General features: G+C 31.2%; 3 protein-coding genes across 5 annotated transcripts in view; 1 reads left to right on the forward strand and 2 right to left on the reverse strand.

The window, feature by feature from the left end:
- Positions 1-1,919, reverse strand: part of LOC133688059 (phosphatidylinositol 4-phosphate 5-kinase 9) — a 6,635-nt gene extending 4,716 nt beyond the window's left edge. The window contains exons 1-2 of one of the 3 annotated variants that reach the window (XM_062107446.1): positions 1,708-1,919; positions 1-873 (exon numbers count right to left, since the gene is read on the reverse strand). The exon at positions 1-873 is cut by the window's left edge and continues 529 nt beyond it. In XM_062107446.1, the coding sequence (XP_061963430.1) occupies positions 1-730 (730 nt within the window). In that variant the 5' untranslated portion in view covers positions 731-873; positions 1,708-1,919. Of the gene's footprint in view, positions 874-1,179; positions 1,478-1,616 lie in introns of those variants that run through there. The other 2 variants (XM_062107447.1, XM_062107448.1) reach the window with 2 other exon arrangements.
- Positions 1,920-23,681: 21,762 nt separating this feature from the next.
- Positions 23,682-31,825, forward strand: LOC133688024 (uncharacterized). Its single transcript, XM_062107394.1, has 12 exons — positions 23,682-23,996; positions 24,421-24,636; positions 24,755-25,879; positions 26,306-26,428; positions 27,713-27,894; positions 28,002-28,233; positions 28,351-28,560; positions 29,304-29,432; positions 30,264-30,332; positions 30,651-30,773; positions 31,077-31,127; positions 31,231-31,825. The coding sequence occupies exons 1-12, from the start codon at positions 23,751-23,753 to the stop codon at positions 31,402-31,404; spliced, it is 2,880 nt and encodes a 959-aa protein (XP_061963378.1). The 5' UTR covers positions 23,682-23,750; the 3' UTR covers positions 31,405-31,825.
- A 2,768-nt stretch (positions 31,826-34,593) lies between these two features.
- LOC133688025 (protein fluG) lies at positions 34,594-44,269 on the reverse strand. The gene is made up of 18 exons (XM_062107395.1): positions 43,970-44,269; positions 43,615-43,866; positions 43,128-43,190; positions 42,905-43,019; positions 42,728-42,833; positions 42,087-42,243; positions 41,888-41,983; positions 41,667-41,715; positions 40,598-40,869; positions 40,204-40,376; positions 39,075-39,195; positions 38,918-38,970; positions 38,710-38,839; positions 37,689-37,834; positions 37,135-37,323; positions 36,509-36,741; positions 35,537-35,676; positions 34,594-34,819 (listed from the first exon to the last, which is right to left on the reverse strand). Exons 1-18 carry the CDS (start codon positions 44,132-44,134, stop codon positions 34,757-34,759), a joined length of 2,523 nt encoding a protein of 840 aa, XP_061963379.1. The 5' UTR covers positions 44,135-44,269; the 3' UTR covers positions 34,594-34,756.
- Positions 44,270-57,515: the final 13,246 nt, after the last annotated feature.

Consider the following 57,515-nt stretch of genomic DNA (forward strand, 5'->3'; position numbering starts at 1 on the left):
CTTTTGGATAAAACGATCCTTTTCCATCCTTCAAACCACGCGTCCAAGTTCCAACATAGCAACCGCCATCGCTCCATGTATACACTCCAAATCCATGCATCATACCATTTAACCAGCTTCCTTCAAATGAATCCCCATTAGTCCATGTAAGAGTCCCTTTCCCTGTCATTTTACCCCCTTTCATATCCCCATGATAGACATTCCCATTAGCCCAGGTATACTTGCCTGGACCCTCTGGACTTCCTTGTATCCAAGAGCCCTCAAAGATATCTCCGTTAGGATAAACCTGGTATCCCAATCCATGCTTGAGATTCAAACGCCATCTTCCTTTATATGTCAAGTTATTGGAACCTACGTAGGTCCCTGCACCATGCATGTATCCACCTGAAAATTCACCCTCATAAGCAGTTCCAGAAGGCCACTGAATTTTTCCATTCCCATGCCTCATCCCCCTTCTCCATTCACCTTCATATACACAACCATCCGACCATACATATTTCCCATTCCCCTCAGGTGCATTGCCAAGCAATGATCCAGAATATGATTCCCCATTGGGAAGACCAAGCTCCCCAACTCTAAAGGCTATATTTTCAGATGAAGCACGGAAAGATTCACCATTGATTGATATAGATGAGCGGTCTCTGTCAGAGATGGCATCAACAGACTTCGTCCTGTCTGCACAAGTCAGTGCTCGTTCCACATTACCAACAATAACCTCAGGGCCAGACATGCAAAATGCCCAAAAGGTCACGACCACTTACAAGTTTACAGGCAAAACTGAATTTCTCATGGGAGAAATGTCTATGTTGACTCCATAAGAAGAATCTACTAAAAGATTTCAGCAATAGCTTTGAGTTGTTGTCGTCCTTCGATCTATACAAAGAAGGGAGGATAGATAATTGTTATCGATGGAAGAAACATGAGCTTGAGGACTATTAATACATACTTGTTATTGACTTTCTTAATCACAAGCAAAAGTGATACTACAGTTTCATGAGGGAAAAAAGAAAACACAAGCACCAGGAATAAATTGATAAGCACAGACCACCAGAGGATAGATAACTAAGAACAAAATTAAGCTCCAGTTTCAAAAAGAAAAAAAAAAAAAAGAAGAAGATTAAGAAGAAAGTCAACTGGTTGTAAAGGAAGGGGGAAAAAAGGGACAAAAAGAGGAAGCACCTTAATATCAGCAAATTGGCTTTTAATTAAGAAGAGTCCATCATCAACATCCAAAAGTTCCTTCTTTTCTTTTTTTGCTGTGACTTAGAAAGGTGTACGCAAAAAGAAAACAAAAAAAAAGTGAAATTTGCTGACAAGCTTCAGTCTCTGTTTGTTTCCAAAAGGAAAGAGAAAGGATTCATTTCCCAGAGACTAAGAAATATGAACCCTCCACATCTTTTAACTACTAATTCACTTGAATGAAAAGAAAGGAAACTTTTTTGAGATTGCTTTCAAAGCACAATATCATTTGCCTCAACAAAGAAAAAATAAAGGAACTGCATCTTGCAATCTTCCACACACAAAAAGGAAAAAAAAAACAAATAAATATGCAGTAAAACTAATAATAATAATAAACAACACAAAAATACAAACGAAATGAAATCATAATTCCTCACCATCAAGTTCCAGCCTATCTATCTTTCTCATTGCATATAGTACACACACCCACACATAAATATGCGGAGAGGGGGGGGGGGGCGGAGTTACCTTGAATTTGGTGAGCAACTTTTTTTCCTTTTTTTTTGTGGTCGCTCTTGTTCTCTTTGCTAGACACAAACAATCCTCTCTCTCTCACTCTCACCCTCTCTCTCTCTCTCTCTCTCTCTCTCTCTGAGTTCGCAAGTCAGAAAAGATTAGTCTTTTTGATTATGGATCGAATCCCAAGCCAAAAGGCTGGATAGAACTGCTCCGCTACACTCTTATGGTTAACTGCTGCGTTTATCAAAATGAATACTATAACTACTACTAATTAATATTAATTTATTATAAAAAAATAACGACATAATTTCCTATTAGGATACTTGCTGAAAACTAGGGTCCGTAATTACAATTACAATTATAATTAAATTAAAAATTAAAATTAAAATTAAAAGGTTTGTCATTTTCACCTTAACACTATAGATAAATCACCGTGGATCTTATTAGTGTTCCAAAGTGTTTTCTTTTATTTCTTTTGACTTTTTTCATTTTTATTCCTGATTTTTATTTTTCTTGATTCGGTTCTTTAACGTTGAGTATTAAATTTAGTGGTTTGTTTTGTATACTTTAAAAATGATAAATTAGAAGAGAAATTATTTTGATATGATATGAATATCCCTAGTAAATTAACTTAAATTTTAGATGAGATAAAGTAATAAAATGAATACGTGAAATATTAACGAGTGATAAATCACATAAATTTCCCGATCGGGTAAAATAATTATTTTAAAGGAAGAGATTTTATAAAATTTGGGTTGCAATGTTTAGAAAAATAAAAGGTAATTCTAAATAAAATAATATATGATTTTACACATGAAAGACATTGATCACCGGTATAATCTCTGCATATAATTGTGTTATTTTGACGGAAAGCAGTGAAAACTCTAAGGAAGATTTTATTATGATTATGGATGGAAGCTTCCAATTAATTAGTTTTAAAATATTGACAATTTACACAAATTTGGATTTTGGTGTAAAATTATCTACTATCTAGTTTTATGATATTAAACATAACTCTGAATCTAATTGTTGGATCAGACTGAAATTTTACAAGAAGTCTCTAGATATATTTTTCTATCTTAAGTTAAAAATTTAGGTCAATTGATGTTCGGAAAAGCTTTGCAAAAGTACCAATGGTCGGATAAATTACATAAATAGCATATGGGCATAAGTAATGACAATTCTATAATTAAGTAAAAAATTCCTTCCTTTTCTCCTTTAAATGGTCAAAAACATCTATGATAAAAAAAAATAAGGGATATTTTTTTCTCCTTTCTTTTAAAATAAATGGCTTATTTATTCAAGTATATGAGTTTAAGTGTGTTTATAAAGGATCATTGATGTAAAAAACAAGATTAAAAAGGGATTTAGGGGAGAGTTTGGGAGAGAGAAAGTTGGAAACTTGAGAGAGAAACAAAGGATTTGGAAGTGAGAAGAAGTAGAGGAGAAACTTGCAAGGGAAATCATACAATTAAGTGCAAAACAACTAGGGGAGACACTAGGAGCAGGATCATCTGCGGTTGAAGGAGCTCATGTAGCTAGAGGAGCAGGTAGGTGCATGTCACCTCATCCTATATAAGATTCTAGTACTTTATTAAGTTTTGTTTTCTTAATATGCATTAGTAAAAATTATGTTGTAAATAGAAATGTCGTGAATTAACTCGCAAGAGGGAAGTATTGTATGACTTGATTTAAATAAAAGTTAAGAATTCAGTGTAAATGGGGGATTCAATTCTAATCAAGTATAATTATATATTTTTTTAAAGATCGATAATATTGATGAACATAAAATATCTAATACTTATTATACTAATGAAGGTAGCTAAGGAAATGAATATCGATGTTGATCGATAATATTAACAGACACAAAAGATGTCTGATACTTAGTATACTATAATGGCAATAGCTAAGAAAATAAATATCAATGTTGATCGATAATAGTAACGGACACAAAGGATGTCTGATACTTAGTATATCATAATGGTGGTATCTAAAGAAATGAACATTAACGTTGATCAATAATGTTGACGGACATAAAGGATGTCTGATACTTAGTATACTGCAATGATGATAGTTAAGGAGATTGTTATGGATATTGATTGATAAACTTGATGGGCATGATAAAGAAAAAAAAAAGAAATGTGTTCCGATACTTAGTGACCATGTTGATGGTGACTAAAGAGATGGGTAAAAGGCTTGTTGAGTCACGTAGATGATGAGTGGCATAAATAATAAATGACTTAGTCATCTATATTGATAACAATTAAGGGGATATGTGTAAATTGATATAGTATTACTAAATTTGACTTATGGATATATAGGAAAAAATTGATTTTTGGTCTTATATTGAAAATTTGAATTATTGACAATATTAAGTTAATATATTGGTTAAGAATAAATTTGTGGAATATTAAATTGTCAAATAATGATATTCCTTTTTACTTTAAATGTTATAATTTTTGCAAGTCCATTTTCCTCGACGGGATAGTGCTGATTTAGTTTATTACTTTATATTTTATTAAGTATAAAACCTATGTATTTTGGAATGATTATGCTATTATAATAACTTTTTTAAGGATATATTGAATATGGAATGTTGTTGTTGTTGTGCTAAATATTTTGTTTAAATTTGTAATGTATATGGCCTATTAATGAAAAGAAGAAAATGGAAGTGTTATAAGAACTATAGATAAATTGTAAAAGAATTTGATGGATAAAAAAATAAACCGATAGCATGCCTAAGGTATCTGAGTGAAATTACTAGAATTCTCTTTGTATAGGTAGCACGATGAAATTTTAGATCAAGCTCTGTATATAGAAGACTCTGCTGAAATTTCGTTAAAAAAATAAAGAATTTAGAAAGACTATTGAATTTCATTAAATGTCAATATAGGTCAAACCAGAGTACCTATAAGGATCACCAGATTTCAAAAAATATACTTTATTTTAATGTATGTTATGTAAAAAATTGATTAAATTTACTATTAAAACATGGGGTATTGCAAGAGTTGTTTTTATATTTTTGTGATTCTTTTTTTTTACAATGTTGGCCTTCAACATTCAGTTGGTTATGATTTGGGTTTTATGATTTCTTTATTTGTTTTTATTAAGTTATCTCAGTTTTATGATCCAAGTCGTGAGATTGCTAGGTTAACCTGAGTTGAGATGAGTTGCTTTTTTTCATTTTTCTTTTAAATATTTCTTTTTCGATTTCATACTTTAACAATGGGTTGGTTGAGAGTTGGGATTCATAAGTTTTTTTCTCAATCTTCTTTTTATGGGTTAATCTTGTTCTCATGACTCATGTTCTGGGTTTAGTTAGTTGAAAATTGAGCTTCATGATTTTTTTTTCGATTTGTTTTCTATGTAATTATGGTCATATGACCTAGTTCATCAACTTAAGTGAGGTTGAATCAAATTGTTTTTTTTTCAATTATTTCTTGTTTGATTTCATCCTTAAACAATGAGTTGATGAGAGTTGGGCTTCGTAATTTTTTCAATTTGCTTTCTATGGGGTAATCTCATTCTTATAACTCAGGTTACAATTTTAGCGGGTTGACTCTTCGAGCTGCTTTTTTTTTAAAAATAAACGTGTTTTTTTTCATCATTCAATATTTGGCTTCCTGGGAATTGAACTTTCTAAATTGTTTTGGTTTTATTTATATAGGGCTATCGTGATTTCATAACTCGGGACATGGATTTTATAAGTTAACCAAGGATGGTCCGGATTGATTCGATATGACATCACCTCAATATTAAAAAAAACATTTGTGTCATTTGATATTTCCACATCTTAATATTTAAAAAGGTTATCGTTTGATATGCATCAAATTTCAAATTCATGGTTGAATTTTTAGGCTAAAAACAACATTAGCAACACTTTTATAATTTTTTTATGTTTTTAAAAAAAAAAAACAATTCAGCCCTACAGTGAAGCGCAAACCAATAGGCTAGTTCCATAGTCAGATAAGATATTACTAGTCATTTGACCCACGCTTTACCGTAGACTAGATATTTGTTTTAGCAAAAAAAAATGAATATGTAGGCTTTTCCGATGCCTTTTTTTATAGTAAATGCAAAAAAAAACAATTAATAAGAAATAAAAATAAAAATATTCAATTCAAAAAAATAAAAAGAAGACCCAAGTTAACGAGAGTTAATCTATCAAACCTGTTATTTAGGTCATGCACCCCATTAGATTTAACACTTTTTTATTTTCATAATTATTTTTTGTTTGATTATACCTCAACCAAATGCATGAAACCTTTTTTATATATATCAAACATCAATTTGAAAAAAAAAAGTAAAAATAGGGATTGTGTATGGAATTGAAATAAAAAAAATAACCCTAATTTTTAAAAAAATTAATTACAAAAAGATGGTTTGTTTCAAGTCAAATATAAAAACCTTTAAAAAAACTATGAAATAATGTATTTTTTTTTATTTTAAAGGGTTAAAAATACATTAATTTTTATTAAAAAAAATTAGACCCATAAAAAGTTTGGTTTACACTTTAGACACATGAAAGAGACCTGAGCCATGAGCTAAGCCCTTTCTTTGCCAACAATAGAGGGAAGACAATTCCTTGTCCAACTTTTTTTAAGATATTGAAGGGCAGACTAACCTTTTAATTTAGAAAAAAATAACTGCAGATGACTCAGACTAACCTTTTAATTTAGAAAAAAATAACTGCAAATGACAAGTTATCTGCTGGCCTAGTTTTCAGTGATAAAAAATCGCTAAAAATAAAGCCCATTGTATTTTTTTTAATTGATTTTGAGCCTATCTGTTTACCCAAAACATTTAGACAAAACTCATCCACTGCCTAGAAACAAAACAAAAAAAAAACATACAAAAGCCCGAAATCAACCCGAAATCAAAAAAATTTATGAGCTCAAATATATTTTTTAGGCAATTTAAAGACGAAAAAACATCTAAGTGAAACTTCTCTTGCTGTATGGAACTCGTTGACACCAATATCGATAATTTTGGTGGTTAAAATCGGCGTCAATGATGATTTTCTCTCTCTCCCACTGAAATCCAACGACTTTTTTCTCTTCTTTAAACCAGGTACTAAAAATACAAGGAAAATGAGGTTTTGGACTAAAATTGACCCCTTTTTTTAAATTTCAAAAATTAAAGGGATCCAATATTTATAATTTGAAAAGTATGAGGACTATAATGAATATTTTGCAAAAAGTTAAAAAAAAGCCGTTCATTTCCTTTGTTTTTTTCACTTTGACCCCCTTTCTTGTAATCTTAAAGAAAAAAATGTTAAGTGAAAGTTCATTATGTAATCAGTCAGTGGTGTGGAGAATAGTATTTTCCTCACTCCTTTTAATGTTTTGTAAATAATGTTGAATTGGATTTTTATCATACATGTATATATGATTCCAAATCAAATCAAATTGAGAGTGGATATTAACAAAAACTAACTATCGAGGGGAAATCATTATCCCTTTCTTAATAAAGTATTGTTAATTGAAAAATAATTTATTTTAAAAAAATTAATTTAATATTTTTTTATTTCATCTTTTAATATTGGATTTATTAGGGATTGAGCTTTATAATTTATTTTAACTTTCTTTTAATGAGGATATCTCAGTCATATGATCCAGGTCGCAAGGTAACTCGATTAACTCGGGTTTTCTAGGTCTGTTTTTATAATTAATATTTTTTTTCAATTTCATACTTCAACATTTGGGTTGATTGGGAATTAAACTTCATAATTTGTTTCATTTTGCTTTCTATAGGGTTATCCCAGTCTCATGACCTAAGCTAAGGGTTCGGCGGGCTAACCCAAATCGACTCAAGTCTTTTTTTGTTCTTTTTTAATTTCATCCTACAACATTTGATTGATTGAGAACTAGGCTTCATAATTTGTTTTAATTTTCCTTCCAGTGGGTTATCCATATTTAAAAGGTTAACCCGAGTTAACTCAAGTCTTTTTTAATTTTATTCTTTAACACTGATTGATTAAGAATTAAATTTCAATATTTTTTTGATTAGTTTTCTACAAGGTTATCAAAGTCTCATGACCTCGGTCACAACTTTACAATCTAGGTTGACTCAGATCCATTTAATATGTTTTGTCTTAATATTTTTTTAAAAAAAAAATATCGTCTTAAAATTTTTTTAGTCAAACTATGTTTTTTTCTAGTTGTTCAAGTTGCATTTAAACTTGTCAAGTCAGTTAGATCATATTGGGTTAATCCCTATACATTTTAAATTTTTTTTCCTTCTTGAAAACATATTACATGGATATTTTACTTATCGATTAAAAAAATATGATTCAACTCGTAGCATAGCACAGATAAATAATCTAGTCTCTACCTAATTCACATTCAGGTTAATACAAAAAACTACACGATTTGTATTGAACTTGCTATTTTTATTCTTAATTTTATATTTTTAAATGTTTCTATGCTTGCTTGGCTTTGAATTTGGACTCTATTTATGATTTTCAAGTGCTTATTTAGGAATTTTAATATGTTATACTTTTGGTCCATGCGAGGAAAATTATTAATTTGTATCCTTTATTTTTTTTTAAATTATGTGCCATGTAATTATTAATTGATAATTTGTTTTCAAATGGGAATCCTTGATAATTGGACAAAATCCTCCATCAAACGCAGTTCGATCGGACCAAACATCATGACAAATGACAGCTATGGGTTTATAAAAAATCTGTATCCACTTGGATCATTGCCATCTCTATAGAAAGAGGCTTACATATTGAGTTACATCAATTTTTTACTTTTAGCTTATTTTAATAACTTCAAACAACTGAAGATGACAATTGGTGAGATTGTCCTGATTGCTACCGTTGATTATTAAATTTGTTTTTTCTTTCCTTGTCAAAATTACAAAGATTCTCGGTTTTGAGAATGAAACAAACTTGCATGCCATTGAAGTGTCCAAAAACATATAATAAAAAAATAAATGAAAATCAAAGATCTAGAATTAAATTTTAAAAAATATTCTACAAGTGGACGTGTTTTTTGACATTTTATGAGTAGCTCTAAGCATCTTGATCTTCTTTTTTTGGATTATGCAAAAGATTTGGACAGTGATTTATTAACACTCTACGTGAAATTTTCATTACAATCAAATTAAGATCCTTGAAAGGGTAGAACAACTCAAAAAACAAGAATAATATACGGAAAATATCATAAAAACTCTTGGACAAAATCAAATAAAATGGATAAATATAAAATAAAAAAATATCAAATCTAATAGAAATAATATTAGATTTGAGATTATTGATAGAAATTATTGAAAAAAAAGAAGATGAAAACTATCATAGATGGTGATCGCTAAGGAAAAAAACTCAAGGAACTCGCAAAACCCTAGATAAAAAAAAAAGGAATTAGCTTTATAAGTATTATTAAATTTGAATCTTTACAATTTTCTTTTTTGGTGACTGATCATGACTTGTTCATAGAAATTTATTATTATTTTCTTTGTTTTTTTTAATAATTAATACAAAATATGATCATAAAACATCGCTGTGTGTATAACACAAGACAAACCATTTTAATTAGATAAATAAACCATCCGTCGTCACTATAATTATAGTTAGCAAAAATGATGCAATTCTCACGAAGTCTTTTATTTTATTTTTTTTATGTAGAAACAAGGAGACTTCTTACATTTTTAATAGGTTCAAATACTAGAAAATATTATGTTGTCATTTATAAAAAATAAAACATACAAAGTATCCATCTTACCATATATATAAATAAAAAATAAAAAATAAAAGAAAAGGTCTTAACTAAAAACTTTGGGGGAAATTTCTCATTATAAATTTATTGATTATTTTTCTTAAATCAATGGAAAACTTATATCATGAGATTAATTTAAGGCGTATATTGCACATTTCTTGTGAAGATATAAAAGCTAAAAAAGGCATGAAAACGTTTTTAATATATATCCATTGTTTAACCTTATTATTTATAATTAAGCCTTTTTTTAAGTGAAGTAATCTATAATATTTTTTAAGAAATAAAAAGCAATTAAGAACTCAAATCAGTGATGAGGCAGCCTGCATAAAAATTAAGAGATTCACGATGGGACAACTTGTATAAAGGTAATATATTGGTGACTCTTGATGGAAATACCTGCATACAAATTTTAAAGATTTATAATAGGATGACTCATGTATAAAAGAATGTTCTTTATAGAAAAATAAATATTTTTTATTGTTAATTTTATTTTTTTTAATTTTATTTTTTAATTTTATTTTATTTTTATTTTCTAGTTTTTTCTATTTAAATGGAATAGTTTTTCTATTTTATTTTTTCTATTTATTATTATTAAGTTTTCTAGTTTTTTCTATATCAAGGATTGTAACAGCCATTTGGTAAGTGAGACTAGGATAAATAAAAATTAAGTATTTCAGGTGTTTTTCCATGGTTATGGTATCATTGGTTTTTTAGAGTTTTGACTTTTAACAAACCTCATTATCCCTCGCTCCTACATGCATTACAAGCCTAAACTATTTGTTGGGCTCTACTGAGTACTACCTAAATTTATTAGCACACACCTGAAGAAAAAATTGTGACCTCTAATAAAACCAATACGACACCATACTTCTTTCAACGAGCTCACAACTTGTTAATCTCGCATCACCTTTCTCTCTAATGACAACCTTTTACCCGCATGCCTTTTTAAAAAGCACACACTTTCTTCTTTAATAACTTAAAAGCATCAACCTCTATGTTACAAGGCATAATAACCATCAAATCAACTTTTCTTCATCATCACACCACTCTTTACAAGGTAAGTTAACATGACTAAAGTCTATAAATACATCAGATTACTAAGTAAATATGGTAAATTAAACATTTAACTTTCATTTGTTCATTTAATACATAAATATATAGAGAGCGAAACATATAAGCCATATAAACATTGTTCTTCCTTTGCACTACTCCTCTGTCCATATATTTTTTTCATCCCTCCACATTACTCCTTTGCTCTACTACTCCTCTCCTCTTACATTTATTAACTTAAGCATAAGAAAATCTCTATTCTAATAAGGGATATTTTTTATAGGTGAGTGTGAGAATCACTTCGCCAACCTACTAGACTATTGGTCTTATTCCAAGCAGTGCTCAAGCCATTCCAAATAGTGAAGTCATCTTGTCCATCAACCATTGGTCAAGTCACTCTAGCTAAGTCACTTTGTCACTCCCCCAATTACTGGCCAAGTTCAATTACTTCATAAGTCTAAGAAACAATTGTGGAAAGTTCAATCTAGTCTAAAGTTTTCACAACTTCATCAGTGCTAATACGGTTTATTGAAATAGATGACTAGGTTGCTTGTGAAATTAGCTTTTATATCTTTCATTGGAGCATAAATCTAAAAAAAAACCTTAATTCTAGCTTGTTTAAAGCCTTTACTACTATAGAGGCATTTAATTTAATAATGATATGAGTTGGACCAAACATAACAGTTATCCTAATAACTTCTCTAAGCATAAAAGCTTCTCTTTACATAGCAGAACAAACTTAATATTAAAAAACATTGCCTCTAATAATATAATCCTTCCAATCCTTGCATATAATACCCAAACCTATGATCTCAAAGCATCATAATTGATCTTCATAAACTAATGACTAGGAAAAACCCATATGCTCTCCTTTTTAATTATTGTTTATCGTGTTGTTTGAGGTTGGGCTTCAAGGATTCACTTAAGTCAGCAACTTTACTAGTATATTTTTGGGTTTTATTTGGCCTTAATGGAACTCCTTGAAAAACAAAATCATTTATAACCTTTCAAATATTCCAACATGTATATGCTATTGTTGATATAAAATCATTAAATTTCTCAATCTCACTCCTCCTAATCCTCTCCTACCAAATAATAGAACTACAAAAATAGACTATTCTAGATACATAACCTAAGCTAGAACCAACCTAAATGGCCTAAGCATGTGTGCAAAAAAATAACATATGCTCAATTGACTAATCTTTCACATAACACATTTAACACCTAAATGTCTTCACAATCTCTCTTCATAACAAACCAGCTTGACAAGGCAGATAGTTCCTTACAATATGTCAAATCAATAATTTACTTTTAAGACGGTTCTCATATTCCAAATCGTATTCCAAAACCCTCGTTACAAATTGACACTTGAAGAATGAAAAGATGGATTCATATGAGATAAGGTAAGTTAATGTGGAATGTCTTAAGAATGAATTTAAAGACCATATAGACATATCAAAGTCCAAGAAGAAGTTTGGATGCCCCAAACTACTAGTCTAATAAAAACAACCATAACTTTAGAATAAGTTATTAGATTAGGCTCAAATTTTTTCAGGGGATTTAACAGCCCTAATTTTATTGTGGGTGACTAGAGTCTAGATATATTCGGTCAATATTACGAATGCCTTCAAATTAGGCTTATAAGATGTTGTTTTTGAAATTTTAATTATTTTTCTAGCTAGTTTTGGGTTTTTATCCTAGCTAAACTGGGTTGGTTTTGCTACTATAAAAATAGTTGGTGTGTTATTTTTCAAGTTGGTTTAATAAATCATTAAATTTTTAGAATATATCAGAGTTTTCCTTTATAGTTTAGGATTGTAATTATTGGTCCCTTAAGAAACCTTAATTTTATCCTTACAATTGCAAAATAAATAGTTTGTAAAAAATTATCACAAATAAAGTCTAAATTAAAAAATAAAAAAATAACTAAATACCTAACAACGAGATCTTACCAGGTGCTTTGTATGGCTCACAAAGGGAAGCGTTCCTCCATTATGCTTGCTCATCGAACCATATGTTTCTTTATTTCTATTTTGAGATCAAGATCATTGGTGCCTTTTAAAATCATTTCATACCACAAATTATTAAAACTTAGCCCAATTACCCTCCGCGATGTACCTTGGTTTAAAATCTTTCCACGTTGCTACGTCATCAGAGCTAACTATGTTCATTCATATTTATGGTCATCATACCATAAATCACGTAACGTGATCATACAAAAATTTATTAAGTATAAATAAGATAAGGAAATAAAATATTACAATAATATAACATTAATTACTTGATATTTGCTTAATTACATTGTGGTTTTCCCACACTTTCCTGACTACCCCGTCATTTTTCTCATCCCAATAATTTTTTTCCTTATAGTTAATTTATACATTAATTAGTTTTCAAAATTAAAAAAAAAACTATACATTTACTCAAAGTATAAATTATTTATCTAACCTTTACATTTTCCCCACCAAGCATCTACTATATTCATCAATGAAGGATAATCTTGAAGCTGACTACATTGAAACAATGTTTCTTGAAAATTTTATAATAGATGTGGTTGAGTGGGGAATTTTAATATTAGTAAACCTAAAAATCAATTCATTGAAGTCATTTTCATTTAATGTAAAACTTAAAATAACCTAATACAAATAAATAACTTAGATAGTGAGAAAAAAAAATATGACTTGCATAGTATGGTCGACCTTTCATTCTACAATAAATTTTCATAATACAATGTCTTTAAAAAAAAAGATTTCAACTTTGTTGAATGCATTGGACAAGTGTTAGCCGGCAACGCGTACATTAAATTTCTCTTTAAGTATTTTTTTCATGATCGCATCTAAATTAATGGAACAATCACCTACACTACTACTTGATAAAGCAACGATGCTTTTAATGAACTTGGAACTTTTTTTTCTTTAAAATATGATATCTAAAATAAAACAATTAACACAATGCACATGAATAAAATAGCCTTATTTTCATGTCTATAATAACTTCAACTAAGTGAGAAAACATATATATGGTTTACACAAAGATGAAAGTTTAACCATTATAACAAGAGCAATACACTTGATAAGGATAAAATACTGACAGGGGAAAGAAGCTATATATAAATAATGGCATAAAATCATATAACAATTGCAGAAAGCCACCGATTAAAGAACACCTTATGTGATTCGTATTAAGAGCCAAATACGCCCTAACTAGGATAACTTAGTCAACAAAGGAAAAACTGCAACCAAATAAATTAACTTTAATTTTGTCTAGGTAAGGCTTTGTGTTCTTTCAATTGTATTCCAGAAGCAATAAATAAATAAGTATAAAATTCAATATTTATCCTAAAAATATTCATTATTGAGTTCATGACTTGAGATATGTTAATAAAAAACAATAATTACAGCTGCTTAGTCAAAATTATTAAGCATAAATTCAATTAATTGTTGAAATCTTCTAATCCTAGAAGTTGTTAGGGTTTAGAAATCAAGTCCTGAAACCCTAACATGAACTTGAAGAAATTAGAGAGAGATAGAAAGGATCAATGTTGTAGCTAACACGATTTCAAGTTTTATTTAGACACTGTTTGGCATTGCGTTTGTAACTGTGTTTCATTAAAATTTGAAATTTTTTATTTTTTGCTAAAATTAAATACGGTTTGTATTTTTTGGATCGTTTTGATGTGCTAATGTCAAAAATAATTTTTAAAAAATAAAAAAATTATTAATATATATTTCAATACAAAAAATTATTTAAAAAACACTTGTAACTACACTGTCAAAAACACTAGTAAACTTTAGAGGTTTTGTTTGATCAGTCAAAGGTTAAAAATATCCTCGTAAAAAATGAAAAGATTCTGTACTTTTGTCTTGAGCTGTAACAATCACGACCACTCATCCATAATTAAGATATCTAACATATGCACCTCTAGATTTCATGTGGGCCCATTTGGTGGGTGACTTGGATTCCTTTTTCAATCAAAGTTAAAAAAGAAAAAGGTGCCAGCTTTTCAGTCCAAATTTAATGTATTATCTCTTACATTTAATATTCAATGTTGTTTTTGTTTTGTATACACCCAATCAAATCAAATTTCTATCCCATTAAAACTTATTACATGATATAACATGAAAATGAGGGGGAATAAAATAATAGTTTTTGAATAAAATAACGTGCATGCTTATAGATCAAATATTATTTTTTATTGATTTATTCACCGGCCATGTAAGATATTTAATAGTAATAGCGATGGTTTTGTGCTTTTAAAATATTATAACTTTTAAAATTGTAAAAAATACGTAAAAATTGACTAGTTAAATGTGAGATTGAAAATATATTTATATTAATGTATCTAAAAGTACAAGATAAATGGTATAAAAGTCACGTAAAAAAGAAGCTATAAAATTATAATGGGAATTTTGTAAATTGGAGCTTCTCATCTTTTATTACTATTTTTTTTTTCTAACACGTATCCTCGTGAGCTAAAAGACAAAAATGAAGTTTGGACTCCAAAAGCCTCCAAGCATTCCATGCTTTACAACTTGTAATTTTATTATTATTATTTGGCAAAATGTGATCCAGATATTTGTGTAAAGGCAACCGCCCACGAGTTTGGTGGCAATGTTGGGTTACCTAAACTAGCAAATTACGTGGATAAACCTGAAAGAATCTTGAAATTTTATTTATTTATTTATTTATTTTAATTTATGTTACATGCTTGGTTTGGCTGGTAATCATCGAGCATGTATATTCCATAATTATGAATAAGAATGAAATTGCGATCCTTCAAGAAAACTAAATGTGATTTCGGAAAAATAGAAAAACAAAAAACGAACCACATAACCATTAAAAAAACCTAAATTTAGAAATGCCATTTTCATGTCTCACGTGATATTCATCTTTCACGTATGATTGAAAGTTGTTTTTTAAAATAATTTTTATTTAGAAATGTATTAAAATAATATTTTTAATTTTAATTTTTTTTAATACCAGCGCATCAAAATAATCTAAAAATATCAAAAAAATATTAATTTGAAATAAAAAAAATTAAATTTTTTTAAAAATACTTTTAAAATACACAAATAAACAAAATCCAAAATTGATCATGCTCCCTCTTTTTGTTTCCATGTATTCTTAGAAGGTGAGTGGTTTCAATATTAAAAGTAGCTGAAAATATAATAATGATTGTTTTTTTAGGGGTTTTATTTTTAATATATTAAAATATATTTTTTTTATTTTTAAAATTTAATTTTTTATATTAACCCACCAAAATAATTCAAAGTTATAAAACTAGTAATTTAAAATTTTTAAAAAAAAATACAGTGCAAGGGTAAGACTAAACAATTTCAGGGTCGTCAAAATTCAGTTCAATTAATGATTAAAGAAGATATATTATTTATATTCTTTGGAGTAATTTGAAGTTGCCCGTCCCAAAATATCAATGATTATGAAATAAAATATACTCATGAGGCTCTGGTCGGTATATAACTACAGATAGGTTGGTACGGCATATATTATACTGTCCTTTTCAGGTTCTCCATACCCACCAGCATATACTGCTTCAAGTTGTCTCGTGCCGCCGACCGGTCATTTCCACCCAAATTGGTGTTTTTATTTACTCCTTTTTTTTAAATAAAAAATATTTTTAAACTGATTTATTTAGAGATAGAGAGTTTCTTTTTAAGAATAAAGATGAACATAAATTATGTTATTCTGTTGAAAAATAAAGAAAAACACGGTACAACCTATCATTTTATCAATGCATTGCAAGTTATAAGCTAGTTTGGTATTATTATAGTAATTGTTTTTTAATTAGAAGTATATTGAAATAATATTTTTTTAAAAAAATTATTTTTAATATTAATATATTAAAATTATTTAAATACATAAAAATAATAATTTAAAGTAAGAAAATAAATTAAAATCAATTTATTTTAAAAGTGAAAAAAAACTAGCTCTATCTGTTTGAAAAAAATTCAGTTTTAGTTACATGCTAATAATTTTTTAATTTACTATGCATGTTATTACTTTTTTAATTAAAATCATATAATCTATAATGTTTATCTTATTTACTATCAAATGATATATAACATGAAGTCTCCAAGGAGCATAGCGTGATGATAAAGAGTTTGAGATTCGCACAACAGATATCAAGTTTAAGTTAGGACATGTATTTTTTATAAAAGTCTGGAACAGTTGGAATTTTATTCACTTATCTATACCTATAAAATACGTTTTTTGAAAAATAAAATTTTTTGAATCCAAATATATATATATATATATATATATATATATATAACATGAAGATAAAATTAACTAAAATCACATATGTCAAATTATCGAGCCTCACAATCCATCGAAGAGTGTGTTTGTCTCCATTTCAACCACTGATTTTTGGTTGTTGAAAGTAAATGAACCCTACCTCAGTGTATAGCACCCGTGTCAATTATGCTTCCTTTTTTTAATAGATGTGTGTCGATTTTGAATATTTACATATTTTTACCATACACTATAATTTTATACATTCCTTGCTGAGTGACTGTTTGGAATTGAGAATAAACTTGTTTTTTTTTTTAATTTAAATTATTATTTTAAGTTTTTAGATTGGTTGATATCAAAAATAAATTTTAAAAAATAAAAAAATATATTATTTTGATGCATTTAAAAAAAATACTTTGAAAAACAATATTTATCATATTCTTTTAAAATATTTTTAAAAAAATATAATCATTCTTTTTAATATAGTTATGCTTTTCATATAAAATTCTCTTTTTTTTTGTCCTATGTCAAAATGCATACTGATATGCCTTTAATTAAAGTGTTTGCCCTAGTAGTGTGTGGACAGTGGTGGACATGGAACGTGGGTACAATGTGACATTGCAAGAGAGCAGGAATGAGCATGGTTACAAGAATCGTCCTGGGTTACGAATCTGTAAATAATTCGGATTAATTTAAAAAGATGATGTTAGGGTAAAAACAAGTTTTTTACTGGCACTGTGTATTTTTTTCAGTCACAAAGTTTTTATATTTTATTTAATCTTTTATCTGAAATTAACCACAATAGCTTGTTTTGATGGGCTCGTTATGGTTTCCTGCATAGTAAAAAAAAAAAAATCCTATCATTGGATTGTCACTTGATTTTGTAAAAAAAAATGTTTAGGATTTTTTTGTTTACTGAAAGATTGAAAATGAAGGGAATAGAATTGAAACTTTAAAGACAAAAATTAGCCCTTTGTATCCTAAAGAGAACAAATCAGGTACAATAACCTTATAAAAAAAATAATAAATAAATAAATAGATCATTAGAGCTGCAGCGAAGTTGCATCATCACCTCCCATTACTATGGAAGAAATCTCTTACCAAGACGATTCCAGGAACATCAAGAGAGGCCGCCATTAAATATTGGAGGAAGTTACATGTGCCTCCCTAATGTGGTGGTCTTTCTCATGCGTTGATATTAACTCTTCAATTTAGTTTTAAATTTCATCTCCCTCGAGCCCTAATAAGGTCCCAATCAAGGAGAAAACAAAGGAAAAAAAAAGGAAAAAGATAGATATCCTAACTAGGTTAACTTATTATGGTTGTATCCACAATCTAAGCCAAGGATTTAGCAGATTAATTCAGATAAAACTAATATGTTGTCTTCTCAATATTAAAAAAATATCATCTTGCAATTTTATTTTAAGTTAAGCCATGTTTTTACCTTGTCGTCTAGATTATCTTTGAACTCGCTTAGTCGATTAGGTTATATCAAGACAACTCATACTCGATTTAATTTGAAGGTCGATCAATGTAAAGAGTCGGGTTAAAAGGTTTCAAGTTGACATGTTAGGTCAAGTTTAATGATATTATCAAAAAGTTTTTAATAATCTAAATATTATTTTTTTACAATAAAAAAAATATCAATCAAATTAAAAAAAAATCCACACAACATCATCTGTAATTTTTTTTCTAGTCGTATCGAATTTCAACCAGTAAACTTATTATGTTATGACTTTATGCCTATTATTAAAAAAAAATATGCTTACCAAATTTTTACGCGCATCAGGGCACAGGCAACGAAATTAGTGTAGACTATTTGGGCAGTTTTAATTTTGACTGCAAATAAGTTTTTTATGCTATCCTTGATTTTTCAATCAGTCTTTTTATTAAGATTATTTAATTAAAAATGTTAAATTTTTTCGAAAATGATGCCCTTTTTAATAAGATATATAATTTAGATGGAATCTTTGACCAGATATGAAAGGAAATACTTAATTAAAAGAATATTGCAAAATTTGATGTGAAAGTAAAATGGAGATTAGTTGAGCTTTTTCTAAGGCATGAATGTTTCTTATCCGAGGGATGGCAAACACGTAAAAATATATGTGGACCCCTTGTGCTGAAGAAAGACAGAAACACGTGTAATGGATCTGGCCCACGTGTTCGAAGTGCTCTTCCCAGTTGTCACCGACCATTGCATTGATCAGTCCACTGCTCAAGTTGCTTGTTAATTATTATTGCCCTTTGCCCCTTACGATTTACATTTTACTTCAGCGCTGCTTGCTACCCTCCACCTCCAGAATTATTATCGATGCTTGTCGGATAAAAGGTTATTATTACAATCGCTGCTAACATATCTCTTGGAACCAAGAAAAATTTCAATTGTTAATGGAAATTTTAACACGTGTATTTAATAAAATTAATCGATATTTATAATATATTAAAAAATATTAAAAAAGTTGATAATGATAACAAAAAAGTAAATTAAAAAATTAAAAAATAAATACAAATAAAAACAAAACAAGATCTTATCTATGCGAAGCTATCTAGTTATAAATATAAACTATTTCACATGGTGAAACCATAGTTATTAAACCCGGTCCGGGGATTGACCCGGCCAAGAAGTCGGGTCTCGGGTTTCATGGGTCAACTCGGGTCAACCCGGATTAACCCAAAAAAATTTAAAAAAAATTAAAATTTTAATATTTCATATGAAAGAATCCATGTAAATATAGATTATATATATTATGAAGTTTAAAAGAATATTTTAAAAAGTTTTTTATTCCACATTAAAAAGATATTATGTTAAGCTTTTAAGTTAAAGTCTTTAAACTAAAAACATTTTTTATCCCACATTGAAAAAACATAACTTTTTCTTTGGAAACATAGAGTATATATACTAATAGGTTTCAAATCCCACATTGAAAAAACATAACTTTTTTCATTGGAACATAGAGTATATATATGAAAGGGCTTCAAATCCCACATTGAAAAGATATTATGTTATCCTTTTAAGTTGAACTATTTAAACCAAAAGGTTTTTTATCCCACATTGAAAAAACATGATTTTTCTATTGGGAACATAGAGTATATATACTAATGGGTTTCAAGTCCCACATTGAAAAAACATAACTTTTTTCATGGGAACATGGAGTATATATATGAAAAGGCTTCAAATCTCACATTGAAAAGATATTATGTTATCCTTTTAAGTTGAACTATTTAAACCAAAAGGTTTTTTATTCCACATTGAAAAAACATGATTTTTCTCTTGAAAACATAGAGTATATATACTAATGGGTTTCAAATCCCACATCGAAAAAACATAACTTTTTTCATGGGAACATGGAGTATATATATGAAAGGGCTTCAAATCTCACATTGAAAAGATATTATGTTATGTTTTTAAGTTGAAGTATTTAAACCAAAAGGTTTTTATCCCATATTGAAAAAACATGATTTTTCTCTTGGGAACATAGAGTATATATACTAATAGGTTTCAAATCCCACATCAAAAAAACATAAATTTTTTCATGGGAATATGGAGTATATAAATGAAAGGGCTTCAAATCCCACATTGAAAAGATATTATGTTATCCTTTTAAGTTGAAGTATTTAAACCAAAAGGTTTTTTTATCCCATATTGAAAAAACATGACTTTTTTATTGGGAACATAGAGTATATATACCAATGGGTTTCAAATCTCACATTTGAAAAAAAAAAAACGGGTCTCATCCGGGTTCGTCCAGGTTGCCCGGGTCGACCAGCCGGGTCGCCTGGGTTTTGGCTGGGCTGTTGCCACAGCCGGTCTTTTATTAAACCCGGACCGGTTCGGCCACTGGATCGACCGGGTCCCAGGTCGACCCGCCGGGCCGGGTTTAATAACTATGGATGAAACTGATTTAACTAGAAAATTGTAAATACATCATCGTTTTAACCTTTATTTTTTTAAATTTTGATGAATAAAATAAATACACAGGGAAGTGATTGAATGAGCTATAGGGAAAAAAAATCCAAAACAATACGATGAAGGGTTGTGCAAAGATAGCGTTTACTAATATAATAAAATAATTTTATAACCTTATCCAAAAATAAAGTAAAAACTGAAAGATATTTAATAAAATAATATCTAAAAGATATTTTAATTTATTTATTTTAACGAGTTTTAATTTAGATTAAAGGGGGAAGATGTTAAGTGCTTGGATTTAGGTGTGCCAGCATGCCTGATCCATTTAGAAAAGAACATGCGAGATGGATGTATTTTAAGGCAACATGGATTTTTTTAATTAGAAAACAAAAAAAAGTTCTTTATGCTTAGTAAAATAAATAAAATGATAAATCAAATAGAATTGTTAATGCTGATTAAATAATAAATTAGAAAGGTAATCTTTCTAGTAGAAGACAAGGATATATATAAATATAAATGTTTTACACCGACTACTATCTTATTTCACATATTTTAATTTATTTTATGTTAAAGGTTAATTTTGACAGTAATAACAAACCTTTTTTTTATGAGTATGTTATTAAAATACAACTTATTTATATAAATTATAAGAAAATAAAAATATATATAAATTATAACAATCTCTTCAAAGCATCAAGAGATTAAATAAACATTTTAAAAGATCGTTGAAAAAAAAGTTAAGACAAGCATTTTAAAAACCAAGAGAAAGAAGAGAGAGAAAGAGGGGTCAGGCCAAGCCTAGCTCATGCACTGTGTCAGGCTATGATTTTTTTTTTAAGAGACGGATGATATTTTTTTTAAAAAAAAATAGTCACCAAAGTGTTTGAAAATAAAATAAAATCATATATTGTAGTCGATGATAATTTATAAAAAGGAAAATGAGATCATATATTGCCTTTATTTAAGTGTTATCATGGCATGGAGTACCTTACTTTAGTAAATAAGATTGAAAGTACCTTTGTGTCCCTTATTTTGAAAAGAAACTGCAGTAGAAATTAAGATATATATATATATATATATATATATTTTAAAAAAAGAAGATATTAAGTTAGTCTGTACTCGATTACTCATTATTATATAGCACATGAATTCAGATGCTCCTTAATTAAATAAATAAATAAATAATCTTCCAACAATATACTACACAAGACAGGCTGGTAATATATAGTGGAAATAGCACTATAAAAACTTAATTACCTTGGAGTATCCCTGCTAGTATAGTGGTTTGTGCTAGCTGGATTTGGATAAAATTAATTAATGGAGAGGGTGTTTGAAATTACGGCAATAATAATTTTTTAATATATTTTTTATTTGAAAGTATATTAAAATAATATTTTATTTTATTTATAAATATATTTTTTAACACCAAAACATTAAAATAATCTAAAAATATAAAAAATAAATCTGCATAAAACACTGTCGAGAACCAAATTCAAAGAAAGTAACTTATGGGGGCAATGGGATTGACTTCTTGAAAGCCTCGTTTGTCATACGTTGTTTTGACTAATATACCTTCGTTCTCACTTGACAGCCATGTTGCTTTGTGTGATGATAATCTTTTTGGGCAATTGGCACTTTTTCTAGTGGAACAGCAACAACATTAACCCAACATGTGTAATTGTATATACATATCGTTGTCTTGTAGCCCCAACTTGCTAGAAAAGTGATCAGTGCTGCTGATCCATCGCAGTGTTCGGCATAACGGTGCGTTTAAGAGTTTTTAAATTTTTGTTGACACATTTTTAAATTAAAAATAACATGTACCGTATTTCTAAATTAATTAATTAATTAATTATTATTCATAAAATAGGATGCCGACATTTGCTTTAGATCTGATCAAAGCTTGGATGTCCGTATCATATGACTTGAATGTCATTGAGACCTGTTAGACAAGCAATCTGGAGTGGAGGAGGAGCTGACGTTCGGTCAAATGGTTCAAATCATTTTCGATAGGTAAATATAGTAATATACGCACCGATTTATTAAAATATATGGAAGAAAAATGCATGGAAGTTAATTAATTTCCGACCCTGATCGGACAAAGTCGTTAGATGAAAATGAAGCTCTGCGAAGAAACTAATCTTACTTGAGGGACCTGGTCGGCTGCTTGGTGAGGTTAGTTGTGACTTATGATCACCTCATTAACTTGCTGTGGTGCTAAAGTCCCTGTTATTTGGTTAGTTGACAAGTCTCTGATTGGTTTGGTTTGAGCAGATTACGTAATTTGAAACCCATAGACTAGTTTGGTAAATTAAACTTTCGATATTTAATCGAGTTCAACAATTTAAACAGATTATTCAACGATAACACAGGTTGATCTAGGTGCTAGAAATTGACCGGCCGAGTAAGATCTATCTCTCATTGCGTTGTGCGAAGAAGAGGGATTATAATTTTAATTTTTCGTGAATAGCTGAGCTGGTAAAGTAAATGTGAGTCAAGATGTATGCTTTCTATTTGGTTTGACTCTCTTTGCCTATGGCCATGGACTGAAAGGTGCAAGTTATGTTTCTCAATCCTTGTTTAGGATGCAAAGATATAATTCGGTATACGCAAACTGACCCGAGATATTCTATATATAAAAGATATTATAATTTATCAAGGAAAATAATAAAATGAAAAGGGAACCATGCTGTGCCAAATAATTTTTTTTATTTTGTTAAGGTTAAAACTTAAAACCTTTGATTGGATTGTGAGAAGTAAAGTTTTCATAAATCTAAAACATAAATAGTTTGCATTTAAATAAATAGGAAAGGAAAGGTAGACTTAGTCTCCTATTAATTAATTAATTGAATGTTTGATCAGGTGGTTGGAGGAAAACCCTGTGAAGAGATGGACTGGTTTGGACCAGAGGACCCGGCCCATAACTGCCAATAAGATATTGAATTTAACCCATTGGGCTCATGTCCATGGTTGCTTACGTCGGCCCAAAATATACTCTCCATTCCCCAACCCCATACAGCTAGTGAATAAATACATGTTTAGTTGTTGTTAAACCCTTAAAACCTCAAGGACTTGTGTAACGCCATAGCAGCCAGCCATAGCAGCAAGCAAAAGCAGCAATGGTCAAGTCGTACCTAAGGTACGAGCCAGCGTTATCGTTTGGTGTAATAGCATCGGTAGAAGGTAACATTGCATACGACAGCTCAGGGAAGCACTTACTCACGCCGGCGCTCGAGAAGGTCGGTGTTTGGCACGTCCGTCAAGGCATCTGCACCAAAACCCTAGCTCCTTCTACCTCTTCTTCTCGCAGTGGTCCCTCTCTCGCTGTCACTTCTATCGCACCCTCGCCTTCTTCCTCCTCTCTGGTACAAATATTCTTTCTAAATTTGTGGTTGGAATTGAATATTCTATGTTAATTAAGCTGAGAAGATCGAAATTAAGTGAATAGTGATACTGTTTCTATTTCATTCAATTTAATGGAGAAATGGAGTCTAGACCATGAAGAGAAAATGGGGTTTCTAAAAGCTTTAGCCTTTTTTCGTTTTGAAGGATAAAAATAGGGTATAAGCTTTAGCTATTTCAGTCTTATTATCCTGCTGTGATGATAACGAATTGCGGACTTTTCAAGTCCAACTTATTATATATATGGAAATGGAAATTTGTTGGTTTATATGGTTTTTGGTATCCTTAAAGATTTTGAATCTTTTTCAAGAATACCTAGGGGTATGATACCGTAAATAGGTTGATATAGGGGAGAGTGGAAACAAATTAATTTGAATTTGAATGCAGGTAGCGGTTGGATATGCTGATGGTAGTATAAGAATTTGGGATAGTGAGAAAGGAACCTGTGAGACCACACTGAATGGCCACAAAGGGGCAGTGACTGTTTTACGTTATAACAAGCCTGGGGCTTTGCTTGCATCTGGAAGTAAAGATAATGATGTTATACTGTGGGATGTTGTTGGAGAAACAGGCCTTTTTCGCCTTCGTGGGCATCGTGACCAGGTTTGTTTCTACAGCCTTTCGTTTTAGCGGGGGAAATATCATTTCCATCACTTGGTTTTCTTGTTTATAATTGTTTGGCATAAAGTTCATTTCCATCTGTGTCATTTTCATTTTTCAGGTTACTGACCTTGTTTTCTTGGAGTCCACTAAAAAACTTGTTAGTTCTTCAAAAGACAAATTTTTGAGAGTATGGGATCTAGAAACACAGCACTGTATGCAAATAATTAGTGGACACCACAGTGAAATTTGGGCAATGGATGCTGACCCAGAGGAGAGATACTTAGTCACTGGTTCAGCAGATCCAGAAATTCGATTTTATACAATCAAGCATGACTCAGAAAATACACAAGCCATATCCAATGAAAAAGGAGCTGTAATTGTGAACAGTGGAGATATGCCTACTCAAAATAAATGGGAAGTCCTGAAGTTGTTTGGTGAGATTAAGAGGCAAAGCAAAGATAGAGTCGCAACTGTGAGATTCGACAAGGCTGGAAGTTTACTGGCTTGTCAAGTGGCTGGGAAGACTGTGGACATATTCCATGTACTAGGAGATGTCGTAGCAAGCCGTAAAGCTAAACGCAGGCTTCATAGGAAGAAAGAGAAGAAATCTGCCAAGGGGGCACTTGGGACAACTGAATCTAAAGAGGATACAAAACATGCATCCGAAGAAGATGGAAATACCCCCACAGTTACCGTTTCTGATGTTTTTAAACATCTTCAAACTGTTCGAGCTGGCAAAAAGATCTGTTCCATTTCATTTAGTCCAATTACTCCAAAGAACTCCTTGGCAACTTTAGCTTTGTCTTTGAATAATAATCTATTGGAATTTTACTCCATTGAAAGCAGCACAACCACAAAAACTCTAGCAATTGAGCTACAAGGGCACCGTTCTGATGTCAGAAGTGTTACACTCAGTTCAGACAATACTCTTTTGATGTCAACCAGTCACAATGCTGTAAAGATTTGGAATCCAAGTACTGGTTCTTGCCTTAGGACCATTGATTCTGATTATGGACTATGTGGTTTAATCATCCCACAGAACAAGTATGCTTTTGTTGGAACTAAAAGTGGAAAGATAGAGGTAATTGACATTGGTAGCGGTACTTGCATTGACACATTGGAAGCTCATGGTGGGCCTGTACGGTCTATTGCTGCTCTTCCAAATGAAAATGGTTTTGTCACAGGCAGCGCTGATCACGATGTTAAGTTCTGGGAGTATCAAATCAAACAGAAACCTGGTCAAGTATGGCCTTCTATTCTGTTCCTTTTATTTATGTTTGTGTTATACAATTTTTTACTGTTTGCCAGCATTTTTCCTATTGAAAATTCTTTGCATGTAAACGTTATCATGCTTTCTTTTGGAGCATAATATGGTGCAAACCGTAGTGTCCATTTGAAAAAAAGTTGCATTTATCATAAAATGTTTTTTTTTTAGTTGGAAGTGTTGCAGCACTTGGCATATGTAATGTGTTGCTTACCACATAAGAAGCCACGTGAATATGTTAGTAAAAATATTCATATCTTTAGCGTTATTATTTGAGAAACTGTCTTTCTAGCCTATTTTTTAAGTTTTAGGTAGCTAGCATGTTTTTATGATTTTCAACCTGAGTAATTCAGCTTCCACAGTTGTTGTGTTATTGAGGCAAGATTATTTCTGTTTAATTTACAGGACTCGAAGAACCTTGTTTTGTCAAATACAAGGGCTATGAAGATGAATGATGATGTTCTCGTGGTTGTAGTTAGCCCTGATGCTAAATATATTGCTGTTGCACTGTTGGATTGTACAGTCAAGGTCAAGTTGTCTTTTCTGATGCTATATGATTTGAACTTGATTTTTTTCATGTCAGTTAGTTTAGTGGATGGATATCTTCCTTAAGATCTTGCTAGGTTGTATCTATGCTAGGTTATTGCCTAATCATCTTTGCTCTTTGAAAAAACATGCTATGGTAGATTTTTTTTGTTCACTTATATTTGATCTACCCCTTCAACCTACTATTTTACATTTGTCACCTAAATTCATTTTCTGAATATTCTTTCAGTTTTGACATTTCATTATATTATTTTGTCTAGTAATATGAAGCATAGGCTGATGGCATCTAGACGAACAAAGTGTATTTGATACCTGTAGTAATATCCACCTAAAATGCTTAGGGCCATCTTGTCAATTCTATTTTCCCTCGCCTAATTGGATTGTGTTAAATTGACATGATCCAAATATTTAACTCTTTCTTGTCTGTTAGAACCCATCAAAGAAATTTGTGAAATGCCCTAGTGGAAGGTCAAGCCATAAAATTGTATTTTAATGGATTAAGACTGCAAGCAGAGGCCAATAAAACTTTATCTGTGACCATGGAATGGGATTTTGATTCTTTGGTGGGTCCCTTTCAAATAACTTGATTACTAAGTGAGGCTTCTTAGCTAACTCCTGCAACTGTGTTTTCCTTGCTGCTAGTTAAAAGTCATTAAAACCTATTCGTCTCACTTCGGCCACCATTGATAATCATATCATGTAAAAATGAACAGAAATGGAGCAGATGCTAGTTTGGAGTCAAGATGATTGAGAGGGAGAGATGCTAAGTTATACATTGATCACATTCATTGATTCACTAAAGTGAGCTATTAACTCTGATATATGATTGAACATTATGCATTACAAAGCAGCAAAGATGGAGTGCTGTGAGTGACAGTTAGACAATCTCGTAAAGTCACCTGGTGTGTTTCCAAGAGAACTAGGATGGGGGGTTCAATTGAAGGATGTGAGCGCTACTGACCATTATGAATTTCAATAAAAGGTTTCCTGTTGTTGGCTCGGAATTAAAGTAATTGGTATAAAGCACTGGAAATTAATTGGCCAATTGAGCGGTGATTCTCATTACAGATTTTATGATGGGTGCTTATTGATATGAAGCTCTTAATTTCTGAATCCCTTGATGAGATTGCATAGCTGATAAAAGTTTTTGTTATTGTAGTCCCTTCACTTTAGGTGGATCTTGTATATTTGAAATAATATATTCAATATTTCTTTGAGCTTCTTATTGTTTCGAGTCTTTTAACACATTTATACAATGGTATTCAGGTTTTCTTCTTGGACTCGTTCAAATTTTTCCTTTCATTATACGGTCACAAGCTGCCTGTGCTATGTATGGATGTTTCATCAGATGGAGATTTGATTGTTACTGGATCCGCAGACAAAAACTTGAAGATTTGGGGTTTGGATTTTGGTGACTGCCACAAATCCCTTTTTGCTCATGGTGATAGGTGCTGCTTACTTTTTCTGAAGGCACATGAAGAAATTTTTTTCCTTTAATTTCTTATTGCGTGGACGAGGGCTTAAGAGTAATTCTAATGAGCTATTTCTGTTTTAGTGTCATGGCAGTGCAATTTGTGCGGAATACCCATTATATGTTTAGCGTCGGAAAAGATCGGCTTGTAAAATACTGGGATGCTGATAAATTTGAGCTTCTTTTAACCCTTGAGGGACATCATGCAGATGTTTGGGGTCTTGCAATCAGTAGTCGTGGTGATTTTCTTGTTACAGGATCCCATGATCGATCACTACGTCGCTGGGATCGTACTGAGGAGCCTTTTTTCATTGAGGTGCTTTCTTATTGTTGTTTTTCAAGTGTGGTAGTTAATGTTCACCTAATGCACCTTTGGTGCAAATAATGGCTGAGATTGGTTTTCAACTAACATAATGCATTATTGGATTTGCAGGAGGAGAAAGAGAAAAGGTTGGAAGAAATGTTTGAAGCTGACATTGAGAATGCATTTGAAAACAAGCATGTGCCTAGAGAAGAACTTCCAGAGGAGGGAGCTGTTGCCTTGGCAGGGAAGAAAACACAAGAAACCCTTTCTGCAACCGACTTAATTCTTGATGCTTTAGATGTAGCAGAGGTAGAATTGAAGCGTATTGCTGAACATCAGGTATGCTTTTCTTCTCTATTTGATTACAATAAAACTCCCTTTCTGCTCCCTTTTACCTGATTCTGTTAGCTATTTGTATACTGAAAAGAAAAATAACAAAGAGAAAAGTGAGCAGCAAGCGTATATTTTACTAGTTGATGATGATTGTCAACCAAGCTAGTCTTTGAGTAGCAATTCTTGAGTCTCAGCGAACTTATAGGTAAAAGAAGAAACAAACAAACAAGAAAGAGAGGTAAGTGAATGGGAGGTGTAGATTTTCTGGTTAATTGATGACTGTCAAACAAGGTAGTCTTGGAGTGCTAAACCTCGAGTTTCAGCAAACTATTTTGAGTTTTATTTGCATGTTCTTGATGTTTTTTCCCCATCTTCTTCGTATCACACTTTATTCTAGAACGAGTTGAGCATTAGAATCGAAAGACACAATAGAATAACATTGGAATTTTAGTTGAGTCGGATGTTTGGACACTTTGGTCATGGACACTAAGTTGTACGTGGTTGAGTGGAAGTGATTAAAAAGTACAGAGGCCTGAAACATGGTTATTATTTTTAGGTCCATTGGGAGGCCCAACAGGCCCTGGGCTACCCAATGGAGGGCAGCCCTCCCTATTACATTATTATAATGTAAACTGGAACCTTGCTTGCTTCACTGAAGGAAGCTACCGAGTGTACAACCTCTAGGTTAAGCTTGCTTGTGTTGAAACATGATTGTTATTGAAAGCTATTTGCCTACGAATTTTTTTCAGGAGGAGAACACCAAGGGAAATGTTACAGAATACCAACCAAATGTTATCATGCGTGGGCTCTCTCCATCTAATTATGTTCTCCATGCTTTCACAAATGTTCACACCAATGATCTGGAGCAGACATTACTGGTACTTTAGCCATCACACAATGTTCTCATATAGGAGTACTATTTTCTCCATTTACATGTGAAAATGTAGGTGAAATAGGTCCTTTCTATATGTGGTAAATATCTGTATTGCTTTATACAAAGACTTTGTCGGGGTAAATTGCCATGGATAAGAAATTTTACAAGTCCATCCATCACTCTATATGAAACTTCAATAAGTTTATAGATTCCATGTTCCAGTATCAATTAAGTTCCAGATCACTGCTCATTAAATTCATTTTCTACCACTCTGTCTAGCACAGAAATTATGCAGAATATAACCAATTTATTCAGTTCCTAGTGTGATCCTCCACAGGCAACTTAAGCTGGCCAAATTTGCAACATCAGCTGTCCTAGCATTACCTAATCCAACCTCCTAAGGGTGCATACTGTAACCTGGTATTTGGAAAATGTGTGATTGTCGTTGCTGTCATACCACCTCTTCTCATTCTAGTAATTTCACCTACACTTGGACCTTCAAAATTCTCTCTATCACACACACATGTGCGCACACCCAAATTTTGTTCTAGACAGACAAATTTTGTTCTAGACAGACGAGATATCAATCATCCAAACAAATAGCTGTTGTGGAAACAACAATGAAAAATGACGAACCTTTTTTTTTCCATGTTGCTGCTACATGCACCTTCTTTGTTCCTGTAAAGTTAAAATGCCTTTCAAAACTGGGCTAAAAAACCGATCATTTTTGCTCCCTCTGGCAATTGATTATGCTATAACCTTGTGCACATGTGATTAGGAGGTTTAGTATTCAGATTATTTTCTTGAAGTCTAATGGCAAATGATTTCTGTGCAGGCTTTGCCATTCTCAGATGGCTTGAAGCTTCTGTCTTACTTTAAGGACTGGACCTCAAATCCCGATAAGGTTGGTACTAATAGACTTCCAGTCTTACATACAGAAGTGGTTGAATTTAGAGGGTTTTGTTTACATTTATTAAATGGCATGTGAAATGTTGTGATCTTTTTAGTTTCTGTAATTAAACATCAACATGGAGATTAACAACTGGCCATACTATAAATCATTATATCATAGCTTTTAATAGTGATCACTACATCAATCCATCTGGAGATTGGGTTCTAACTATGAGGCATGTATGTCCATTGCTTTGTGCATGCAAGGGTGTGCTTTTTTTTTGTTGCCTTCAAATAGTTGTTGATAATCATTTTTTACACCACTTTCCAGGTTGAGCTTGTTTGCAGGCTTGCTACTGTGCTATTGCAGACACATTACAATCAGTTGGTTACAACCCCAGCTGCAAGACCGGTGTTGACTCTTCTCAAAGACATTCTTTATGAAAGAGTCAAGGTAGTCATACAATTCAGCATTTAGAGTCCTTGCTCTTATCTTAGTATTTCTTGGATTGGATAGTGAAATTCAGCCCGTGACATGATTCTATCTGAACTTTCATCTAGTTATGCTGGACATTCTCAATGATGTTCTTGACAAAATGTCTCGTTGGTTTTTTTTCCTTTGAACAATATCTGGGAACAGAACTTCTTTTTTTATAGTTTTTAAATGTTTATGACAGTGTTTTCCCTTTTCTGTTTTGTGAGAGCATGAGAAATATATGGTCCTGTATTAACAATATCTCATTTGAGCTTGTCTCAGGAATGCAAAGATACGCTGGGTTTCAATCTTGCTGCGATGGATCATCTCAAGGTGTGAATTAGTTTTAACTTCTGGCAATTGTGATTAAAAAAAAGCATTTTTTTTTAATTCTTTGTTTTGCTTAAAACTTTTGTTTGTCAATTCAATGTATCAGCAATTGATGGCTTCAAGATCAGATGCACTCTTTAGAGATGCAAAAGCAAAGTTACTAGAAATCCGCTCACAGCAGTCAAAACGTCTGGAAGCAAGGACTGATACAAGAGAAGAAAAACAGAGAAAGAAAAAAAAGAAAACATCAAGTGACATGCATGCTTTGACAGGATTTTGAGCAACACCAACACTGTGTCCTAGAAATTGAATAGTTACGAGTCAGCCAATGGTTAATCAGTAAACATTACAAGTCTAATGCCTGAGAAAGGACCTCATCCAGATTCCAAACTTGCTGCTTGGTACTTTATCAAAGCCTTTATGCATAAGTTGGAAAGAAATTCATTGCTGGTGAGGCAAAGACGAAGGATGCTTCAAGTTAGCAACAGGTAGTTTTGGTGTCTTTATATCATGTAGTATATGTAAAATGATTGTTTGATAACGGAAATTTGAGTTTTGAATGAGGTATGAGATGATCGTGCAGTTTTTAAAAATTATTTTATCCTTTTTTCCATAGAAAAATGATTTGATTAAATGTAATGATCATCTCACTTGTTTAATCGGAATTTTCCAGACAAATATTTTGTCTGGAGTTGAAGGCATTGTGATTTGTGGTTTAGGAACTGTCTGGATTTCCACAACGACTGCAAAGTGATTCTTCACATTTCATCTCATCTTAAATTCTGGAAGGTATATTCATTTGAGTTTGTTAGACTCATGTTTTGGAGTGAGATGGTGTCAGAAATGTGGAGAGCATACTATTCGTTATGCTCTATCATCCATCGCTCAATTTATAGTTCTGAATCTCTCGATGTCTCCCATCACGTATCTGCACTGAAAAGGAGGCGTTTGCTCATGACAGCACTGTACCAAGTCTAGCTTATATGTGGTTGGGAATTTAGAGGCAGCTGCAACAGTATGGAAATTGGTGGAAGGAGAAGCGAAATAGTAATACACTAGAAGTATCGAAGATGTAGTGATGATAATGGGAAAAGGAGGATAAAAAAAGTGGAATTCATGGAGAGATTGAAGAATATAAAGAAAAGGGATGAGCAAACTCTGTGGATAGCGAAGGCAATATAAAATCTTGCATATTGTCCTGTAATCACAACCGATGCCAATTGGACCGCTATTCTCTTCTGCAGTCAGCATCACGACAATGGCCCTTAGTATCAATAAATCTACCCTGGACGCTAAATTCTATTGATTCTGCTAGTATAAAGTCAGACGTGGATGTTCATAGCCTGCAAACATTTACATATTTAGCAGTCATAACACAGATATCTTCCCTCACTTTCTTGCACTCCAGTTGAACACTCGTGTGTCTGGCCGAACGGCGGGTTTCTAGGGGTAACATGCCATGAAGTTATCTGTTGTCGGCAGCTCTAACACGGAAGGACAGCAACTCTCCGACCAAAATAGCACTGGTTTTCCATGTTGTCCTCCAATCACGATCTATTTGCGGCCCACTTGAGCTTGTCATCACCCTTCACTTGAATACCAACACCATCTCCAGCTCTCCCTGCATTGCACACAGTGACCTGATAGAACCAAGGATTCCCCATTGTAGAATAAAAGCATCATGAACTGTTTTTGAAATGCTTTCCTGCTTGGTCATTGTTGGGCACACGTTTTGATTTTCTGTCTCAACCTTCAACCGAAAAATAAAAAAGAAAAAAGAAATGTGTATTATACAAGAGAATGGGCGAGGAGAGAGTTTGTGTCTGAAGAGAAAATGCGTAAACTATTATAGTGTGTGCATGAAGTCCACAATTCAAGACTTGCATTACCTAGTGTGTATTTATTTATATGCTCAATCACTTGAATTTAACTCGCGAAAAAGAAAAATATTTTTCCAGCCAGTTTAGTTATCGGTTATTGTGTCATATTCATTATTGATAAAAATATTGGTGGTTGTCACTAGCTCATTGGTACTCGCTTGCTAATGATGAGAGAGTAGGTTCTACTCAAGGGAACATACCAGAAAAAGATTACAATTAATTGAGAAAGGTGGTACCGTACTGATAATTGGTAAGCCAGTCAAGATATGACGTCGTACTGCTTGCCTTCAAACCTATCATTGTCCTCCTTACCTGATATTCTCAATAACTTGAAATTACTTCATGAAAAAAGAAAATATTTTTTTTAAAAAATTAAATAATTAGTTGTTATGTCATACTTGGTACTGATAAAGATATTTATGATTATAATTGATTCATGATGGTCACTTGGCATTGTTTTTAAATGACGAGTTTCACTACTAGCTTTAAAATTAGTTTAATTAAGATATTTTTAGAAATTGTTTGAAAATATGGTGCAAACCGTGTTTCTAAAAAAATTTAATTTTTTTTATTAAAATTTAATATGATTTATATATTTTGGATCATTTTAACGTGCTGATATCAAAAATAATTTTTAAAAAATAAAAAAAATCATTAACATGTATTTTAATACAAAAAATTATTTAAAAAATAACTACTACCACACTACCAAGCATAATCTTCATCCTATAATTATCATCATTATAGCTGCAACATGTCTTAAATGTTCTATTCTCTTCTCTTTTTTTCTTTCTTTTCCTTCTTCCTTTTCTCTCTCCTGCTTTGATTTTTGTGCCCCCTATTCCTCTCTCTTTCTTCCACCCTTGGATCTCCTTGCTCTTACTCCGGCCATTGAATCTACATGTTGACTCTGTAAAATGTTCATTATCTTGGGAGGGATGTGCACATTTTGTTTATATTTTTCTGCCTGTTTGGGCTTTGAAGGCAAGGCATCTGGGCTGGCCTGAACGACATGGAGGGCATACGGTTTGGGCTTGACTCGAATAGCGTGAAGTGTGGGTCGCTTGGGCCTAGGATCAACAGTTGGATTTTTTTTTTTATTAGCACCCTACGACCTCTTTTAAAAGAATTCCTGCAAAACTTGTTTGTGACGGAGAAAACATTGCACTTTCCTAATATTAAGATATAAATATTGATATCGATGATCTTCTGCCATTTTTATACTTTTGATATTTAAATAGTGATTCTGTTTCAAAATATTTTTTTATTTAAAAATACATATATTTTTTATTTTTTAAAATTTATTTTTAACATTATTATATTAAAATAGTATAAAAACGCAAAAAATAAAAAATAAAAAATTTCTTTTTGTTCAAAAACACTTTTGAAATGTTAAAACTCCTATTATGCTCCCATTCTTTCTTACAAGTTTTCCTCATCTCAACTTTTCTTTAAATACTAACATGAACAAATGCCAGTAATCAAAACAAACTCGAAGAAAAATACTAACTATTTACATCATAACATTAATTTTCATGAGATTTTAATAAGATGCGTGCTCTCATATTATTAATACTATTTAAACTTACTGCAGTAGAAATTTATTTTATTTAAATATAAAAACTAGTTTAATCATCGTCTTCATTCATGTCCCATGTAGATTTTGGTGCGAATTCAAACAAATAGAATAGAAAATTCTGCATGGGTTTGCTAAACCATTATTTTCCCTCCAATCTGCGAAGAATGGCCTGCCTAATAACGGTGTATCAATTGCTTGTATGCTTCCTTATTCTGGGAGTAATAATCAATCTCCGCCTGCAAAGAATTCACAGAAAACCATGAGAACTTGCATCATGCAGGAATTTAAGAAGATATCAGAGCAGCCTCTCCTTTATTGTACTGTGCAGCTTGGAGGGTCCAAAGCATTATTGTGAACAGCTTTCTCGATCACTAGGTGCAAGTCAGCACTTATTTTGTTTCAAAGCAACTTCTAGGACCATTTCTACATAATTGTTACAACAAATTTGAAATAAAATTGTTTTTTAGACACCCGAGGCAACTGAAATCCCGCCTCGATGTCCTTAGTTTAACTAGTAAACCCAACATCGTCCATCTATACCATAGCAGATCCTCACTGATTTTATGTCCTTGCATATTACTATTTGTTAAACCAAAACAAGACCTGTAATGGTCTACTGCTCAAAAATACCATTATTCTAGATGATAAATCCAACATTTATGACAGTATCACCACCGTTTGGTCGAAACTGTTACAAGCAAACCAAAACTGAAGGCTTCATTTAAGCATGCACTTCCTGAACAACTCAATTAAGGGAAAAACTAGAGCAGCTGTAAGAATTAGCCCAAGATGGATCAAGGGCTTCAACCCCCATTTAAGACTCAGCTGATAAAGTAGGCTTCCAGGATTTCCATGCCAAATTGAGCTTGAGAAATAAGAGATTCTAATATTTTATTCAGATTCTTAGTGAGTAGGTTCAGCATCATCATTCAAAATGATCTTTGTAGACATACCTTGCGAACTCCTTTTATAGCAACCAAAAGCTTTTCCCCAATAAGATCCTCCAAAACACTGTCTTTCTTAAGAGCTTCTAGAGATTCAGGAAGTGATTGAGGCAATCTAGGAAGGTTTGCACAGAGAGAAGGGTTTTTATCTGTTTCAATGTCAAGAATGAATACATTAGATGCCAGTACAATTTTCTTCAAGAACAGGAGCAGAGGCAAAGGAATATCACTATGCAAAATCAGCTACACAGGGATGTAAAAATTGAGCTCAAGTCAATGTTTGAGATAACGTGTAGAGAAAGAAACACATATGCAGATTTAGGAGTTCACCCAGGCCTTTAATTTAGCAATTAATGTACAACTTTTCAGTTTTTCCAAATGGTAAAGAAAGAATAAAATTTGTAGTAAAAAAGAAAAATGAGTTTACGGAGTGACCAATAGCAATATGGATAAACAAAAATGTTAGAAGGTCGAAGGAATGACCAAAAAATAATGGTTGAAGTAGTGCAGAAAAATCCTTATGCCAAAAAAAAAAGGCAGTTGCGGAATTTTATATCAAGCTAGATTGTACAGCACATTACTGGTGATAAAAAGTTTGCTTGTGCAGAAAGCCTTTATTAAAGAACCACAGGGGAAGTGAATAAAAATACAGATCTTGAGTTCTAAGAGACTTGCTCAAGTGCTAACCACTAAGGAAGTGGAAATTCATTGGTGTGTGGAACACTGACAAAAGCTTGTCAGTCTACTGCCACACTAGGTATCAGTGTTCCACAAGAAAACCACTTTCTGCGACGTTGTTCACATTTATGGAATTAAAACCAACCTTTTGACTAAAAAAAGTAACACTGAATTTAAAAATTCACTAGCTAGATGCCATGAGAATAACTCGTGTTAATTAAGCTCAAAACAAAAAATACAAATGAAGCAATTCCATAAAAGCTTACTTCATGTCTGGAATTATCAAAGATGAAATAAACTTACCAATAGGTTCAGGCAGTCGAAGGTGCTTTCTAAGGCCATCTATGCCAGCAGCGCCTATAGCAGCCAAGCCCAAGTATGGATTTGCACATGCATCGAAAGATTTAATTTCAAAGTTGCTCACCAAACCATCTATGATACCAGGTGGGCAAGCAGTTCTTAATGGAGCTTCCCTGTTTTCTTTCCCCCAACACTGGTATGCCCCACTCCATGTGTTTGGTTGTATTCGATCATAACTACAGACACCGGCAATTGGATGGGATATAAATATAGTGTACAAGGAGAAAATTTCCAGCAAGTACCATTGAGTAACAACCTATTTAGAGTAGCATTGAGAACGTTAAGATTCCCACAAGTTGTGCATCCAAGATGGAAAGGTGCACATGCACTTGGCTGTTTCAGTTAAAGTCCTTTGGAATCTTACTCGAATATAAGACCTAAAACTGAAATTTGATTGGCAAACTAAAAATGCAGTATTCCTATGTTAGGAAATACATTAGAGGAGACTATAAGCTTAAGTTTTAGCAAGAAAACCCCTCATGTCAATTATCCATTACGAGAATGAGAAAACACATCAATTAGAAGATTAGGAATCACAAAGAACCAACATAAAATATAAAAAAGACAACCTATTTGGAATTGGTGCTGTGAAGGCCAAAATCGAAGGAAGATGATGCAAAACCCCGGCCATAAACTCCTCTCCAATGCTTGAAATCCCATGCTTGGAAGATCCACCAGATGCCATAAAAACATTTTCTCCATTTCTCAACAAACTAATGTGCACATGGGATCCAGAACCAATGTCATCTAATGCAAGCCTAGAGAAAAAGCAAATGTCTTTAGATTAAGATTAAGCAGAGCTTAAAAAATATAGCCAAGTAAACTTATAATGTCCATTGTCGGAGCATCCAAACTAAGAAGATTGTATTAAATCATAGTCAATAGTTTTGCACAAGGTATGGTGATACTTTGACTTCAATAAAAACAAAATGAAACAACTATTCAAGCGAAATAGGTAAAGCATATTGATGATTCCTATATTAAAATGAAGTTATCATTTTCAAATCAATACTTGTCATTCAGCGAGCATCTTCTTATATTCAAAACTCCAATAGTAGAAAAAGTATTTTTTCCAGTCTCATACTGTGAACAATACCATATAAAAAGAAAATAGTGAACCTACTTTGGAACAAAAGTTGCCAATAATCCATGTTTCCTTGCAATAGCCCTAATAACTTCACGGGTATATATTAAGTTGTCAGCAGAGAGTGGGCAGGTTGTGTGTCCCATGGCCAATTCAAACTGACCTTTCCCAGCTTCTGCATGTAACTGTATGAACATACCAAAATGAGAGGGGGGGCAAAAGGACAAGAAGAGAGAAAAGGACTTTTAATGAAAATTAAAGACTATACATTATTCAATATTTTTCTACGGAAAACCAAAACTGTTCTTCTTCTCAGTCTATTGGAATGCATAATTGAGAAAGCTTTTATACGATAACAGAAATGTATAAGCTTCAGTAAATCATTTCCCAATTTTTTAGTAGTGAAACTGCATAACTAAAGCACTATGAGTCTATGTGAGCTGTTTTGGTGGGGCAATCATTGAAGACTGGTCTATAGAAATAGAATGTGCTGGAAACAACAGTTTGAACTGCTTTGTCTTAGGTGGTTTTTAAATTCATATGCATTTTTTTTTTATAATCAGTGTTCTAGTAGTCTGTTTGATTCAATGTCTTATTTTCATTTGTGTCAAATTAAGGAATACAACTGAGTTTCTAGATTTATTTTGAAGGCTTGGAGCCTAGAATTTTTCTCCTTCTCCTGTTCTTCTATTTTTCACTTTGCTTGCTTCAATAATCGGATAAAAGCTACTGTTCACAGCCTATTCCTAACCTATTACTTCTAAAACAAGTCTTATTCAACCTTAATTCCACATTGATTTTAGTATCATTCAACTAAGTCATTGGCAACCACTTTATGGTGTGATTTGAATTCCTATGGTGAGCCCTGATTTTTCCTTTCTGTGAACAGTTCTTTTAGTTGAGAGCAGTGGTTAAGGCATTTTGTATCAACACTCAAACATGAAACAGTCAGACATGTCTAACTACCAATAATGGCAACATATAGTTGGCATACTTCTGGTTTATTGAAAATGCTTCTAGAATTTGAATCTGTTAACAACGTTTGAGTTGTCTACAATACCTGCTCCACTGTAATATCCAAGGAATGAAGAGCACCAACTATTTCATCAAGTATAGGGGAAACTAAATCAAATGATGCTGTAGAGCAGTAGGGAGCTGAGTCAATGGGCACCCATTCTTCTTTCCCTTCCCTGAAAAAGATTTTCTGCTTCAATTTAACAACAAATGTCACAGCCAATTTGATGCTTAAAGGACAAAAGGTCATTTACCATGATACACTCTTCAAGAGCACAAACTCATTTTCAAAACCTGCATCCATTACCTGAATATAGGCACTAGAAAATCAGATGACAGATATCTAATATGAAAATATAAAATAAAGTACTTCCCATTTATAAGTATCAAAGATATAAATGCCGGACATACCAAGTCGAACTCATCCTTTAAAACTTTTAAAACCCTTCGTAAGGCCTCTCTTGGGCAATATTCCCAAGGTTCACCAGGTCTAAGATGCATGTCAGCCAAAACCATTTCCTGCCGTTCCATCCTATAGTGGAAGAAACAGTATTAGTACAAATAGAGAGCAATTATAAGCATTTTCAAATCCCCTCAATAGACACTAAGGGAACACAAACTGAGATTTTTAAATTATATGTGAACTAATTATAACCTAGGAACATTTGTAAAAAGTATTTCTACACCATCTTCTCCTTGCAAATTGGTTATGCTGTTGAATGAGCAATCTGCAACATTTTGATTTTCTGCCAAACAAATGTGACTTTCAGCTAAATCAGTGACTCAAGATAAATAAGTGGTCGCCCAATACTTGTAATTTTTTTTAGGAACTTAATATTGTTTATTGTAGGGATATAAGGTGGTTTTTCGAATGAAATGGAGAAGTGAGACAACCACCATAGCAGTTCTAGGATACGAAGAGGACAGCTGCCAATGCTGTTCATTCAGGATGACATCATATTAGTTTTAATTTCTGCGGTCCTTTTGTGAGATAGGATGTAGGATAGCACCTTGCATCCCTATGGTGCAGCTTTTTTAGGGCTTTTAGAGTTGTTTCCCCATCTGATATTCAATTTTAGAACTCTTGTCTTGATTTCTTGTTCCTTTTCTTTATTGGAGGATGTCCTCCTCGCCAAATTGACAATGCACCTCTTTTCTTTCTAATCAAAAGCTCTTTTATTTTAAGAAATAGCAAATTAACTTCTCTAAGGACAACCTTATATTTTTTTGTGGCCTGAGTTGATAAAAGTCAGGCACAAGTATCTGGTGATCAAGAACATGCAATATCCAAGTGGAGTGCCTTTGCCTAGGGATCTGATAATGAGAATAAAAAAGTGGAACTAGAGCATAAATTGTTCTCTCTGGAAATCTTCAGTCAGATGCCTGATCTGGTCTGTACTAGGTCCTTGAGCACTAATTTTTCACAGGCATATTGACATGTTTTAGTTGCAAATGAAAATTTAAAACACAGAAAGTGCATGGAAATACATGACAGCATAAAATAAAACACCAGTGACAATCTCAGATGTAGAAATAGTACCATGGAATTTTCTTTCTGGTTGTTACGTCAGGTATTAGTCTGATCTCACCTACTCCAGTAAGACCAGTCTCATCTGCTGGAGAATCAGCAGCTGAACTCATCCCCATAGACGCATGAGTCAAGCCGACACCGTTCTTCCTAACAATGTCACTGAAGCGCTTTACTGGAACAGCCTGAAAAGACAAATGGAAATTAAAACTATAAAACTAACTATGCTAGAAGACTAATAGTGAAGTCTAGAATGCTTTCAAGTTTTCCCATATGTCACACACCAAAGGAAGTTTATAATTCTTTTCTATGCTTCCTTAAAAAATCTCTCATGGAATCATGACAAAGGCAGAACCAAGCTACGGGAAAGCACTATCAAAAATCCAAATTTAAAAATAAAACTTACACGACATCGGTGCTGTCCAGAGGTGTCAACCCACATGACACGAACAAGTGAACTGCTGTTTTCTAGAGCTCTACTCTCAATCTTCACAGGGTTGACAGAAACAGTATCCTTTGAACTAAAAGCATTTGCATCCACATTAATCTTGTAAAATTTAATAGCATTTAGAGCAAAAATGTCTTTAGCTGCTTCAATAGCTTCAGCTAATGTGAGATCACCATCAATGCATGCATCACGTAGAACAGAAAATAAACATTCGCGTGCTTTCTTTGCACCTGAAAACGCATGAGCAATAGTTTTAAATGATAATCTTTATAAAGCTTCCAAGAAATATGGCAACTCCATAAGTTTATTAGAAGGAAAAAAGCATGGTCTTTCAAACTTCCTAATTTACAAAACCAAAAAATACAGGTACCCCATCGATGCTTCCACATGCTCATTTTCCTACAAACTAATTTGGCAGTGATGTATGTATGCATCAATGACTGATCACTCCACTAACAAGGGAGCATATCAGCATGCAGAAATGTTCCAAGGACAACAGAAGCCTTTGCTTGGGATCGAGTATTTTCCTTACTTTTCTTGAAGGAAGATTGATCCTAAGTTAAACAAGAACAAATCCCTAACCATGTGCAATTTTTTGAAATATTCCTAGCTGTCACCTCCACCATAATGAAGTGAAAATATATGAAATACTAGTCTTGTAGAGATTGAGAAACATCCAATGATATGAAACATAAAGAAAATATATTCTAACATGGTTGCCACAGGAGTCTAGTATAAAACTTGTATCTTATGTAACCATAGATAGATACATTTTGGACAGTAAATTAGCTATTTTCTTACATAAAGGACACAAAAATTGATAAAGTATGTTAATCCTAAGAAATTAGGCCACAGTCCAACATCATCACATACAATAAGACACAAAAGGAACAGTGCATCTACTTTATAGTCATGTGCAGAACACTTACAAAATAAACTACAGACTTTAGATCGATGAAAGTTCAGGCAAAACATGCATTATTATCAAGACAGGATATAATATCCATTCACAAGAAAATAAACAAACCTAAGTAGTAAGTTTCAGGAAATGCATAGCCATCTGTGCTGAACATAACCTGCAGGTTCGTTGACATTGACATCAAGCATCATTAGTATAGACAAACTTCATGAACATCATTGGAAAAGAACAAATAAAACTCATTGAAGATAGAGTTCTGAAATGTGTAAACTAATCACTATGTACAGAATCCATTTTTTCTGTATTTTCTCAATAGGGACTGTTGTCACCTTCTTTATTGGGGCTAATTCCAAAAGTTCATTGACAGAAGATATCATGCCTTGGACACTGAGTTTAGGAACAGCCAATCCAAAGTCAAGGTACACCTGAAAGTAAAGACATTGGATCATTTCACAAGAATTTGTGGGCAAGCATCGTAATTACATGTATAGAAAGTAAAAAGAATTCATTGGAAACTAATGATTTCACCTGGGGATAAACAGAGGCAAGGTATGATGCTTCCTTTGAAAATGGGTATGAAGCATGTAAGAGAACAACTCGACACTTGGAAAATCTCTCATCCTCAAGAAGCATTCGAAGATGAAGAGGATTGGACAACCGTAAATCCAAATCTTTGTCTCCAAAACTAAATTTGAGAAAGAATAGTTATTTAATAATTAAAAAAAATGTAGGAGCATTTAGATTATCAATTCCTTGTCTTAGCTATAAATAGGGAAACGAAAATAATGATTACATGTGGATCAAGCTGAATCCATCCACCGCACCCACAGAAACTAACAGTTTCCTTTAAACTATTTAGTTACGGCCATTAGAATTTACATGGCAATACTTGAATGAATGAGGTCCTTAACATTAACTTCAAAATTAAAACTATTAAGCTTCACATATTGGGTTTTCAGCTCAATGGTACTCTTGCCAAGCAAGAGAGTGAGGTCTCAAGTTCATGTCCCACCTTTGTCAATTCATCACTGATCTCAATAAATAAATAAATATATAAACAACAGTCAGCTTTGGACTGAAGTCTAGGTTTCCAGTTCCTTTTCCATAATTCCCAGAAATAATCAGAGCACAAGTGCAACTAGTTTAACAAAGCCAAAAATCTTTTTTACCCGGTGTGTATCTGCATCGGCAAGTCAAAGCTTAGAGAAACCTCTAGACTCAGCGAGAAAATATAGTCGATAAAGCTTTTGTTTGCTATGCGAGTAGGGTTCCCATCTGCAAAGAAGAATGGATCAATTATTAAATGCAATAATGGTAGAACAGAAAAATCCACATTTCACACTCACCACGTAAAACTTCAGTTAGGCCTTTCTCAGCATCTTTTCTAGCAACATTTGTATTAATTTCTAGACCACTGCGGTATGCAGCTATGCTTTTCAAACCAACTATCTTATCAGCAACTGTAAGAGATTGTAAGAAACTAACAGAAAAAAAGGACAGCTCTACTTATAACCATTAAAACATAAAATAGCATATGCACAAAAATGCCCACAGCTAACTAAAAGGATATGATTTCAATTTTCTAACAAAAGCTTCAGTGAACTTGTCCAGTGTCCAGCCATCTGGTATCTCCTGTAAAAACACAGAATAAAAAGAACAGCCTCATAAGACCCTAAAATTAAAAGGGCCATAGAGACACTGATGACTGCATATAAAAATTCTGAATTTTTAACAAATAAAATAATACCATTCCATCAAAAAAGAAAATAGGTAGTGATTTTAAGAAAAGAAAATAATAATCAGAGATCAGAAAAAAAAATTAAGAAACCAGTCAAGGGTCATTATTAATTTCTACCTCTTGATCAAAATTGAACTCAAGGTTTATATATTAATGCCTCATTGGCCTAGATATTAATGCCTGCTTCATAATACACAACCACCATTAAAACAAAAAGGTATGACCCCAACAACCCTTGAAAGCTACAAAGAATTAATATCACAGACTGGCTTAAATACTGACGACATTAATTTAGTGCAAAATATAAGAGTATCTCACACTATCAAGAATTTCCTCAGCTAAGGTTTCAATTCTCAAAATTCGACCAACAAAAGGAGCCAAACTCCTGTGCCACTCAATACCAAGCTTCTCATCCAATTTCAGTCCATCGTCAATCAATATAGCAGATATCCTCGCAGCTTCAAAGCATTTCAAGCTACTAGATTCCAACCCTGACGATCTGCGATATTTTTCAACACCTTTCAATGAATTCTCACAGCCATACAACTCCGCAATCTCCCTCACATTTCTCTGCCAAAAACAAAATAAACCCATAATTATTATCATTATGATTACATAAAAAAAGAAATACGTGAAGATATACGTGTTATTTTTGTCCGTGTGAGGAGGGTACCTTGAAGGAGAGGGAGTGAGGGGCAAAGGACAAGGCAGCGGTGCCAGTGGCTTCAGTGAAGGCATTGATGAAAGAAAATGAAGAATCGAGAGCTACAATGTTGTGAGCATGAGCGTCTACTAATCCCACCTTCTCTATTGCTTCTCTTAACTCTGAAAACTCCATTTTCTTAATTTCTTGTGTGTGTCTGTGTATTGCCTGTTTATCTGACCAGAGGTAGAAGAAGCGGTCCTTTTTGTGTTCGGTTTTGGACCTTTTTCCAGTTCAGTTATTAGTTGTGCCCAATTCTATGTAAGGAAATTAATAATTAATTATAAAAACGTGACCTTATAAGCTTAGATTGACTTTTTCTAGCCTTCTCTGTCAGGCATGGCCTTATTTGTCAATAAATCTCCAGTTGGTCTAAAAATGCGCGTCAGATATTTTGAGGGATATTCATAATTATCTTATAAAAATAAAATAAAAGGTGATTTCCCATAAAATATTTTTCAAATGTTCTCATGTTTAGTTATAAAAAAATTAATCAATAAAATTTATTTTACAGCAAAAAAGTTCAAATTTTAAATAAAAAATATTATCCAGTTTAAATATTAAAAAATAAAATGTCAATAAAATATTATATGAGTCTCTAGTGATTTAAAAAACTTATTTTTAACTATATTAAGTCTCATGTGATGCATAATTATGTATACAATGAAAAATGAGAATAGCTTCTATATAATGAAAAAAATTTAATTTTTTAAAAAATATTTTTAAAACAAAAAATAAACAGGAAAGGTTTTTCAAGTGAAGCCTGGAACTAGGGCACGTTCACTTAATTATGGACAGATGTCAGCTCATCTGAAGTGCCTTGACATGTGTACTGGGCTGCTCCAGTACCTGCCACAGCTTCCAAGGAAGACACCATTGACCAGCCAGGTGGCCTGGGCCATGCTGTACATCAATTTTTTTTAATAAAAATAATATGTTGGGTTTATCTATATAGCTAGATTCAATCTTGGATTTCACTGTAACATTAAATCCAAGAATATTAAATTTGGATCAAACTACTTTGCAAAGCTAAGCTAAAACATATTAAGTGCGTGTTTGCAGTGTGATTGCGGTAATTTTTTAAATAATTTTTCGTGTCAAAATATATACTAATGATATTTTTTTATTTTTAAAAAATTATTTTTACCATCAGCACATTAAAACGATCCAAAATATACAAATTATATTAAATTTTAACAACAAAAAAAATTCAGATTTTTTTGAAACGCAGCCGCAGCCGCGTTCCCAAACAAGCTCTAAGTCTCGTAAACTTGTTTGACCCAGACACTTAAAGTATAACAGTAATATCATGTCCTAGTATCTAGAATGACAGTGATATCATGCTCCGGTAAAATTCAAATTAATTATTTTATTTTTAATTATTTTTTAATGTCGAATACATTTTATGAAAAGAAAAGAAAATTAAATAATCTCAGCCTCTACTGCATGATTAACAAAAAAAAATTTGACAAGGATAATTTTTTTATTACACTTCTAATTGACAATATCCTATATCTAGATAAACAGTAAAATCGTATATTATATAATTTTATCTCAGTAGTGCCTGTATCTTCTATCCACCAAGAAGGGAAAAAAAAAAGATAGATAGATGTGAAGATTGAGTTGTTAGAAAATGTTGGGAAATGTAGGCTAATCCAGGTTTTTAAAAAATTTAAATTTTTGTTTTTTGGTTAAAAAATAATTTTTTTTGTATATTTTAAATTATTTTGATATATTAATTTTAAAAAATAAAAAAATATTATTTTAAAATATTTCAACATAAAAATCATTTTAAAAAACAATAATAACTATGTTCCCTGACATCTTTTGAATTCGAACCATCTATAGCAGCACTCCATATCTTGTTTTATAAGGCCTCCAAAGACAGAAGTATGGAAAATGGAAGGAAAAAAATATATATATATATATATATCTGTGTGCGCGTGTGGGGAAATAAAGAATCGAAGAGGGTCTATCCGACTTTCATCATACTATTATTATTATAGAATACTTAAAGGTAAAAGGTGTGGATGAATTATTATAGATTGACACTTTTCGTATACTCAAAAAATACTGTGTATTTACTCTTTATATTCTAATAATTCAATTTGGTCTTCAAAGTCTTTTTTTTGTATGATTTGATTCTGATTTAAACCTAATTACTTTTAATTTCTTAGACAATGATAAAATTAAAAGAAAATTGTGAAATAAAAAAGTATCAAACATTGATGGTATAGATTTTACAAAAAAATATACTTAGATCCTCAATCTTTAAAAATAACAATATTTATTAGATTTTCAATATTCATTTTTAATATAAACACTTGTTTTAATTATTTTTAGTTCCTCGTTAGACAAATAAAATAAAAATAGGTGCTGGATTCTGATGATTAAAAAAAAAAATTCACCATTCACACTATTTTTAACTACTGAAATGATTTTTCTTGATATTCATTTTTAACTATTAAAATATTTTTTTTTGTTGGTATTCACTGTTTTCATATAATAAAAAAGAATTTGATAGTGTTTTTAAAACCTCTAATTTACCTAAAAAAATTGCGAGAAGCTGCATGGTGCATTCATTCACGGTAAAAACACCAAATTAGTAATTTAATATATCAGCAATGTCTATCGTGGTTTTTTGGTGGGAAAAAAAACACAAATAGAGCATATGCAGGCGCAAGAGCACATGTGATCTAGAGCATTTGAAAATAGAGGTCAATTTCTATTATAAAAAAAGTTAAAATTATTTTTGTTAAAAATTTATTGTTTTATATTTTGGATCGTTTTGATACACTAATTTTAAAAAAAAATTAAAAAAAATATTATTTTGATGCATTTCAACATAAAAAACATTTTGAAAAACAACCATAACCACACTTTTAAACATGCCCGTACTGGAGGATTGTGAGCCTAATTAATACATACAAGCCTTCAAGTTCAAGCAATGACGTTGTTTGGCCCACGCTAACTATTTAACACTAGGTTGGCGGCCAACTCTATTTAGGGACTCGCACTACGTCGTGGTTTAATTTTTTTATATAAAAAATATTAATAACAAATTAAGATTTATAAGTGTTAAATTTATCTATAACACTAGATTTAAAAAAGTATCAGGTCTGATTACAATGTCGGATTCAGATCCAAGAGTCTTAAGCCAGGTAGGGCTGCAAGACCTAAAAAACTTGGAATCGATGCCCCTATCAACCCAAGCAACTTGGGTTCAGCATCCCTTTCTAGCTTCAAGTTACTTGTGTCTCGAATGGGATGTCAGACCTAAGTTAACAGCAAAAGTAGTAGTAGTAATAATTGATTTTACTCTTCAAATTAAATCTATGTTTTTTTTATAGTAATAATATTTATTTTAAATTTAATAATTTTTATAATATAAATAATAATATTAAACTTGTTTGGCCCAAGTTTTTATAGTTTTTAATCGCTTCAAATAAAATTTATGGTTTTTCTTCGATAGTAATAATATTTTTTTCAAATTTATTAATGATGATAATAATAATATGAAATTCATCTAACCCAAGTTCTTATAGTTTTTAAGCCCTTCAAATCAAATTTATGGTTTTTCTTCAATAGTAATAATATTTTATTTCAAATTTATCAATGATGATGATGATGATGATTTTTAATTTCACCCTTCAAATCAAATCTATGGTTGTTTTTCAATATTAATAATTTTTTTTTCAAATTTATTAAATATTATATTAATAATATTAATTATAATAAAAATAAATAATATTTTTAATATTAATAATAAAATTTTTAATATTAATAATAATATTAAACTTGAATGACTCAAGTTTAAGTGGATATGACTCCAACGCCAGACCCAAGAACTTTAAGCTCCTTTTAAACGTTAGACCTCAGAGCCTCGGGTCTAGTTGCAACGCTGAAGCCAAGAGCTTTGGGTCCGGATGACAAACTCCAGAGCCTTAGGTCCGAACGCCGGACTCTAGAGTCATGGGTCAGGCGTGACTGCAAGACCCAAGCGACTTGGGTGTGGTGACCCTTTCTGGCCCCAAGTTATTAGGGTTTGAAAAGACATGTCAAACCCAAGTTAATAATAAAAGTAACAATAATAACAACAATAACAATAATGATAATTGATTTACCCATCAAATCAAATCTATATTTTTTTATAGTAATAATATTTATTTCAAATTTAATAATATTTATAATAATAATAATAATAATAATAAACTTCTCTAACCCAAGTTTTATAGTTTTTAATCTCTTCAAATTAAAGTTGTGTTTTCTTCAATAGTAATAATATGTTATTTCAAATTTATTAATGATAATATTTTTTTTAATTTTATTTTACCCTTCAAATCAAATTTATGGTTATTTTTCAATATTAATAATATTTTTTCTATATTTATTAATTATTATACTAATAATATTAATTATTATACTAATAATATTAATTATAATAAAAAATAAGAATACTTATAATACAAATAATCATATTTTGAATATTAATAATAATATTAAACTTGTCTGACTCAAGTTTAAGTGGGCATGGCTATAAAGCCAGACCTAAAAACTCTGGGCTCCTTTAAAACGTCAGACCTAAAAGTCTTGGGTCTAGCTGTAACGTTGGATCCAAGAGCTCTGGTTTCAAATACAAAACCCACGAGTTTTGGGTCCGGATGCTGAACCCTAGAGCCTTGGGTCCTAGTGCGAACCTAAAAGACCTATATCGGACGCCGAACCCAAGATCCTTTAGCCAGGTAGGGTTGCAAGACACACGTGACTTGGATCAAACGCCCCTTTCTAGCTCGAAGTTACTTTGGTCTGGAAGGAAATGTCAGATGCAAATTAATAATAATAATAACAACAATAATAATTGATTTTACCCTTCAAATTAAATCTATATTTTTTTTAATAGTAATAATATTTATTTAAAATTTAATAATATTAATAATAATATTAAACTTGTCTTGGCCAAGTTTTTATAGTTTTTAATCCCTTTAAATAAAATTTATAGTTTTTCTTTGATAGTAATAATATTTTTTTCAAATTTATTATTGGCAATAATAAACTCATCTAAGCCAAGTTCTTATAGTTTTTAATCCCTTCAAATCAAATTTATAATTTTTCTTCCATATTAATAATATATATTTTTTCAAATTTATTAATGATAATAATAATAATAATAATAATTTTTAATTTCATCCTTCAAATCAAATTTATGGTTGTTTTCAATATTAATAATATTTTTAAAATTTTTATTAATTATTGTATTAATAATATAAATATAAATATTTTTAATATTAATAATAATATTAAACTTGTCTGACCCCTGCGGCGTTTTTCAGCCCCTACGGGGATGTGCAGACCCAGGCGTAGGTCAGTAGACCTAGGTAAACCCAGACGTGCAGTCTGCTATCTAGGTGTGTGGGTCTAGCCCTAACGCCTAGGATTTGGCCGACATGTCTGACTCTAGTGTTAGGTGTCTATCAGCCATGCTATTCCTCAGCGCCAGACCTCAAAAAATCCGAATTGTTCCAAACCATCTTTTCAATGCTAAATGTATCACATGGAAAAGACAATCTCACCTCCAATTGTATGCTCAACAAGTTTTTTTTGTTAAAGACAACCACTTCATTACACTACTCAAATCCATAGTGTTTTGTATCTTGGTGAATAATATATAGGTGAAAAGTGAAAACTCCACACCATTTAGCTTTTGTTACAATGTGATATGCTGCTGTTAAATAATTTTATTTTTTAGAAGAAATAAATATGTAGACTTTTTCAATATGTTTTTTTTTCATTAAAAAATTCATAATAAAAATTAAAAAGCTTGTGCATACATCTAATTAAATAAATCAAGACTAAATTAAAAAAATAATAATAGATTAGCTTTTGTTACAATGTGATATGCTGCTGTTAAATAATTTGACTTTTTAGAAAAAATAAATATGTAGACTTTTTCAATGTGTTTTTTTTCATTAAAAAATTCCTAATAAAAAATTAAAAAGCTTGTGCATACATCTAATTAAATAAATCAAGACTAAATTAAAAAAAAATAGATAGTTTAGATCAAGATATTTGATCTCACAAAAAGGATCATTTATCTAACCATGTTTAATAACTTTATTTCTTTAAATAAATTTTTTATTTAATCAAATGATTATCCATGCCACTAAAATATAAAAAAGTTATTAACAATAACTAAAGACTATACTAAAAAATAGAAATATAGATGTAGATCAATATATTTGATATCGCAACACGAGTCGTGTATCCAATTTTGTCTAATAGCTTCGTATCATAGAATAAATCCTTCATTTAATCAAATTATTATAGAATTGGCTCACACTACGTCACAGATTAGAGCAAAAATGATTTTGAACATAAAAAAGTTTAGGCATCGATAACGTGTTTTCTAAAAAATGGATTTAAACCATGAATTCAAAATCAACTACAAACTAGACAATGATTTTATCTAATATTGAGATATAAACATATTGGATTTATCTAGATTAACTTGAGTTGATCTGTGAAACCCGCAAGAATAATCTTGCAAAAAAACAAATCGGGAAGCTTAGTCCCCAGTTAACTTAATGTCGAATGACAAAATTGGTAAAATGCAACACTTAATTAAAAAACAACAACTCAAGTGAATTCGAGTCAACTAACTAAACTTATGATATAGTTCATGCATGTCACAAAAATCAATATATTTCTTATCGTAGATATTATTTACATTGAATTAGACGACAATAAAGCATTTTAGATTTTTTTATATGAAATATTTTTTAAAAGAAAAAAAACTAGGCATATAGGTTGAGATAGCTAAAATAGATAATTGATAACAAAAAGTGAAATTATATTTATTTAGTTTTAAGTTAAAAAAATGCATTATCGATTACAAAGGTGAAGTTTTATTTTAAATCATGGGAAAAAATGCATAAGACAACAAAAAAGAAAAAAAAATAGCCCTAGCAGTTTGGCTTCACCAATCAAACATGTGATCCGGGTCATGGACTCAATCATGTTTAATATGTTTTTTCTTCTTAAATTTATTTTTAACTTAACTATAAAATTAAAAAATAAGGATAAAAAAATAACTCATGCACGCAAACCTGTGGGTTAACGCGTTTGAGCCTTTGAAAGGAGGAGCTCAGGCCCGTATGCCTTTATTTTTTTCTTTTGAAGGGGCAAACAACTTATTGTTTTGAAAAAAAAAACAAACAACGTGTCATCTGCCAGCCCAGATTGCAACCACCATTATGGTGGCTGGAAAATTGGGGCAATTGGGTTTTTTGCTTAAAAAACCTAATTTTTAAGTTGTTTCAACCCAAAAATGATTTCTCAACACCCTTAGAAATCAATTCAGAAGTTGTCCAAAAACCTGAGATCAAATCTGGTTAAATTTGTCTTCCTCAACTTAATTCTAGTTTTCAAGCAACATTGAGGTTCTAAATAATAACCATCAAACTCATTTCATCTCAGAAAATCTATGGACACCGAGAACAACTATTTTGATGATCAAAAGTGGCATAGGCGATGACTGTCTCTCAATGTCAGAATTTGACAATCTATCTCTTCTCTTTAAAAAAAACTTTTTACACCAAAACTGAATTGCAAAAAAATTGAGGGACTGGATGGGTATAATCTCTAAAGTTAGATGAATCAACTGAGCTTTTTGCAAGAACTTTGAACCCCCTATCCATTTTTTACACTCTTTCCACATTGGTCCTCCTACTTTCAATCTTGTTTTTTTTTCAACAAATATGAATTAATTGTCTTTTAATTTTGTCATGAAACAAAGCAATAGCTTAAAAAAAAAGTTTGAGGACCTAAATATTTTTTTTAAAATATTAAGTCCATTTGACAGGCTCTACTACGCAAATGTCCATAGTTATTCTCACACACATTTAGTGTTTTCTATAATTTTTCCTGGTTATAGTACCCCTCCACTCTATAAACGCAATAGAGTTGTTGGTTATAACCTTTTGCCCCTTATAAATTGCATAGGAAAAAACTTCTTTTTATTTTTCATGACGATTCATGTATTTTAATTTTTTATGGGTTAGTTAATAACGAGGGGAGAGGATTAACATGGTACTCGATAGGCAGCCAAGTAGAAGCAGATTAATGGAGTGTTTGTTTTTGTGATATAACATGCTTCTTAAAATGTTTTTTAAATTGTTTTTTGATATAAATATTTTTAATGTTTTTAGAAGATTTTTGTGTTAGGTGTCCAAAAAAAATAATTTTTTTTTTGTTGTTGAGACAAAACCAAACACACATGAAGCATTAGAAATTTACTGTTGAGAGTTGAGACATGTCAATAAGCTAAATATGGTCAATTGTTTGTTAATGATAGCTTTTACAGATTATGAATAGCATAATCCATGATTATATCTCATTATGAATGAGCTCGTGTTATGTTGTGGGCCACATTGTTTTCCATAAAAAATGATGTTTGTGCGATGCAAATGCATTTTAAAAAAATAAAATATATTAACGATTTGAGTTATAACACCAATTGAGATTAATAAATTAATTTTATTTTAATTAGACAATAAAAAAATAATGATATTAATCAGACATTTTTTTTAAAACAAAGATCACAATACCTTGAAAAAACAAATACGATGTGAGCATAAAATTGGATAAAAAAATTAGGCAGAGTCAACAAACACTGAAAAACATAACGGGGGAAAAAAATAACTACACAAAATAATCTAAAATAAAAAACAGTAATTAAAAGAATGAGGGTGAAAACTGAAATAAAAAATAAATTAGAGGGAAACTATTTTTGTTACTAGAGGTTTAAATCAAAAAAGAAAAATAATTCAAAGAAAAAGAAAAAAAATAACAAGGATAAAAAAACAGCACACTATAAAGTTGGATTGAAGGGTGAGGTTAAAAACAATAAAACTTTTATGAAAAAGTTAATAATAATAAAAAAAAAATCCAAAGACAAAAAACCAAATAAAAAAAGGAATATATGAAAAATTAAAATCGAAGGACTACATAGAAAATAAATAACACTTGTACAACAAGGGCAAAGGACAAAAAAATAAATTAAAAGAAAAAAGGATACAAATTTTCATTTGGAGGGTTAAATTGAAGAGAAACATAACTCCAATAAAAAATAAAAATAAAAACTGAAAATGAAATTTGGACTGAAGGGTGAAATTGAGAAAAAAAACTTTTATAAAAGGGTCAACTAAAGAAATCACAAATAAAAAAATAAGGATCAAATTGAAAAGTATAATATATTACAAATCGGAATTAAATGATTAAATTGAAAGGAAATGAAACTCTTACTAAAAAAGTCAAGGAAAAAAAAAGAAATCAAAAGAAAAAAGACCATAGCACAAATACAAAAAACAAAGAAGAGCAATTTGAAAATTTTATGGGTGGAGAGAGAAGAAGAAGAAGAAAAAGAAGAAGAAGAAGAAGAAGAAGAAAAGGCCGACTGACGACAAACCATCTAACCATTAATGACACGTGTTGTACCGATTGAAAGAGAACGCGACAACACATCTAACTACGTGGTAGATGGACATGTTTAACCACTGAGATGCACTGCACGCGCTGATGCGTGCCACACATATGACAATAATTTTTTAAAATTTTATGTTATTTTATTATGTTAAAATACAACAATGCCCTTTATAAAAAAAACAAAATAACTAACTAAAAGCATAAATATCTCATGACCGAATGCTTTGGTTGTTGTTTTACTTGGGCAATGTATTAATCTAACTGTAACCTAAAATATAAAAAATCGATAATACCCCTAAACTAAAGGCATATTAATTTTGGTCTTTAAGGGCTTTTTAATATGTTCACTATTTATATAACACAAAAGGATCAAAATACTCTCGGCATAATAATAATTTCACTTTATAATCCTCACTAAAACGTGTCATTGTCACGTTCTACAATAAAATCATTGTTCCCAACCCCTTTTGGTTTGAGTACTAGTTGGATTTACCCGTGTACACGAGCTCACTTTTTATTTTTATTAAAAACATTGTAAAAATTTATAATACAAAAAATAATATATTTTTAATATTAATAATAATTTTGTTTTTAAATTTATTAATTATTTTATTAATAATATTTATAACATAAATAATTATATTAAGAATTCCAAGGATTATAACACAAATAATAATATTTTTTATATCAATACTTTGAGTTATAATAAAAATAATAATATTTTTTATATCAATATTTGAATTATAATAAAAATAATAATATTTATAACATAAATAATAATATTTTTATTATGAACACTTTGAATTATAAGACAAATAATAATGTTTATGACACATATTATTATATTAAGAAACTGAAGAATATTTATAACACAAATTATTTGGGTCTTGGCGAGGACCCATGTAAATTGGGTGCTGTGTAAGACCCATTGCCATTAGGTCCAACGCTGGACCTATTGCATTGGGTCCACTGCATGATCCATTACCATTGGGTCCTGATGCAATCGCACTTGCAGGACAATCCAAGTGCTAGGTCTCGCCACCTGGCGCACGGGTCTTGTTGTGTGCCCTTGGTAAGCCAGCATCATGTTGTGCTCGGGTCTCACCTCACGCAAGGGTAGACAGCCCAAACGCCAGGTGTCCCCACGTGGTGGTGCAGGTCTGGCTCACGCCCAGGGCAAGGCAAGCCGGCCCCAGCGTCACGTGGAGCTCAGTCTGACTCAGCGCAAGGACAACGTAGCCCAAACGCCATAAATATTATTATTTTTATTATAATTGAAGTATTAATATTAAAAATAATATTATTTTTGTTATAAATATGACTATTTCTATTATAGTTCAAAGCATTAATATCAAAAATATTATTATTTGTGGTATGAATATTATTATTTGTGGTACAAATATTTTTATTATAATTGAAAGTAATAATATTTAATTTTATTGTAATTCAAAGTATTAATATAAAAAATATTGTTATTTATGGTACAAAGATTATTATTTTTATTATCATTGAAAATATTAATACTAAAAATAGTATTATTTGTGATATACATATTATTATTTGTGATTCAAATGTTATTTTTGTTATTATAATTGAAAGTATTAATATGAAAAATAATATTATTTGTGTTCTAAACATTATGATTTTTATTATAATTCAAAATATTAATATCAGCAATAGTATTATTTGGGTTATAAATATTATCATTTTTATTACAATTGAACTAATAATCTTTAGAACACAATTATAATATGTTTGATATTAATACTTTCAACTATAATAAAAATAACAATATTTATAAGGGAAATAATTATATTTAGAAACCCAAAACTCAATAGCCCCGGGTCCTGACAAAGGACCCATAAAAATTGGGTCCTGACGTAGGACCAGTTAGCCCTAGGTACAGGGTAAGCCAGCCCCATCACCATGGCGGGTTTGACCCAGCGCAAGGACAAGTCAGCCCAAGCACCAAGTGTCCTCACGTAGGGGCGCGAGCCTAGCTGACGCCTAGGGCAGCCCCACCAAAACTTGAAGTGATCATTTTGTCCCCAATCATCCCTTCAATGTCAAATACATCCCAATAAAAAGACAACCTCATTTCTCCCCGCTGCCCTCGCAACTCTTTTTGGCAAGGGTTAGGTTGTCATTACACTATCCAATCTACAATGCTTTAAGTCTAGGTAAACAGTAAGAGGGCACCCAATCTTTTTAGTATATCATATAATATAATTTTTGTTATGTTACTGTGTATTTTAGTTTTCTGTCCTTTTTCTCTTTTTCGCTCTTAATATTCTCTCTTTAATGGAACAAAAAGTTTACATGTATGCAATGTTATGTTTTTTTTTTAAATCGAAATGCGTGTCTTTGATAAATGACGGCGTGGAGGTCAAATCAAATATTTAAAAAAACTAGTAACATCAAGAACAAACAATGAATATTACCATGGCGGGTCTGACCCAGCGCAAGGACAAGTCAGCCTAAGCGCCAAGTGTCCTCACGTGGGAGCGCGAGCCTAACTAACGCCCAGGGCAGCCTCACCAAAACTTGAAGTGATCATTTTGTCCTCAATCATCTCTTTAATGTCAAATACATCCTAATGAAAAGACAATCTCATCTCTCCCCGCTGCCCTCGCAACTCTTTTTAGCAAGGGTTAAGTTGTCATTACATTACTCCAATCCACAATACTTTAAGTCTAGGTAAACAGTAAGAGGACACCCAATCTTTTTAGTATGTTATATAATATATTTTTTGTTATGTTACTATGTATTTTAGTTTTCTGTCCTTTTTCTTTTTTTCGCTCTTAATATTCTCTCTTTAATGGAACAAAAAGTTAACATACGTGCATGGGTGGAGCAAGAAAAAAATTTAAAGGGGGCCAAATTAAAAGAATTACTTTAAAAAGAGTTAAAATTTCACGGGAGGGGTTGGAAAAATTTTTCCTTGCAGGGACCGAGGCTCCTGCCAGCTCCTCTATCTCTGCCACTACATACGTGCAATGTTATGTTCTTTTTTTTAAAAAAATCAAAATGCGTGTCTTTGATAAATGGCGGCGTAGAGGTCATACCGAATATTTAAAAAAACTAGTAACTATTCACATCAAGAACAAACAATGTGAATATTACTAAACTAGTTATATCACCTGTGCTCCACCGCATGTTATATATTTTTATTTTTTATAATTTTTTTTGTATATATAGGTTTTTTCAATGTATTTTTTTAATTTAAAAAAATTAAGTGCAAATAAAAAAATTTATGTATACATATAGTCAAATAAATTGAGAATTATATACCTTAATAAATAAATAAAAAATCATTAATGACACTTAAATATAAAACTTAAAAAATCAAGAGATATGTATAGATCAAGATATTTAATATCGTAAGATAGAACATTTACCCGACTATATTTGCTAATTTTTGTTTATTAAAGCATTTTTTATTTAATGAAACAATAATAAAAATAAACAAACATATAAAATTGATTGAATAAAATAAAAAAAAATAATATGTAAAACTACACATATTATAAATATTATCTGAAAAATAAATATTTTTTATTTTCAATATTATAGTTCATCCATACAAAAGATAAAAAAAAATTAATAATGAATTAGAAAAACCCCTTCCAAAATTAAATGCATAACCAAAAAATCATTATCATTTAAAAAAAAGCTCTCTGAACAAAATAAAAAAGAGAAGGGATAATAATATAAATATAGTTAAGTTTTACTTTTTTAAAATAAAAAAATAAAAAAGAAGCATTAATTGAAATAAAAACATAGAAAAAAAAGGACTAGATTGATGTTATTAGGTTTGACAAGCTAGGCAAGCTTGCTTGGTCCGTTCCATTATGACCCACGCGCGATCGAGCCCTTTATTTTAATTGTACCAGGGGTGCAAGACTTGTCGTCCACCCCAATTTCTTTTAAAAATAAATTAGACAACATGTCATTTATTTTGCTCAAATTTTGGTCATTGTGGTGATTGAAAAATCAAGATTTAGGTTCTTTTACACCAAAACCCGTATCTTAACCT

The sequence above is a fragment of the Populus nigra genome, chromosome 3, assembly GCF_951802175.1.
Source record: "Populus nigra chromosome 3, ddPopNigr1.1, whole genome shotgun sequence".
Taxonomy (NCBI): Eukaryota; Viridiplantae; Streptophyta; class Magnoliopsida; order Malpighiales; family Salicaceae; genus Populus; species Populus nigra.

What these genes read in the sequence shown, in the direction of transcription:
- LOC133688024 (XM_062107394.1), top strand. Translation starts at nt 23,751, where the DNA reads ATGGTCAAGTCGTACCTAAGGTACGAGCCAGCGTTATCGTTTGGTGTA. An exon ending in CTTTTTGCTCATGGTGATAG is followed by an intron (nt 27,895 to 28,001) that starts GTGCTGCTTACT and finishes TTTCTGTTTTAG; the next exon opens with TGTCATGGCAGTGCAATTTG. An exon ending in CTGCGATGGATCATCTCAAG is followed by an intron (nt 31,128 to 31,230) that starts GTGTGAATTAGT and finishes TCAATGTATCAG; the next exon opens with CAATTGATGGCTTCAAGATC.
- LOC133688025 (XM_062107395.1), bottom strand. Translation starts at nt 44,134, where the DNA reads ATGGAGTTTTCAGAGTTAAGAGAAGCAATAGAGAAGGTGGGATTAGTA. An exon ending in CTCACTCCCTCTCCTTCAAG is followed by an intron (nt 43,867 to 43,969) that starts GTACCCTCCTCA and finishes TGTTTTTGGCAG; the next exon opens with AGAAATGTGAGGGAGATTGC. An exon ending in TCGACTGCCTGAACCTATTG is followed by an intron (nt 35,677 to 36,508) that starts GTAAGTTTATTT and finishes ACATTGAAACAG; the next exon opens with ATAAAAACCCTTCTCTCTGT.